This window comes from Oreochromis niloticus, linkage group LG9, assembly GCF_001858045.2.
Source record: "Oreochromis niloticus isolate F11D_XX linkage group LG9, O_niloticus_UMD_NMBU, whole genome shotgun sequence".
Taxonomy (NCBI): domain Eukaryota; kingdom Metazoa; phylum Chordata; class Actinopteri; order Cichliformes; family Cichlidae; genus Oreochromis; species Oreochromis niloticus.
The window spans coordinates 20664423-20736511 of NC_031974.2; the positions used below are offsets into that span (position 1 = coordinate 20664423).

The 72089-nt window shown below is 40.7% G+C and overlaps 2 long non-coding RNA genes across 4 annotated transcripts in view; one reads left to right on the forward strand and one right to left on the reverse strand.

The window, feature by feature from the left end:
• Positions 1-9546: 9546 nt before the first annotated feature.
• Positions 9547-46190, reverse strand: LOC102076222 (uncharacterized). Of its 3 annotated transcripts, none has more exons than XR_003221800.1 (5): positions 45650-46190; positions 44302-44360; positions 44065-44143; positions 11406-11618; positions 9547-11294 (listed from the first exon to the last, which is right to left on the reverse strand). It is a non-coding gene; the product is annotated as an uncharacterized LOC102076222 (long non-coding RNA). The 3 variants fall into 3 exon arrangements; XR_269497.4 differs by having other exon boundaries at positions 44065-44146; XR_269498.4 differs by lacking the exon at positions 45650-46190 and adding an exon at positions 45547-45641.
• Positions 46191-50720: 4530 nt separating this feature from the next.
• LOC109203464 (uncharacterized) overlaps positions 50721-72089 on the forward strand; it is a 27146-nt gene continuing 5777 nt past the window's right edge. Inside the window, exon 1 of the long non-coding RNA XR_002063238.2 lies at positions 50721-50787. This is a non-coding gene — a long non-coding RNA (uncharacterized LOC109203464). The remainder of the gene's footprint in view (positions 50788-72089) is intronic.

The window sequence follows — 72089 nt, forward strand, 5'->3', positions numbered from 1 at the left end:
TGTTCCCTCGGACAAGCTGGAGGAGGTGGCTGGGGAGAGGGAGCTTCTCTGCTTAGGTTGCTGCCCCCACGACCCGGCCCCTGATAAGCGGAAGAAGATGGATCAGAAGAATCCAGCTTGGTTCAAATTTGTCCCGCGAATTTAAGTGATCAGTGTTAACAGCTGCATTAAGAATAGGTGAGTCAAATTTTTTTTTTTTTTTAAATCTGCACAGATTTTATGAGTTTGCTGAGTAGAAATCACTGGATATAACAAAATGGCAACAACAGCTGTTCAGAAACATCACACAGATGAATAATAAAAACATATTTGTCCTTCTTTTTCTTCTTCTGCAACAAAGCAATCAATTACAAGCACTACTAGCATCACTGTTTGATAAAGACTCACTGAATTTAGAGATATGCATGACAACACCAAAGTGCCACTGCACTAAAAATTGTTTAACAAAATGCATTCACAAACAACAACGAACACGTAACATAGATGTAATGTCATGGCTTGTTTTGAGATCAGCTACTTGTAGCTAAAATTTTCAAGAAGACAGTTATCACACAAGAGGAACATACACGCAATGCATAAAATTATTCCCTGAAGCTACATAAATGTTGATAATGGTGGTGAAAGTAAACTTTCAAAGATATTGATTTATTTTTTTTTACAGAATAGAGAATCTCCTCATCTGCATGAATAAAAAAAAAATCAAATCAAATCTTGCTTAGTGGCCATTTGGTGTGATAAACATAAATCACTCAGCTTCAACTTTTTTCTTTCTTTTAAACAAAAGTTCCATCTTGAATAACAAATGTTTCACTTCCGGGGTCAGGCACTGGGCAGAGACTTTTCTGTCCATCGTCCGCCAAACTTTGACTAATTCTGACTCTCAGCAGATGCCACAAGTTAAAAGTCGTGAGTCACATTTGGTCTGATGCGTTACTGGGTCATTGTAGTCCATCTGCTCTCATAAGACACTGGCACTCGGGTTGCCAGCCTCCCACCGTTTTGACTGTACTCATTTGTAGTGTTTAGAGTGCATTCATTAGGGTTGAGAGGAGCACATAAAAATAATTCACCAGCAATGAAATTCACTCTTTCTGTTCCAGCTAACAGTTTGGACACTGCTGAGTGGGTTGAGTACATCTCTTATTTAATTTGAAACCACTGCATACTGTAAATGACAGATATTTGTGATTACACAGTTTAGACCTTCAGCAAACATGTAAAATGCTAAAACTTTGCCCCTACACCCCACCCTTTGTTCCTGCACGTGTGCTTCTCCCTGTTTGTTTCTGCTTGTGTGTGCCTCTCTGCACCTCTTACTGAGTCCATCAGCAGTCTCACTTGCACCACTATCCAGTCAATCATTGCCAGATCTTTCCATTTACCTACTAATGCTAGACCTGCCAAGTATTTTGCTCAGTTCTTCATTTCCTTGAGAACTTGCGTTTGAGTAATCTTGTATTTCCTGCACTTGAGGTCCACTTCCCAACCTGCCTACTTCAGCCAGCCTTGCTTTACCTGCCACACCATCTCTCTCTGTCTGCCACTCCACTCTGCCTCTCATTCATTCATCCAGACACTTCCTCCACTCCCTGCCTTTTCCTCAGACTTGCAGTCTTGAGCCATCTTTAGTCCTAGGCCTTTCACCATACCTCTCCATTTCTAACTCCATTATTCCTGCTATTAATCCTGTTCAGCTTCTACTCCAAGTTCTGCTTTTGAGTTCCAAATTTTATGAACGAGCAGCTGAAAAAAAGAAAGTTAAGTTAATAAGTTCTTGCTGGAATATAAATCAAACCTACAATGCTGAAGAGTGATCGACTTAATTTGTATACAGTGTTAATTTTGCCAACCAATAATTTTTGTCATAGTTTTTGTCAATGACCATTTTTTCTGAACAAAAACAAGATGACACCTAAATAAAAACTGATACACAAGGACACTTTCGTCAACAAATAAAAACTAGATAAAAATGTTCTGGAGAGATGAGATCCAATCAGAACTAATGAAGTTGTGTAGAAAGTCGGGACAAGTTTGGACGTGATCGAGTCGGAAGTAATCTTCTTGTGGTGTTAGGTTCGAGGCGCACATTTGATTTGCTCCCAAGAAACAGTTTGTGAGGGAGGTTTCAGCTACTGTAGCTTCCATGCTCCATGTTTCTTGTGAAAATGTGACGAATTGTCAGCACTAGGGAGGAAGAGATGGTTATATGGACATATGGACACATCTTGATGTCAAGCAAAATAAAACACTTTGTGACTAACTCTCACTGGTAAGAACATGAAGTTTTCCCCCTTATATTTCATTTAGGCGAAACAACTATAGATTTAAGGCATTTTCAGACCTAAAGTTCATTTAGTCTGGTGCGAATCAGTTGATGAGTTTTTAAACTTGTGGTTTGGCTTGTTTTCACAAAGAGAAGAATCCAAATGAGACCATATCGAGACCACCTCCTCTGAAGGGTCTTTGTGTGGTTATTTTGTTCTACACCCGAATGCGATTAATGTTTTCACAATTGCACAAAGAAACCGCACCAAGAGGCAAATAAACCCAAGTTCGATTTAAATGGACCAAACACCTCATGTGAAAACACCCTTAGTCTACTATAATCTTGTGCTATTTAGTCAACAAAAAATTACAAATATAGATGCCTAGGTTATGAATAAAACTAAAGGGCATTTTTATTAAAACACTACGACTAAAAACTGAATCAAAAGATAAAACACGTTGGTTTGTTAGAGGTGACACTAGTGGTAGGACAGGTTGAACACTAACCTAAGACTTGGTGGTTCAGTACCTGCTACCTACACTGTCAGAGTGTCTTGGAAAAAGGCACTAACCCCCCCACATTGCCCCTGATGGATCCTTTGGCTTGTATTAGTGTGTGAATGAGCTACACATCAGAATTGCTAAAGTTGAAAGAAATTATTTAAGTACACTTGATGAACAAACCATTAAGAAAATACATTATACTTCAGTCTTTTTTCCCTATTTTGTTTTTAAGTACAGCTTTATGTTGACGAGGTTCAATTATGCGTATTGCTCAAAGTGAAGAGGGGGCTCCAGGTTCCCTTAACACTTGAAAATAACTCTTTATCGCACTCTAGAAACGATTTTGCCTGATATGAATGACAGAATAAGGCACATTTTTTTCTATTAAAAGGACTGTTTACAATCTGTTACCTCAAATAAACCTGACAGACTTTGAAAATGTCAAAATTAATTTTTTCAAGTAGAAAAGTAAATATGAAAAAACTTACCGAGAGGCCGTGGGAATCAAAATACTTGAGAAAACTTAAATGCAGATTCATTGTCCATCCATCTATCTTCTATTTCTTATAGTAAATTTGTTTTGGGAGCATTTCTATGCCAAAGCCCTTTGAAAAGCCTTTTCTTTCCAGTTATTGGGTTTGCCCTGGAGTCTCCAGTTGGTCATGCCTGAAACACATAACTTTGCAGGCAGGAGGCGTCCAAGTCCAGCCACCTCAACTGGACCCTTTCAGTGGGGAGGAGCAGGGTTTTTTCTCTACTCATGGACACCATTTAGAGGAAGTTAATTTCTAATGAATTAATTTGTGATTGTATTATTTCTGTCACTACCTTCAGCTTGTGCTATATAAATAAATTTTACTTATTTTCTTGTAGCTGTGGTTTATGCTAGGATGTTGGTAACGCATTGGCAGCTTCAACTTCATCCTAAACTCTCTCTTCACCACAAGAGACTAATTCAGAGTTTGCATCCCTGGCACTGTGTCTGCAGTGATGTGGTACCTTAATTGTCTCTTCGTAGTATTCTTTTAAACTGTACTTAGTCTTGCTCCTCATTATGGACCAATTTGCTTTGGGATACCATACAAGGGGAAAACTGCCCAGGAGAGCATAGTTTCTGGGATCAATAAAACATGCAGACTCCTCCACCATGACAGGTGGCAGTTCATAGAGGGGTAAAAATAAAAATTAAAATTCAAAATTAAAGTAAATGAAAGAGAATTAATTCAGACTCTCATTAAATAGTCTTGGCTTGGAGCTGGCTATGCAGACTAAAATTGTAGATATATTTGACTCTACTTTTCTGTCTAATGTTAGGTCTTAAATAAGCGCAGCTGTCCACATAAACACAATGGCACGATTTTGACTGATATATTGGTAAGAAGCAAAGTGCAAATAAATTGTTCACTCTCATATCTTTCATTGGCTGATTCCTTAGAAATGCTGCTGCCAGTTTTCTTTCCTCCCTCCAATCACATAAAGTGGTCCTGTCATTAGGAAGTCACTGCTTCATTCATTTGCTGCAGACTTTTTTTCTCCACTCTTTACCTTTATTTTTTCCATGCTTGCTCACTACTTTTCTCTTTCCTTTGCTCTGCTTTCAGACTTGCACAGACAAAGGGCCTAAGTGCAAGGCTGCAGCTGGCGTCAGAGCTCAAACCTCATGCTAATCATGGCAGAAGAAAAACGATGGTCGTGGAGAAAAAATATGATTCAGACCTAATCTTGCGACTTGCGATGGCAGCTTACTGGTGAATTATTGTGCCCCAAGGGCAGATTTGGCTTCCAGTTCTTTTCCTCTCTTTCATCTTCATCACAGTCTAAAGTGTTTTTGTAAATGTGTGTGTGGTCAGTGCTTTGTGTGCAAGCATATGAAGCTTTCTTATGTGCAATTCCAGTGGTGCTGATGTCAGTTGTATCTTTTCAGTCATGTGCATTTATTTGTAAAGCCCGTTCCCACGCCGAGGTTGTCAAATTGACCAACTCTGCAGTCAGAGAGAGACACACAAGGTGTCCTATGTTCATACTGACACACCTGCTGTGACACGAGTCACAAATGTGTGCTTCAGGACCCTTGGGGCATCACATTTGACCCCACCCCCATAAAATTGGAGCAGGTGATTCCAGGGGCTTGGTCGGATGGTCCTGTAGCAGGATTATAGAGGAACAGGTAGCTGTTCTGAAGTACAGCCCAGAGGCAGCTCAGAACTTAGCTACTGCTCATAAAGTCAGACTAGAAGATGGCCTAGAGGCAGGGAAGGGTGCAAGGGCGCATGGTGCAGGAGGGATTGCTCAGAAGGGTTGATCTGTGATGGCTGTGGAGGAGTCCAGTGGCAAAGATGGGTCCTTGCTGGAGGCTGACCAGGAGGGTAAACAAGAGGCAGGCAGATGAGGCGAAACCACGGAGAGGTCCAGGCATCACAATTAAAAGAGGGGACAGAGGAACAAGCTCTGGTGAAGCATCTGATGGCTTTGGAGTAGGAACAGGAGCCAAACAATTTGGGATGAGATGACACAGAAACAGGTACAGACAATCACACCTACAGGGTGGTTGGACATGGAAACCCATGCCATGAATGTTCTGCTGACGTTAATGCCAAAGTAGGTTTGGAGCTTTCCGGGTATTTAGTCAACTGAGAGGTAGCAACTTTTAAACACTACATCCCTCAGCACTTGGTAACCCTGCTCAGAAATTGTACATGATCTGACATTTCTGCCACAGTACCACATGAATGTTTTACAAATTTGTTTTATATACCTGTGGCAATATCTTTGGAAAACATCCAAAGATATTAAGAGATATGGCCCAATACTTCATTTGTATCAAAGTCAACAAAACAAACACACAAAAAAGTGTAAAAGGAATCACGGTCTCCACAGCTAGAGTAGAGCAGAAGTCAAAACTGTAGTATTTGATGCTGTGGGTTGACATAAGCATTCATGTTTGTACCAAAGGTCAGTAGCAAACTGTGGCCTTGGCCACAATAAAAGCGCGTTTTTCCATCGTCGTGGAAACTGAAATCGACATAGCATTTGATAGAAGATGACCCAGCCCTCAAGAATTATTGGCACTACAAATTTTTGTTGTTGTTTTTTTTAGCCTACCTTAAAAAAATACTTTTATTGGTTAGGTGAACTGTACATTTTTTACAAGCCTGATCATCTAAATTTTGATGCCGTTGAATGCTAAACCCCAGGCAATCTGAACATTTCATCTTTCGCTGTCCTTGCCACAGGGAATGGAGTGAATGTAATTGCTAGGGAAAATAATGACTTCCTCAAACAATGACTGAAAGGGCCAGAATGAAAAAAACATACCCTGGCTTTGCAAGAATATAATCAAAAGAAAAAAACCCCCTGCTTTTTCCTGAACTGCCTCTACATCATGCACAATGGGACCGAGGGCAGAAGGAGCATCTACATGTGATAGCAGTTCTCTGGGCTTGCTTCTCGGTTAGGCCAGATGGCATCAACCTCCTCGTCTCTCGGTGTGTGTAAACAACTCGTCGCAGCGCGGTCCTGCTTACGGAAATTCTATTCTGTTGGGGCAAGAGTGCAAAAATTCCCGTAATCACATCTTTTTCCCTGCGCTTGAAGCAAACGCAGAAAGGGTGTATGTATGATGTAGGATGTAGGATCAAATTGTAGGAAATGGCAGAATAAAGAGTGAGATTGCTGTGTGGCATGGGTGTAGTTTGACTCGTTCTGTAATGTCATATTTTTGTTTCTTTGTTTCTTTTTTTTCGCTCTTAACTGCATTGTGTTTACAAGAGCTTATAATCCCACTGAAATGGGTCTCACCAATTCAGACAAAAGGTCACACAGTAGATCCGGAGCCACTCCAGTCAGTCAGAATCATTCCCAGCATCCTATCATCTCCTCTCCTTTTTGTTTTCAGTGTCTTTATCTCGAGACGCCAGCCTTCCAAATGGAAAAAGGGGCCTTAGCCTGCGAGTTGAAGCCAAATACCAGGGGAAGGTAAAATAGAGTGAAAGCATATTACTGTGAAGTGTTCCATGGATACATAAAAATGGGGGAAAAAATCATCCATCTCATTTCCCTGTTGAGGGCCTCTTTGAATTTTCTGAATGATGCTGGAAACAGATTCAGTCCCCTCAATCCTCCCACTGTGAATGTGCTCGGAAGATGACCATAATAAGAGGGGCGGGCTCTGAAAGCCATCAAATCCTCTGGAGTGCATTGATAAGGAGCTAGTTCTGTGTGTGTGTGTGTGTGTGTGTGTGTACATACTGAGGGTTTGTCCAGTAAATGAACTCATACTGTATGTGTGTTAGGGATGGCACAGGAGTCCCGACAGGTAATTAGCAAATTAACTGCCCTACCAGTTTTTATATTCTTATTTTCATACTCTCATCTTCTTTTATATTTCACCATTTTACTTCCCTCTGAAATACCTCAAAACTTTATAAATCTTTACAGGACCTGTTATAGCCTTAAGTTATCTCTAAAGCCTTTATGAAGTTGGCATTGTTGATTTTTTGTGTGTGTGTGAAATATCTCAACAACCATCTAATGGCTCAAAATGGCCCCACATTCTCGGTATGCAGAAGATTAATCACCTAAAAAGAGGAGAAAACCTTAAGTTAACTTCCAGAAATTATAAATAAATGATTGAATAAAGACAACTGTCTTTGCAAGAGACTTCCACAATTTTTGTCTTTGTTTTTAATGCAAATTTTAAAAAGGATGCTTTGCTTTTCACACTTTGCTTCGGCATTTTGTCTCAGTTTTTTGTTAAATAATTAAAGACACAGCGTAAAACTTCACGTGTTGTTCATCTTAGGTTGCGTTTACTTAGTTTTCAGAGCTGGTAAGGGCCAGATCATTTTCACGATGTTCCGATATGTAAAACCTTTGACTTGGAAGAGAGTGCCCTTTCTTTTTTTCACATGTGCAATCACAAACAGCTACTAGCATGAAGGTCTTGTGTTTCTTCCCCTGCGCAGCCTTTAACATGCTGAAGTTGCAGTGCTGGGTGATAAAATAAAACACACTTGCCGTTGGCCAGCCACAAAATTAGCAGAAGCCCACACAAAAACTTAATTGCCTTTGCCATCTGCATTGATTTGATTAAGACCATGCAGTGTCATCCCACAGGATAATTTCAGAATCCAGTATTTCAGAAATACATTTGGCTCTTTCTTCTCTCTCTTCTCACACAGGCTCTATTATTATCGCGAAGAATAAAAGCACAAAAATATTTTTTTCAATGCCACAGAACTTGGGAGTGCACTTTACAGTATGCAGCTCTTGCTCATAATTCAAAATGATGACAATCAGATTAAGTCTACTGTAATCAGAGAAACACCAAATCTCATGAAATGAAAACACAATTAATCACTCCACATTGTTTGTATCTGAATGACGTTTTACTTTTATATTGACAGGGGCCATTATTCATCTCTCATTTCATTGCTTTGGTCTGGTGATACATCACAGAGTACTTTTCACACAGCTGTCCACAAAACAAAGGGAAAGTAACACTTACACTTAAGTTACTAATCTTTTGATTATCCCTTTACTCTTGACTAAAATTTTATTGAAACTATTTATGTTCCTACAAATATTTGCGCTCGAGGTGTTTTGCTGCCGCTCATTTCAATTCCAATGCTTCGCAGCCCTTGAATGTACCTTTAGGCATCTTTAAATTACTTTCTGCGAGCATTCAGAGTTCAGAAGGAAGTGGAGTAATAGCATACGACATGGGCTTTTCAGCGTCCTTTGTTATTACTGTGAATGCAACTATAATTCAGACATAAAGCCTGTGTTTGGCTGTGTAACGTAAGCTACTGAAGCCTATTCTGAAAATAATTTGCTTTTAGCATTATTAATTAGCTGACATCATGCCTCACTTTCAATAATTATTAATATATCTGTTATTGTACTACTTCCCTTACAAGTCATTCATACACATTAGATGTGTCGAGTATAATTAATGGTTTTTAATAAAGAAAAAGAGATTCCTTGTAAGGGAAGAGATGCAGGAAAAGGTACAGTGCAACACTGTATTAAAACGTATTGCAATGCTGAGAAAGAGGAAAATAGTCATTCATCATGCCACGCTAATGTCCATGCTTCAGTATCCACCAATCAGCTGTGTGTGTGTCTGTGTGTAGTGCAGATAGTCATATTCACGTGCTTCTGAAGCATCCGAGTCACTAGTATGCGGTTATCTATGATGTAGGTCCTCATTATTCCATAATTGGCCTGGTGATAAAATGATCGTGGTTTGAGTAAATCTTTCCGTCCATACCCAGATTGACTCGGCTCTGTGTGCTTTTATTGTCGGGCTCTTCACGTGGAAACGAACAACTGACGATCCGATGTCGGCGCTTTGTTTGAAGCATGCGTACAAAGAGAATCCATCCACAATGGAGAGCTGTCACTTTGATTTTCTTACCTTTCGCTGGTTGGAATTCAAGTATTTGTTGGAAAATTTGTTAATCAAAACATCTTGTGTTTAAACCTTTATTTTTATGTTAATTTAGAAAGTCCTGGCACCATCTGGTTGGTAAGGAAACTAAGCACAGAATGAGATAGAGATTCTCCAGTCTAAATCAATACAGCTTAATCGAAGCCGCGAGATCTGATGAAAGATCTTACAAGGCCTCACAAAGGAAGTTTATTCTAAGTTTTAGCTTTCTCTTTCGGTAACTTTTCTACCTCAGAAACTCAACAATTGTCTTGATGTACTTCAAACGCAGGCTCCATGTGGCATCTCGCTGCGCACACCAAACATTTGTCAAGAAAATGGAGCTATCTGGAGTGGAGAAGTGACTTTTCTGGGATGCAGCACGTTAAATTGTTTTTTTTCTGACACATTATGGACATAGATGATTTTTGCAGTACAGTAGCAGGCAATTGGGGGTTTCTTCTGCACTGAACCTTCTAAGAAGAAAGTTTACTAAGAAGTTTACTTTCTAAGAAGGAAGTTTACTCTCAGAGAAAGACTAATTACACCATCCTTTTATTTATTATTTGGTATTGCAACGCGTCCAAGTATGCAAAAGCGACTCTAAAAGGATATTTCTGCACATCTACACTGGAAGGGGCAGTCTTTTAAGGGACAAATTTGTGATATGATTACCTTTTTTTGTTTAAGAAAAAGTTGCATTAACACATTAGACCACTAATATTACATTTACCAGTTACTGCCCTTTAAAATATGCATGTTAGCACCTATATCCATCTGTAATCTGCATCTGGAATAATGTATAATTACATTTTTCTCACAAGATATGATAAGGGTTGAGAACGCATGCCGTCTGATTTGACACAGAAAAGATTCACAGTGATTTTAGTTGTTGCAGGACTACCTAATTTCTTTTTTTAATAGATTTGAACAAAACCACAGACCTATAGATATGATCATTGAAGTTAAATCTGGCTAATGGTGTGAGAGTCCTTTCCAACCACCTCCTGCAAACTGAGAGGCCGGCCATAAATGTACTTCTTGTATTACAACTAAAAATTATGCCTTGATATGATCCAGTTAACAAAGCAACATAATAAGGAAGCAAATTATTGCAATGTTGTTGTATAGAAATGTTGTTTCTAGCTGACAGAGTTCTGAAATTTGCATAAATTCCCTTCTATGCTTCATCTACCCAACGAGTCCAACAAGGTGAATTCCAAAGCAGATCCCTCGTCATACTGAACACATTGCAATAGAGACTGGCTGCATGAAACTGCTAAATGTAAGCTGATAAATAAAAGAGTTCATGATTTGGCTCTTTGACTTTGCAGCAAGCAACGTTCTACATCTGCCATTAAGTACAGCAACAAGGTAGACTGGATGACAGAGATGCTAATTAGGTTTTATGCATTTTTTTGCTCATCTGTGCAACTGGTCTTTAGTTTTAGTTGCACTTTGTATTTGGCACAAAGTAGTTTTTTTATGGCAGCACAGAAAAAACTCTACGATGATTCTATTAGGAAAAGAATGTCTATCATCTTGCTTTTGTGAAAGTGCAATTGCTATAATCTCACAGGGTTACTTTTTCATTGTAACCGGCACTTCCTTGGCACTACTGACTCAGACTAGAGATACTTTGATGCTAGGTTTTAACAAACCCTAAGCATTAGGAGCTGTGGGAATCCACAGTGTGGCTTCTAGAGGCCAACCCCAGGTGTATGCCAGTGCCTCGGTCAAAGGGACTAAAACTTCAGCTTGCAGGGGGATAACTTGCAAACTCCCCACAGAAAGCCTGTGACCTTCTTGCTGTGAGGTTAGCATGCTAACCGCTGAGCCACCATGCCGACAACAGGAAACTACTGTTGAAGTTGACTTCAGAAATCAGGGCAAAAGTCTCTATCCAGCATATATTTCTAGAGTGAATTTATTGTATTTAAGCTCAAATTTGTGGCCCTGCTTTATAAATGAAAGAATTAATACTGTGCAAGAATTTGTACAAAAAAAGTTAACAGGCTCAGGCTCATGGTTACAGTCATTATTTTCTGGTCTTTTTAAGGTTAAATCCCACTAAGTGGCTTGCCTTTCCATGGACCTGAAAAATAACGAAATACAATGACATTCCTCACATAATAAAATGGCCTTTGTGATATTTTTTAAATACACCAGAACAGATTGTAATTCAGACACAATGAGAATGTGTTACCGGTCATCTTATCCTTCTCTATCCCTCAATAGGCCTCCCCTTGGTGCTGAACCCCTTGCGAAAGAGCAGACTCCATCTGCAGCAGGTGCGGGTCTAATGATGCTTTGATGCCATATGTCAAATCTCATCACTTGCTGAGTCGACTGACATTTCCGTTGATGGCTCCTAGCAACAGCATTACAAGTGGTCGACTTTCACCTCGCCTGCAAAGAGCTAACAACGACAAAAAAAAAGACAGGGAGAGAAACATTTTCAGAACCACTTTCCAGTTTGTACACATGTGACAACACTTTCATTTTCACTTTCATAACAGAGATGTATTTTAGGATGTAAATTATTCTGAAAGTAATGCAAGGTCATTTGTGAACATATGGTAGTGCAAAAACCTTTTTTTTAAAAAGTCTGCCAGCACGCTGTACTGTGTTTTTGTAACACTGATTATACATCTGAATATTTCCATGTGTGAGTGTGAGAGTGTCTGTGTGCACGGGGTTTGTGTACGCCCATGTCTGCCGTCTCATGTCATCAGTAGACAACTTCTGATTATTGCATCAACAGCAGTCATGTTTTAATGTCTCCTTAAATTGTGCTTTTTTGGGCAAATCATAGCTCCACAGCCTACACTTGGCTGGCTGAGTAACTAGTAATCATTCCACTTTGGTTTGATGTGTGGGGCGCTGTCTAGTCACAGCCAGCCCATCAGAGTCAAGTGGCATGGAGTGATTGCCTGCATTGTGTCAGTGATGGAGATCGAAGATACTGTTTGTCCTTGCACAGTGTGGATAAAAAAAACAGAACCGAGACAATAAAAAAGCACACCGGAGCTGTGTGTATCGTGGGTGTTTGGGAAAACTCAAGGCCATTTCTTTGCCCTGAAGAACCCGCGCGGTGATACAGTTGCCGCAAAATACACAGCATTACTAAGATGGTTGTCAAAGCTGCAGGAAAGTGTATGTGGGTGTTGTCCGAGTAGACACTTTTCACTACACACAACAAAGATTATTGTTATTATTTTGGAGAAGTGGTCACTTATTGCCATGGTTAAGAGCCATAGTGATGGTTAGCAACAGGCCTCTTAAGGAGGATATAGTAGCGTGATTACTTTTTACAGTTAATTTGGCATTTGAGAGTAAGCTTGTTTGCTGTCCTTCTTGGAGGCTGACATCTCTTTCTTCGAATAATCTACACTTTCAAACTTTCCAAACAGTCTTAAAAAGCGTGGTTTTTTTCCCCCTTCATTCAAAAACATTCAGAGATAAGATTGTGGCAGAACTACCAATGCTAGATTCTCATTTGCCACTGGGAGCAAAGTGAGCTTCAGTGTCTTGTTCAAGGACTACAAGTCAATAAGTCTGATTTTTTAAAAAGAAGAAGAAGAAAAAGGGTTTAAAAATTCAGTTCAATTCAGTTTTATATAATGTATATAGCACTTAATATTGAAATATAATGACTCTACAATAATACAGTGAAACCCTTACAATCAGACAAGGCCCTATGAACAAGCACTTTAGTGACAGTGGGAAGGAAAACCTCCCTTTTAACAGGAAGAAACCTGCAGAACCAGGCTCAGCTATCTGCTGTGACTGGTTGGGTGTGAGGGGAAGGACTGAGCATATTACTACTAGTATAGTGATTAATAACTTTCTTAGTAGTTGGTTATACACTGATTGGCCACTTCATTAGTTACACCTTGCTAGTACCAAGTTGGAACTTCTTTTACCTTCAATGAGCTGGAAACATTCCTCAAAGAAACACTCCTCAGAGATTTTGGTCCACATTGACCCGAAAGCGTCACAGAGTTGCTCCAGATTTGTCGGCTGCACATCCATGATGGAAATCTCCTGTTCCATCAGAAGTGCTCATTTGGTCATTTGAGCACAGCCAACTGATTGTCATGTTCAAAGAAACAGTTTGAGATTATTTAAACTTTATGATGTTGTTTTCTTATCAGCTTGAAGCAGTCTGACCATTCTCGTTTGACCACTGGTATCAACAAACCCAGAAAACTGCTGCTCATTGGATATTTCCTTTATTTTTCCAGAGCATTCAGGAGAGATAGTTGTGCTGAAAATTCCCAGTAGATCAGCAGTTTCTGAAATAATCAGACCAGCCCTCCTGGCACCAAAAACCATGGCACATTCAGAGTCACTTAAACAACCTTCTTCCTCATTCTGACTTCAGCAGGCCATCTCGGCTGTGTCTACACAGCAGTAGTTGGCAGTTGAACAGCTGTACATAACAAAACGAGTCTAGTTTTCATGTAACTTGCCCAAGTATCCTCAGTGTGGGGTCAGACTCACAAGACTCAGCAGTGACAGTAACTACAAAACTAGCACAAAAACTCCAAACACATGATTTGCGGTCCAGCATTTTTTGCCTTTAACTTAATTTCCAATAGGAGCAAAGTTAACCTGTGTTGCATAGTGTAGCAGAAAAAAAGTACAAATCCTATATATACAAATATATAATTATAAATACAAAGTTGATATAGTAATAAATAAATAAATAGAAAATTAATTGGCAAAGTAATTAGCAAGAGGAAATGCCAGTTAGTCAGACTTCATTAAAAAGTGATGTCTACAATTATCTCTGCTGTTATTTTTTTCTCCACATTTAACAGTAAATATGTACATAGTACATTTCTCAGTATAATTAACTCAAATACCAACACTTGTGTTAAAACAACTTCATGTTCTGTGACCGTACAGAGAGTCTCCCCTGGATGTCGCAGTAGTCTTCTTTGCTTATCAGCTTCTAATATGTAATTGGTACTGTCAAGGTGAGGCACCATTCATCAAAGGACCAGGAGAGCAACAATATTTTTCTAACAGTAGCTGTATAATTGACTCCTAAATGATCTGCATGGCCCATGGCTGAGATGTATGCTAATACAGCCCCATTCTGAGCTTTGGCGTCAATGTTGTTAAAGGTGTATTCTCTCCCCTGATGGCCTCTAATCAGCTCCGCTCAGCCTAGCTAACTCCACCTGGAGGACCGGCTACTGATTTTCTGTCAGAAGGAAAAGCACACCATAATTATGCTGCCATTTGAAATTCCATCACTCTCCTTTTGCAGCGGAAATAAGATGCATCTCATTGAAATGTATGTGGAATGCTGGAGGGATATATTCTCGGGTAAACCTTGTCTTTTTAATTAAACACACGGTGGCCTTGGTGGATTGCTTGTGACACAGGGAATGATCGGGGCACTTAAAGGGCTGCAGCTCAGGTAAATATGCCTTTAATGTCCCAGAGGGCAGCCGGAGAGGGGTATTGGGGGTGGGGTGGGTGGTTTGCATGACTTGGCATGTTTATGGAAGTTCAGAAAGCATGTTTAAAAATGGTCACCTTCTAACTCTGAGGTTAAACTGCAAAACAGGACTCATTTAGAACCTTAGAAGCTGCTCATGCATCAGATATTAAAGCAGACAGGTGATGGCGCTCATGATAGAGGCAGACTACAACCACAGGATCATGTTCTTCCTTGTTCCATTACAGACATCTCATCCCATCAATCCCAAATGAAGCTTCACGCTCAGTCTGCTCCCAGACGTGACTCTGCAGTTTCTAGCGGCAAAAGAAAACATACACATTCATATGGACGAGCTTAATATCTGACTTTTCTAATTAAGAAAAGACGAAGAAAAAAAAGTGCCATATTTTCTCACGTGCATCAAGAAAAGATCAGTAACTGGAGAAAGACAAAGTCAAATGACCTTGACATTTCTTTTTGCCGAAATGCCAGTAGATTATTCAGTCAAGTGAAGAATGAGAGACAGACAGGAGAGGAAACAGAGGGAGAGACAGAGGAGGGAAAAAAACCCAAAAAACAAAAATAGAATTATTCTGAGGGGGAAACAGACAATTTGAATTTCCACTGATATTCCAAAAGTATTTTTAGCTGTATTTACAGACAAGTTTTTGTTACCGTAGCTGTGATAAGCTCCAGTACGACTTTAGGATTAGTTTTCACTGCGTGGCTTAATGAGCTCTGGGTCATCCTCCGAAACTTATGGTCTTCCTACATGAATACAGTATGTGCGTTTTTGCTGGAGGGACGTGGGGAGGTCGCTGTGGGCTCTCTGACTCAGACCTCCACCCCCCTCAGTCTCCTCTCGCTTGGCTGCCTCTCACCTCTCACCTGCCTTGTGGCCCGCCGCCTGAAGACAGGCACTGGCTAATCTTCCTCCCCCCCACACCCCCATTCTCCTTCACTCTCTCCTCAGCAGCCTCTCACAGAGGACAACAGGGTCTGACTACAAAGCTCACACTTTGACCGCATCGTTCACCTTAAAGAAAGCCTGTGACTAACTGCCACTTGATGGCATTAAAAGATCTTAAAGCCTGCAAAGACAGAACTGTCAGCAGTTTCAATTTCCCACTACTCACGAGGTTTAAATAGCATTACACCCGGCATGCTTTGTTTCAGTGTTATGAATGCCATGTTACAACGCGCAGCCGATCTCCGCTCCTTGCGGTCCACGTCCATGTCCCTGTCTTATTTAATAAATGCAACGTGCGGCCCTGCTTCCCTCCTGTCCTCATTGTTTTGCCAGCAGTGCTGTGTCGCTCCGGCTCGTCTCCTGAAATGTGCATCTGCATCACCTGTCACTCTCAGGGAGGCATGCCATGTGCTGTTTGATTGACGTCTGGATCCGCTCACTGAGAAGGGGCCGTCTCTCACACGGTTCAGTGCGCCAAAATATGTGTGAACAGAAATGAGGACATTTAGGTAGAATAAGAAACTGTGAAGACGAGGAGGGGGGGGAAATAAAAATAAAGCTATATGAGTTGAATTCTGCTCCCCTGCGTGTGTGTGTGTTTGTTTGACAGAGCATCAGTGGCTGCTTATGTGTGCGTTGTGCTTGTATTCCTGAGTGTATTTCTGCATGCAAAGATGAAGGCCAGACGGTGAGGTTTTTTTTCTTCTTCTTCTAGTGCCTCATCTAATGTTTCCCAGCCAGGACAAGCATCCCAGCAGAAAAATGACAGGTACACAGGTGTGGTTTGACAGGGCTCATCTGCAGGTCTTACACGCTGTACGAAACCAAGGGGTGCATTAACACTCTGGGGTCCGATTGAGGAGCACCTACACACACGTATGCACACACAAGTCTTCTCTCCAAAAAAAAAAAAAGAGCTAGCATGTGGGAGGAGGCTTTGATGTTCTTCAATCCCTCAGTGTCCTTTGTGGTCACTTTTTCCTTGTTGCAGGGCACTGACTCTTAAACCAGAGCACAAATCAAAGCCCTGTGTGTCCTACTGATGTCAGTGACGGCAGTGAAGGTCAGCTTGGCAATTTCTAATTTTTGCGCAAGTTGCCACGGTTGGGAAATCCTCTGTTGCATCATGAATGAAAAGAAAATTGTATTTCTTGTCATCTAAGCCGCCAGTTCAGACACTTCTTTTCTGTCTTGATGCTATGATTCATTAGCAGAATTACTATTACTGACATGTTCATTGCGGTGCTTTGTTTTCGCCCCTCTGATGGAGGCTTTAACGGTCACAATCTGCAACGCAAGCCATCGAAAGCTTTCCAGAAAGCCAACCCGACAACTTAACAACGGCTCAGCTGCTTATGCGCCTTATTTATTCAACAATCGGCATCGTTGGCATTCTTCGACACAGCGAGGCTTGTGTGTTTTGATAAAAGGATTCGCAAACTGGCTGAATTCACCAAAAATGAAAGGTTCACCTTTGAAAGAAACGATGTGCTGTTTGAAAATGTGTCTCTGACAGTTGCAGAACACCCCCCACAAGATTTTTGAACGAGTGGAAACTTGACAGTTTTGTGACTGTCTCCATGGAAACGGTGAGAGGGTCTCATTAGGGTAGTACCAGAAAAATCTGTTTTGGAGGAACAAAACCCCTGACACAAAAGCTGAGACCGGCACCATTTTAAAAGAAGTTAAATGACAAAAAAAAATTACAAAAAAAGAAAGAAGACCACAACAAAGGCTCGGTGGAGTTTTGCTCGCAAATCCAACAAAAGTCAAACTTCAAAAACAGAGGACAGTCGAGGACTGAGATTATTAAACATATTTGCAAAGCTGCAAATTCAAAAATGACTCTTGACACAGACTATGAGCTTACTGTTGCACCAGACAAAGCTACTTTTCAAGGGTAATCTCTCTTACATATCACTGATAACGTCTGCCAACAGTTTCACAGGCATCCACATCATCTGCAGTATTTTGTCTGCGCGTCTCTTTCCTTCAGCCTCACAATGCATTTTCCCACCCTTAAATTTTACACCTCATAATATTTTTACGCCCACGTACAGATGTAACTGGCACTGGCATTTTTATTTATTTATTTTTATGCGAGACTGCGCTTTTCCTTCGAAGAAATTGTTTAGAAATTCATATTCTGCTCAGCTGACACCTTAAAGCCTTACCCATTTCGCTTAAACGCTGGAAGGACAGCGTCAGCAATGTTTAATGCAGACGGAATAAACTCGTCGCTGGTTATTCACTCTGTGATTCGACACCTTTAATTATTTTCAGATTATAAAAAGGTGAAATCAGGAGGAGTGAATGACTGCGCGTTCAACGATAATGAATTACCAGCTTAAACCTGAAGTCACGTTTTTTTCCCCCTTTCCCCTATTAATATCATTTTCAGTGCATAGCAACATGTATTTTAATTCAGGAGTCAGTGTTGCTAAATAATGAACTAATGTTCAACTTGCACCGCATATTCCTGTTTTATCTCTGTGAAATGGCCCCGGGGATGTAGCATAATGTAAAATAATGACAAAAGCATGCCAGAGGAGGATGCAAAGGGCCACAAAGAATGACTTAGAGTCATCACTTAGTTATTAAACATGTATCTTCCTTAATTTATGGACGTCAGGGGCAACTTTTCACCCAAAGTTTGATTTTTTCTTTTTGGGTGGGGGTGGCGAGTGGGCTCGTGAGTTAGCACTTAACTAATGTATCAAAAAATTGATTTGCCATTATGTTTCTATAGCAGTAATGAAGTAAATCTAATTCAAAAGATAAAGGTAATGGAAGCTCATCCCTTGCTTTTAAATGAGATTTTTAAAAAAGCCAGGTCCAGCTGGGTACAAGGACTTTGAAGTTTACTTCCTTATTTTCTCCAGTCTTGAATACAAATGACCACAGTGCATTTTGGCTCTGCTTTTCCATACTTATAGTGATAGTGGTCGCGTTTAGAGTCATCCCCATGTTTATTGCTTATCATAAAACGGGATTAATCGATAAAAAGCAAGCGACAAGCTATTTCCTTATTTCAAATATTTTTAGTAAACGCCCAAAGTCTTTTTTACGACTCCTCATTAAAGACGTCTTTGTGCACCATCTTTCATCTTCATGCCTCCATGTAAAATAACATCATTAATGTTAAACTGAAAGCGAGTGAGAGGGTGAAAACGTTTGCATTTTCTGCATCCGGCTCAGGAAGCTTACTCCAGCTGAGCACGGAGCCAGGGAAAAGGGCCACAGTGTGCCTCGTGGAAAGCTGGGAATTAAGATGCATTATGCCAGGAAGAGAGGTCTTTATTTATGGGAGCATCCGGAATAGGTAGAAGGAAATATAGAAGCAATACCTGGGGACAGTGCTAAATAGTGTGGGACCATTCCCAGGACAGGGATACTGCAGGAAAACCAGGGGAAGAGCTGGATGCGGTTAATGAGAGCAGCACTGGATCCAACACATGGGGACTTTATGCAAATATGGCAAAACACCTGAATAAAATAAATGAAAAGCTAATGGCCGCGGTGGCCATTCATCACGTCACCATACACCTCTGAGCCGTGTTTTTATATGTCAGCTGCCAACGTGTGGGTACGACTACATCTTTTACCTCACATGTGATATTAATTACAGTTAATTCCAAAGCATGCGTCTCATTATCGACCCGCTACACACACCGTGGCTCGCTGGGGGAGCTGTGCAACAGAGAGGAAAGAGTATACATGTGTGCTCGAGTGTACATCTGCATTTTGTGTACACGTGGATAGGAGCTGTGTGTGCATTTATCTCGTGTGACTATTTCTGGAATCGGATGATGCAGTGTGAGTGTTTGGCAGGTATCCACTGATTTAACAGAGAGGGGTAAAAAAAAAAGAGAGAGGAAAGAAAGCCAAGAGATGGGGGCTGTGTGACAGGAGAGGTTCTCCACAGCGAAGGCAAAAGCAGGGGAAGGCGACGGTGAGACGAGCCCAAAAAAGAAAGAACCCTCTCCCAATTTGGAGACCTGCTCTTGTCTCCGTCTTTCTTTTTCTTTTCTTTTTTCTCCTTGCCTTTTGACATGGCCTTCACCCTTGTGTGTCGGCCCTGATGGCCTGCAACGTGCAGGGAGGAGGCGAGCTTGTTCTCCTCCGCACACTCTCGGCCTCTCCTGAGAACACATGACAGAGAGCATCGAGCAAAGCAGCTCCAGCCTTCCTGAGTCAAATTCCCCAGGCTGCCAGGGCCCCGCCAAACCAGCTCCTTGCTACCCCCTTTTTCACTGTCTCCTCCAGACTATTTACGATCAGCAAAGAGACAGACAAAATATTTACTAATCTTCACAGTTGAATGGTAAAGAGAGGGGGGGTTGACGGAAGAAGTATAGTATAAGGCTTGACAGCAAATTAGTGCCCTGCCGTGACACATGCGGCGGTGTGGCTCGACAGGTCCCCCCTTTTTCCATTTTTATTATCATCCATGCTTGAATTATTCAGTGGCAGCCATTAGCATAACAGCATCCGTTTTATATTTAGCTCCCCCTATGTTGACTGTGTCAACATTTCACTCCAAATATCCTGCTAACATCCCTGACACGAGGAACGAGGCAGTGGTTTAGAACCAAGTGCAATTAATGACCATGAAGAAAAGAGAGACTGGGGGGAAAAAAGTCTCAATTTCTTTTTTTGGTCTTTTAGTTCCAAAATCACAAGCCTAATGTCTTTTCACTCGCTATGAGGGTGAAAAAAAATTTAAAAAACTGTCCATAGTTTTGATTAGCATGGCAAACAAGCGGATCCTAATGGCATTTGCCAAAAAGAAACTGCCACACATTTCTAGATGTGCTGCAGCTATCACCCAGTCTCATTTGTCACCATTAGCTATAATATGAAAGATCCCTCATCTCATCTTGGAGGTCTAATTTGTTGGCCTGCAATGGGAGCCGGACTGAGCAGACTGAAGCTACAGTGATGAAAGCACTCAATGCTCTTCTCCCTTACTGAGTGTGAAATTAAAACCTTTACTTAGCAGATAAAGTTGATCTGTATGAGTCACTCCACGGTGACATCTTTAGAGTAGATTTAATTGAATAGAATTTAATTTCTTTACATGATATATGCAGGAAACGGGTCACCGAGAGTTGTGTGTGTGCGACTTCTGTCCGCAATATGCTTGCGACTGGCATGTGATTCCATCTCGCCGCTGCTCCTCATCCCCACCAGCTGTACACTTTGACCTCCCACTCATCTTTGATCCACTGTCAAAAGAGCTTGCTCTCTGCTGTCGCTCAGCTTTGCAAATCTTCACTTCTCACTCCTGATTTGGGCCCGAAGTCACTCAGTGCGAGCTTATGACAGTCTGTTGGAGGCAGCTCCATGGTTAAGCCTTCAGAAGAGAGAAGAGCCATTTGTAATTCGTTCAAACCAGAACGCCTTCCAGAGCGGCCGAGTGCATCACAATGCATGCAGTTTGTTAACTTAATTAGACCGCAAAATGTCACGCAATCGGGGGAAATAAAGCTGTCAATTTCCCTGCCAGATTTGACAAAAAGGAAACACAGGATCATAAAACTGTCACACTTATATAGGTTAAAGTCAGCATATTGATCAGATATATATTTGTAAATATATGCAGTGAGCTAATTAGAAAACATACAAAATGTAAGTATTTATTTGCTGAGCGTCATTTGAAGACTGTTGATTTTGCATTAATCACAGCAAGATGATGAGAGTAGTCTGACCTCATATATGTCAAATAAAACTAAGTTTAGATTGTTTGCATGCAGAGTCTAATATGTGTTCCAGCTCCTTCCCATGTATCTGAAATAGTGTTTTTTTAAAAGCATTAAAAAGAAGCCAAAAAAAGGTTCCCAGGCACATTTTTAAAATAAAGGATTAAAAATTAAACGGAATAGCACCGGCAACCCTCGGTTTGTTTCCCTGCATAAATCACATTCGTGCATCTTGGTTTCACTCCATGTTTCCGGGTTATTTAAAATCAGCTGTTAAAATATAAATAAACTTATGAAACGCGGATAAACGGCGTGCTTTTTTCAAAGGAAGTAAAACCACAGACAGCAAATCTGACATGTGAATGCTAACAGCAGAAAACGGCCTCTCACTGTGAAACAAACAATTAAACCAAACCCTCCACGTCTCTGTCTGTCACGCCGAGGCCTCTGAGCAAACTTGGACAGCGCTGATACCCACTGATGTCACACTCATCCTCCAGTACACGGTGGCGAGTGTTTTCCCTTCTCCTTAGGACAAATGCTATGTTTTTCTTTCGTTCTTTGAACTTCCTGAATTTGATTTACAGTGCAACTCGATGCTGGCGCAGGAACTGATTTTCGCTCCCTTCCTTTCTATCTGCATCAGCATAGAAAAGCACTGCATAAGGATTTTCACTTCCTGCAATCATGCTGCAATGTACACTAAAAAGTTTTCCTAAAAGAGGGGGAAAAAAGCACTAAACTTTCCAGCAGCTTTGTTATACTGTTACAGAATCTCTGTTTTCTGTGTCTGACGGAGTCGAAAATGCAGAACGCATTTGGGGGTTTTTTTCAGCATGCGCATTTTTGTGTTGTAAAATAAACAGAACAAGCAGCTTAATACTGACAGTCACATCCCGAACAGAGACTGAAGACATGTCACCTGTGCTGGAGATTGAGGAGATGCATGTCACTGCTCCTCAGGCTGTGACACATGTCTTGTTGGGCCGGTAAAGTTCCCCCTTTGTCTCCCCCTCTCACTGTGTTTCACAGCCCGGGAAAGGAACATGCTCCCTTTCTATGCGCTCCACAGCCTCCTTGTTCTCTCCTCTCACTGTAACACTGCAGTATTTCAGCATACCAATAACATGGACTGTGGGGGATCCTCTCTTTCTCACTGTGCTGCCAACCACCCAGGTGTGACTGCATGTCAAGGAACAGTCTCACTACAGCCACAATTACACTCTCCTCCTGACTTTGCAATGCCAGCCCCTCTTATTAATTCACGACTCACAGATGTAGCTGTACATATGTATGCATTTGCTTCTATGTATGCTTCTATGCACGAAGCATTCGTCTTCCTATAAAGTACAAGGACGAAAGTCAGTTTTACCATAGCAACACAGAAAGATTAGGATGTGTGTATATCGGTGAGTACAGGTTTAGTGGACATAGAATTATGGGTTTAAATTAGAATATTGATATAATTTAAGAGTATGATCCATTTTCAGCCCACAGCTGCACAATGCGATTTTATTTTTCCATCGTTTTCTTGTTCTTTTGTTATTTTTAATAAAGAAAAAACATCAAATTCATCCTCAAATCGCCTGCTGACAAAGTCAGCCAAAGTAGGAAGATCTGATGATACATTTTTTGAGGCAAAATGTGATTTTTTTTAAGAGATGATTTCCTGGTGGAGACTGCTGTTCTCACCAGTAGGCGTCAGGTGATTGACAGAGTGTAATATAATGTGCGCACTGACATGAAAACACTCATCCCAGTCACAACAGACTAACAATAAAACACAGATGAGATGAAATTACGACTTTATCTAGACTTTTTTTTGTACAAAAAATGAATGACAGTCAAAAAATACACTGTTAAAAATGAAATCTGTAAAAAAACGGTAATGTCCTTATAATTATCTACCAGTGTATTATCTTTGTTTTTACAGAAGAACATGAGCATTAAACCGGTAAATGAAAAAAGTCAATGTGTGATTAAAAATTACTTGAATACAGCTGAAAAAAAATAACGTGCAAAAATTCTTCATTTTAAAATTGTACATTTACTGTATTTTTATCTAATTAGTGTTTGTGAGGGGCAAACACTAATGAATGAAAGGCGTTTATAACTAATTAATGCTTATTCTTCAAGTTAATTTACCTAAATCACCATATTTAGACGGTAAGTTACTTTGCTGTGTTGTTCCCGGTGTCATCATGCACGTGTGTTGTCGGATAACGGCTTCCTTATTTCGTCACTTTTCCAATAGGAATTTATGGTCACTGGCGATTTAGAATAAATATATAGTTTGGATCTGAGGCACAGTTTTCACCAGTCAATATTGAACTGCACCGACCTGCAGCACTTGTGCAATCCCCACCCTCTTCACCCACAGGTCACAGTGCTGTCGGGTCAGAGCTGCTGTCGCTCTCATACTGCAGGTGTCAGGGCAATTCAATAGGCTAAAACTGTACGAGATGTACAGTGTGCAGGGAGCACAAACAAGGGTTTGTTTTAAATTGAGACTCTGCTTTATCAGAGCTGAAAATGTTGGCTTGGCATGTACATGAATTCAAGGAATAATACATTTCCCTTTCTTTTTGGTCGATTGGTGCTATGCCTGAAACACAGACCACCTGCAATCGCTGGGATTTGTTAAGCTGCTGGAGGAGTAAAAATCACTCTTCAATTAAAGGAGCATTACCGGGAGAATTAGCTCTCCAGTCTTTTTTCATTCCACTATATTTGGTAGAACAAAAAGAACTAGAAACATGATAATGATGCTCAGCTTCTTTCCTTATCCTGGGAATTTCTCTTAAAGCGGGAGTAGGGAGGCAGTGGCTGATTTGCTGAAGGGCACATCAGTAGAGTGGGATGCTTGCTCACGCAGAAGTGAAGGGTGGTCCCGACTGCTCACCGATAATTTTTGAGAAAGGATGGGAGATTAACAAGTTAAAAAAAACAACAACGGGGGATGTCAAAATGCAAATGAGGGTGGAAGGAAATCAGAAAGGGGAAGAGATGGGAGGTGGAGGGAGAGGTGGTGGTTTAGTCTGCTTGGTGGGAGATGTGGAGGAAGAGGGTGAGGTGGGGCGGTGGAAGTGAGGGTGTGGTGGGGGGTAGGGTGTCTGACATCGCCCCCACGGTCATAACAGCAAGGTCTGCATATGGGAGCAGCTGCTGTGCCCTCTGCTTCCTCCCTGGAAAATATGGCTGGAATATTAATTGCACTGCTAATTCTGCTTATCGCAGCTCTTCGTGATGCTAAGAAGGTCCAGCGAGCCCCGTTCACATGCCTTTTAGCGATGATGATCTGTCTCGCCCAAGCAGGTTAGACTGCCTGAAAAAAAATCAAAGCTTTTAGCTGTGAAATGAGAAATATTTGGTGTATCGGACACAAAAAAAAGCCACATAAAGATCATCTTGGTAATTTGGGGGAGTATTTAACACATTGTTTCACAGTTGGCTCCTGTAAATGCTGAATTTATCTAAACATAGCTGTTAAAAAAAAGCGACTGCTCACTTTACTGATGCAATGTGTTTCAGCTTCTACCTTTGGCATCACCTCTGCTTCTGTCTCACATTGTCAACTGATTGTCTGACATGACATCAGCTTGATTGGCTGCAGCGCACTTATACAAGAGTTGGGCTAATTTGAAGTAAACTCTACACAAGCGGCTGAGTCGTTGTTTTGTGACCCTGTTTGTGTTGGATGAGTGCACCGTGCCTCTCTTGGGAGCAGCCTACAGGCATCCCACAGATCTGACACGCAGCTCCGCACACTCACAGAGACACCGAGAAAAAGGAAAAAAATATATATACAGTTCCCCAAGAATCTTGGCTGAATATATTACAGAGATATAAAAACTAACTTTATGATTTTTTTCTCTCACTCTTTGTTTTTTTTTGCAAAGCTGCGGTCAAAATAAGTAAAGATTACACGCGTAATGTGCTCGAGAGCATGCCAAAGAGGGTTCAAGGTTTTTGAGATCTTAAATTTACACCGTGTGCATTTCAGATTCTTTTCACGACATGTCAGGTGCAAAATCTTACCGAAAAAAGAAAACCCCACAATGTAGCATTTTGTGAAAATTTTTGTAAAAATGAAACTCCCCTTCTCGGTGGCAACACAAGAAAATCTCTGCAACATCAGAAAGCATTCAGGACCTCTGTGACTGTTCACACGAGGGCCTGCAAGGAATTTTGAGCTCCCTCCATCGTATCACTGAAGCACCTCAGCACTCAGTAGGACCTCTAACATGACAGAAAGAGCCGAAATGTCAAAAGAAGGATAGCAGGAGAGGTGTTGGCAAAAAAGAAGAGAGAGAGGGGCGGGTGTGTGGACCCTAGGGATCCCGGTGAGGAGTGGTATATGCAGGGGAGGGGCGGGTAGGTCAGAATCAGTGAGTGCGAGTTTAATCTGATATGAGTTCATTCATGTAGAGGAGCTGGAGAGCCATGCAGAGAAGCAACAGTGATCTGCACAAATTATACACCAGTGAGAGGAGAAGACAGACAGGGGGAGAATATGACGTGTGTGTGGAATTTAGATGATTTGTGACAGGCAAGGGAGACGAAGAAAAGAGGGTCCTTTGAAAACACGATCGCTGGAATCGCGTGCAGGTAAATGTGAGGTATATCCCAGTCGCTTAACCAAATAACACATTTAATGTATATCGAATGGGAGTATGGGATATCGGCTGAGTGAGAAAAGGAAGCGGTGTGACAGAGGGAGATAAAAAGGTCTGAGCTTTGTGATCCATACAGGTGAAGATACAGTATCACCTCCTCCTGCTTTTGCCCTCACCAAACAGCGAGGGTCACCCCTACTCTTCTATCTCCTTCCGCTCCAATGCATCCCCTCGTCATGCACTGTAATTAAAACCACAGGTGGGACCCGTAACACTGCCTGGCTGCTCCCAGCATGCAACAGGCACCATCTGGTTCAGAGGAGGGGTGTTTTTTTTTCTTCCTCCAAACAGCCAGGGGTTAAAACATCAAAGGCTCAGATCTTTGATCGGACCTCAGCGGAGTCTAGAGCACAGGGAATAATATCCACTGTCTCTTGAATCTTTCTGCAACACAAAGCGTGAAATGGGAGCGCGAGCTCGAGCTTGTAAGCCACCAGGTCAGCTACCTGCCATTCCTACGGGGACCTTTTGCCATCACCTATACCTCCTTTCCGGATATCATGTTCTCCTAAAATGTCTGCCTGCAAACCTGTTAGAGAGAGGTCTCCAAAGACTCCCGCAGTGCTGATTACTTTTGCTTCGGTGCATGCTTTGCTAAAGCGAACATGCTCACTACACCTTGAAACATGGCAGAAGTCATAAGAAAACACGCACCGCTTGGGTCACAGCACATCACAGAGCTTTGAACATGATGAAATCTCGTGTATTTGTATGCTTTTCAAGGTTTAAGCCTTGTTGCCGAAACTATGCAAACTTCATAAAAACTTACATATCTTTTTCGTATATTTTTTTTAGGCTTGAAACAGAAACAGTGCAGACAAATACGTTAAATTAATCTCGCCTTCGAATCGGTATCCGAAATGAGAAGTTACGAGGACAAACATCTTCTTCATTCTGTCAGCCAGTCTAATAGAGCTCTTAAACAAAGCATTATACAGATGTCTCCAGACATACGAGATGACAGGACAGTTTTGAATTATTCTCACTGACGGGAAGGTGTTACAGCACAGGATGAAAACGCTCATTTGAGAACAGCGCAGAGAAGGACCGAGTTTTACCTGGGGCGTTGGCAGATTGCAGATGTCTGCCTCTGTTCGCTCCAGTATGCGTGCATGTGCCGCTCACGGAACAACCCCCCTGGTAGAGAAATTCACTTAAAGTTTGGTCTCTGAGGAACAATAAAGACCCCAAACAGCGTGCCTAAATTTAAGCCAGCATGAAATCCCCCTGCTGCTCTTGGGTGGCTGGTTTGCCTACCCCCCCAACATCTTTCAGTAATGTGACACAACGTTTCAGATGTCGCAATATAATTTGTGTTTTCATGTTAGTTTTATGTACCGTGAGGTTTGGAGCAACAGATTTCTGTGTGCGTCTCCGTGTGTGTGTGTCTGTGCACACATGTGTGACTGAGTTAACTGAGTGTGTCCTGATTATCTGTTGCAGACAAGGGCCCAGAAGAGGAAGGCTTGGAGCTGACTGGAAACATGATGAGCACTGGCGCATTGTATAGCATAAACCTTTAATAGCTCTAGTTATTGAAAAGACTAGGGCAAAGCGGGAGTGGCTTGTGCTGCAGTTTAGCAGCAATGATGCATGATGAAAGAAGGTGGCAACAGGATAAAAGCCGGTTTACACAAATGATACAAATACCAACAAAACATAAATCTAACCCACAATAATATTAGGCTCAACTAAACACAGCTATGAAGGAGTGAAATAGCAGCCTGGCCATGCTCTTGTCTTTTTCTTAATCACAATACTAGCTTCACAGTAGGTTAACAAAAATACAGAGTCTTTATTGTTTTATGGATCACCAGGTAGTGATGGATGCATCACTAGGATCATAAGCTTCAGCCACTAGAGCGACGTCCTTGCAGCTTAACATCAGCCACAGGTAGGGTCCTGTCCTGTTTTAGCCGGGACGTCCTGTATAATGAGCAAAATTGGTTTTTATAATTCCCTTATTCTACCTTAAATGTCCCGTATAGTGACCGTTACCTGCAATACCATTTTCTGACCAACAAATGGCACTCTTACAAATACCACATTTGATTTGACTAGAGGTTTATGAGACGAGTGTTTCCAGTCCTAGCTGTCAGTGACGCCCGTCACGCACACCAGATGTGAGGAGTGATACGTGATTCGTAAAAATAAGGTTCCGTTTGCTTCGCGTAGTATAATCTGAAAACAAACGGATATGGATAAACCTGCCAAAAAGAAAAGACTGTGTAGCTACAACAAGCAATGGGAAGAAAAGCATACCTGCTTCAACCCGTCAGCAAAGAGTCAACTAAAGCATTCTGCAGTTTGTGAGTTTTCGATTGGCCGGTGAGGTGAGAACGACTTAACCCAGAATTAGTCCGCTATAATGCACGAGAGAGCTACACGCGCTAAAGGTGCTAGATGGCAGACAACAATAAAACAGTTGCAAGTGAGGCATCATATGTGTACCACACTGTTAAACATGGGCTCATTGATTACAATGAATGTATAGGAACCAAAACATGTTCGGGACATTTTGACTGATCTATATCACAGATGTTTATAAGGAAGTCTGCAGATTCCAGATGAAAATGTTCCAGCGGAAAAAGGACAACTTCTTTGAATACCAGAACAACTCATGGACAAACAAATACCAGCTCAAAGGCTCAAGCTGCAACAAGAGTTGGTGAAGTTTCTTACAAGTGGTTTGACTTTTACCAGCAAATCAAATAGTAAGACTTTAATCGACTGGCCAGAGCATTTCTCAATCAGTGATTGAAGCTAACTATGTTAGTAATGCAATAAAGCTAGCACGTGATGAGCAGTTTTAACTATTGCTGTTAATTCAGTATTCGCGTTACAGTTACAAATCAAGCAAATCATGTTGTCACCTGAGTTTTCCTTTAATCTGGGCAGAGAAAAAAAAGTCAAAAGTAGCTACACAGAAGTGTTGTTTATAACCTTTGAGTTGTAAAAATATATGTGGATTTTTAAAAATTGTATTCCCTCAAAAGGATGGCAAAGTACTAGCAGTCCCCGCTCCAGAAACAGCTGTGAACGTGACATCCAAACTCTCCAGGAAAAGCAACTCGCCAACATAAAGCTAATAAAGAAGACGCCCAGATCTCACTGATGCTCAAGCTGAGTGCATGCAGACAGCAGTTAAGCAGCAGAAAGGTTGGTTTGCAGCAGAGATAAAAAGACATGCATTTGTCATAGCAGTGGGAAATATTTCAGCGGTTTAGTCTTTAAATTGCGTAGGTCTATAGCTTCCTCATTATGATAGAAATGTATTGTAATATTGCTAACTGTGAATCACCTCACAATGCTTTCAAATAGCAAGTAAAGTCTACCACCATTTTTGTGAAATAATGACTACAAAACTAGTGCCATTAATTAAATACAAAGTTTGCACTGAATAAATTTGCTGTATATCGCTGTGTTTAAAGAGTAAAAAGGATATACTGAATACCTAAGCAAGGAGACTACCTTTGCAAAGGCGAAAATCTTTTTAATATGCAAGTGAAAAAAAAACTTGCAGTTCAGCCTCAGGAATTCTGAATTATGAAAAGCAAGCTACACCTGTGGGATATCTGAGAAAATTATTTAGAAATAGCAAGCTTTTCAGATTCACCTAGCACTTAGACAGAGCATACATATATGGAGAGTGAGGGCCACTATTACCTTTTATGTGATCACTGACCTTGATCCAGATCTCTTTGTGGAGTGGGGCCTATTCTCTCTGGTATTTCAGGGGAAGAGTAAAAGTGACACATTCAACGGCACACTATCCATTAAAGCCAGGAGCAGCAGGGGTATTTTTATCAAAATGCAGCGCTTATTGATGGATTGAGATTCATGTCTCGCAGTTCAGATATGATAACCCACACTACTTGGCCTTCAGTTCACATCTCTTTTTGCCTTGCGATTCATTCCTCTCCCTCTCTTCACTTGTTCTCCCTCACACTTTCATCCTCACTCCATCATCCCCATCTGTTCTTTACCCCATGTGTCATATCGCTCTCTCCCCCCCACCCCGCCTATCTCCACCTCCCTCGTCGCTTGCTATTCTCCTCTCTCTCTCTCTCTCCCATGTGTCTCCACCATTTCTTCACCTCTCCTTCCGTGCTCAGCGAGAAACCGTTGGAACTAGCAGCTCCAGAATTCTGATCAGCCACTTTATGGTCTAAGAAGCCTCGCCAAACTGCCTTTCCGATTAATCAATACTTCCAATGGCTGTGGTTAACACCTGTAACCTCTGCATTACATGGAGGGAAATGTTCAGTCCTGGAGCAGAATAGCAAACATCTAACTTATCCTGGCTACAGCCAAATCCTGCTTATTGCAAAACATTTTACCTACTGAGCAGATAAGTTCTCCGAGATTAGAAACACGGAGGTCCCTCTCGCTCTATCTTTCCGTTCTCTCGTCCATTTTGAGTGAGTGAACAAGTGAGTGAGTGAAGGAGTGAGTGAATGCTGATTTTTAAAAAAAGCGTACCTGTGGGCTGTTTTTGTATCCGCTCCAGCTCCATGGTTGCCATATGGATGCGTAAGGAAAACGAGGTACACTTAGATGCTGTGATAGAGGTAAATGAAATTCAAACTCAAGTATCTAGGTCATTTGTAAGGCCCAAAGCAACTTCTCCTTCCCTCCCTGCCTGCCTTTCCCGTGTGTTGCTTGAGTCTGTGGAACATCAAGGAGATGAAAACACGCCACATCCTGTCTATGCAACAGCTCACACAAGAACTGTGTGCTGCAAGCATGCCAGCATGGCCCTTGGAGTTTCTTTTGACAGGTTATATAGATAGAATAAGCTATTATTGTATTATTGCACTATTGCATCAATGTACATCTACTGGGATGAACCACACAAGTGAATCGAGCAAAGTTTCTCATCAAATTAAGGCATAAATGTGTGTTCAGTTTGATAAATGAATACATAAATACTGTCTTAGACTGGGGCTTTTATTAGGTATTTTTCTTCTCCTCTAAGGTTTGTTTTATTTTGAACCTGCATGTGTCCCTCCCTGATTTTTAACCTTATGTTGTTTCTTGTGTTTGTGTTTTTACGTTTTGGGTTCAGGTATAAATTTCTTCTTCTTTTTTGAGGGTTTCTGTTTTGTTTGGACTGAACCCGTCTATTCCCTGTGGCACTCTTGGCTCATCTTCTTTAGTATCTTCTTTAATAATGTTTTGTATATTTTACCTGCATGTCTGTTGTGTGTCTGCATTTGGACATTTCTTTTTGAAGTGTATGTAACGGAAATTATTTTGATAACATTTTGAAAAAAAAACCCCAAAATACCAAAACAAGCAAAAACAAAAAATAATAATAATGAAAATGTGTACTTGGCATTTAAAAAAAAAATAATATAGTGCAAATAGTTCCACAGTAGAAACAGATTCTTACATATACAGCAGTTATTAACCTAATACAAAAGTTGGATGACTGAAAAGTTCCATCTTTTCAGTCATCCAACTGAAAAGATGGGTGGGGGGGACACTAATCCCACCAGCATGTCCTGGATTTGCCCCGGGGTTTCCTCCCTGTAAGAAATGCCAAACCCCCCCACATCCAGAGCCTTTAGGAACTTGGGGTTAATCTCATCCACCTCATGGATGCTGCCATCAAGAGTTAACTACCTCGATGACATTACCTCAATTGATGTCCAAGTCATTACTTTCATCTCCAGATGCTACTTCCACCACTGAAGGAAAGTCAGTTGGAATGAGGAGGACTTCAAAGTATTTTTACCAGCACTTGACTATATTTTCAGTTGAAGTCAGCAGCAATTCATTGCTACTATAGACAGTGTGAGCTGGAAAATGATTTTCCCCTTCTGAGTCATGTGACGGTTTGCCAGAATCACTTTGGGCCAACCCAAAAGGCTTCCTACTTTGCCTCACTGACCTGTGATCTGCCTGTGGAGTTCTACAAGGCAACCAAGCTCAACAGGACTCCTTCGGTTTGCTGGTTTCCTTTATCTCTGGTGTCTACCATCAGGTTTTAGGGCTACTGTCACCTTACTGCCCCACGCAGCTGCCTCGGCACTTAATGTCCCCAGCCATAGGTGGGGTGAGATCTTATGGACTAGGTCCTGTGGTAGACACTCCCAGCATACCCTCATGACATGATTGGCTACGCCACAGCTGTCAGGCATCCTGATCCAACTTAAGAGGTGATAGGTTGACAGCCCTGGTCCTCTCTTAACCTGAGGGCCCAAGACATATAACCCCAGATCTGATGGCATGTTTACAACATCAATCATCGACCTGCAGCTGTTCCTCCTAGTCATGCTCTCCTAGATCATACTGTCATGGCCCACGTGAAGTCTGTCAGTGGGACATTGGAATCTCTAGCCAGAGACCTCCCAGCAAAACACAAAGGGAGAGCCTGGGTGCTCTGAACCATTGCAGCATATAGGCACAGGCAACAGTGTGGACTCATCGGCAGATTCGACTGTGAAGGGAAGCACTCATCTACCGGGGATCCAGTGAGGTGGGGGGATACAAGTATACCTACCCCTGCTTACCACCTCTCACCACGTGTAACTCCAAAACAGAGTCGAGACCCTCTTCAGGAGAATAGCCAGTATCTCTCTGCTTCACACAAAAGCTCAGCTTCCTTCTCCACCAGAGAGAACCAGTTTCAGAAACTGGAGATGGTCTGCCAAGGCCTCCACCTTTGACTGCCACTCAATCCACATTGCACCCCTACTGCCCCTCCAGCTGGTGGTGGCTCTTACAGACCATGTGGTTCCTTCAGACTGAGCCCAGCCCATGAACTCTCCAGCTGCTCCCCAGTGAGCCCTTCCCCCAGGCCTGACTCCAGGGTGGGACCTGGGTAACCCCGATCTGGGTGAGGTAACATGGTTCAGGTTTATAGAGTTCATCATAGGGGTCTTTTATAGTCAAACAAAAACATTTCAATAAAATTTACTTTAAAAAAAATATTTAAAATGACCAGTATTCTTTGCTCTGAAAAGCTGGCAGTGTGTCTGCTGAAGGCCTGATTGACAGCTCGCACACCAGCCCACATAAGCCACACTGAGCGAACAGAGTGTGGCTTAAGTGAACCAAATCTCTTTATAGGCACAGTCTACAGTGCCACCGATGTGGCTGGATGGCTCAGTCACTGTAATTTTACATGTTGAAGCCAAAAATCACCCAGATGCTGGGTGATGCATGCTAATGTAACAAAGTGAGACAAGATGTGTGTGTGTTTATGGAATTACTATGAATATTCGCTGTAATTATGACACAAGCACACACGGCAACTTACACTATTACATCTGGTGCCATTGTTAGCAGAATGTAAGTACCGGAGAGAGATAGTCTCCGGAGCCCTGATTATCCATGAATCCCAGCTGTCTTAAATGAAAGCTGTGGTCAATGCAGAGGCAAGTCTCTGTGGCAGCCCATCAAAAACAACCATCAAAAGAAGATGCACTTGTGAGATGAAGGTACAGCTAGCAAGCTGCAGCTTTTGCTAGAAACACTGATGCTAATGCACGCTAACTTTTATAACGTTACAGTGTCATGGGAGGAGTCATGCTACAGCATTGTCTCATTGAGGTTAGTATTTAATGATTAAACTACAAATTTCAGTACTAAACAGCCTCCTTACAAGCTTTCAGCACTTATTATTTAACATTTATAAATTATTTAGAAGTAAATCTCTGAATTGCTAAACATGTTTAGCAAAAAAAAGCACCACTGTGTTCATTAGCTGGTTTCTAACTTATTGTACTAATTTTAAAACAATGTACAAATAGGAATACCAAAACTCTGCATACAGAGTCCTGAACAGCACCAATTTTTACATATCCACTGTTAACACTTAGCGATTATCACAGCTTTAATGAAAAGCCCACGATACACCATTTTTAAGCCAAAATCTTTCTGCATGCTGTTAACCTTTCCATTGATGAATACCACTGCGCCTTGTTATGAATCAGTTAAAGTGTTGCACAGATTTTAAGCAAATATCAGGAATTTAGTCATAATAAAATGTGAATTTTAACCAGATATATTTATAATGACAAACTAAATCTGCATAATATAACTACTCATGCTCCGGGAACTTATTAAATCACTGCTCCTCACCGACTCTCTGCTTTCTTACCGAATCAGGAGAAACAGTTTTAATTATTTTTAAAATTCATGATTTGCCTCTCTTTGGGGTTTTATCAGCCTCTGTGGTGATGAAGAAGGAGTTGGTCAGAGTATAAAATAACTGCAAGGAAATGCTGCAATCGAAACATTGTTTAAATGAAGGTAAGATGACAGTTGTTTGAGAAGTTTAAGAGCCTCCTGTTTAAACCTGAAAGATGTGCCAGCTCACAGCGAGAGGCTGAGCATTGTTAAACGGCTACAAACAGCGTACCTCGTATTTGTCAGCCTGTTGTTTATAACGGGCTAAAAGTATTTCAAAGATATTAAGTCAGAATATCACTATAGTTATATTTTATTTGGGATTGTTTTGAGTATCTGAGCAGAGAGAAATTTGTCTATCATAAAACTCCACAGGGAAGCAAACGGCTGCTCTTTACTGACCTGTAACCTCAGGGGTCCAAAATGCACTGCAGCCATAAACATGTTATAGAAAACCCTCCTCTTTCTCAGACTGTTACAACTAACATTAAAAAAAAATCCTATTTTAACCATAAATCTCAGCTGACTGCAACAAGTCCAGGCAAGTTTCTTGTGCGATAATGCAAGGCAGGCTTGGAAAGTTATAGGCTACTTCATGCAAGTGTGTACAAAAACTAATTTACAGCACTTTATCATAAAGATTCACTGAGTATCACAAGCTGATGATATATAGCGAGAGTGAATCTGAGGGTGGAATTCTCCTTTAATGTCAGTAGCAGAAACAGTGTGCCTCTCATCCATTTACCTGCATCTGGCCTGTTTTCAGCACTCATAGATCACTGTTGTCTTCCTGCATGGTTCCTCAGCTCCTCTGCCTGGATGCACTTCTATCAGATTAAAGATGTTCCCCCCCACCCCTCACTTTCCTGCCTCTAGACGCTTCCTCATCAACTCACCACATCCTCACACACACATGAAGCGGCAACCTTTGCAGCTGAAAAATGAAGACAGTGCAAAAGTGCCGAAAGCTGCAGTTCTTGTATAGGCCACTGGAGGCTTGTTCCTAAAGCGAGCCAATCCCTATAAAGTGCTCCAACATTGAAATTTCCAATTTTAGAGCAGAAATACGCCCGCTTCTAGCTATGTATAAGAAAACGGTTTTATTTATTTGACCCCTTACTAACACCAGTGGGGCATTATTTTTAAATCTCACATTGTTAAAGGCTTATAGCTTACTATCAATAGGCCACTTTGACTGACAGCTGGATATTTACACTATTAACTTATAGCTATGTTCTTAAGTTTACCTAAGCTTGTTCACTGAACTGGGCCATGTGTGCTGTTTGAAGCAATTTTAATGCAATTATATGACAAATGGGTTTGACTTCCTGTGCAGTAAGTGCACTAATAGGCAAGAAACTGTGCTTCGGTTGAGCTGGGTGATGACCTTGTATTTCTATTGTTATATATGTTTCTATACAGTCTATTATTGCACCTTGCTAACCAAGCTTGATGCCATTAGCATATTAATGTAAATACTTATGCTTCTGTTTCCATAAAAGCAACATAGCTACAGCCATAATGCTAAAGTGGAGGATGAGCACAAATCAGTGGGTGCTTTATTTACAGACCAGTCCAACACACCCATTGCTTAGGCATTACTCTGCAAAAGTAATTGCTTTATATTTTGCTAGGAAAATGGGTGCAGCATATTGAAGCATGTGCAAACAGGAAATACAGTGTATAGGCTAAAAGCAGAGGTTGAAAGTCAAAACTTTGTGTGACAACCTTTATTCTTTAACAAAGCTTAAACTACCTTAGGGAAGTTTTCCTGTAATTTCTTTCAGTAGTCTCCAGGAAGAGTTCTACTTGGAGGACATTTAAAGCTCTTCTTTGGATGTCGGCTGCCTTTTTTTCTCTCACATTGCTTCAGTAATGCTGAGGTCTGGGCTCTGGGGAGGCCAATCCATGACTGTCATGGTATTTCATCATGAATCAAGATCCGACTGTATTTCATACTTCCATTATAATTATTCGATTCCAAGATCTTCAACACCACTGGCTGAAATGCACTTCAAACCATGACAGCTGTGGACTTACTGTTGTATCTCTCTCTTGACCTCCTCTGTATATAATGGAAATGATTTGAACCAACATTTTTCAAATTTGGATTCATGACTCCATAAGACCTGTTGCCACAGATTTTTAGGCCAGTTCCTCTGTAATCTGGCACACTCCCCCCTTTTCTGCCTGTTTCCCTTCCATAAGAATGGCTTCTTGACAGCAACACTTCCACTGAGACCATTTCTGATGAGGCTTCAGTGAACAGTAGATGGATCAACTGAAGGGTCAGATGCATCTTTTAGATCCTGAGTCAGGATTTTTTCCTATTGCTAAAGGGCATGACTTTCAGATATTGTTTATCTGCTGTAGGTATCTTTTTTTAGAAAGATGCAATTCAAAATTGGCTTTTCACTGAGTTATCTGTTATGTATAGGTACAACACTGGTTCATCCTTTGAGCTAAGTGCTTTCATGCTTGAACTTTGGAAAGGCTAGAGAACTATTGCTCAAGAAAGTCTGGCATGCAGTAAAAACAACTATCTGCCAAATATACATACTGCAGACACAAAAATGAACCACAAAGTGAGCTGGTGTCTGGTTACTGTCCATGTGTCAATCACACCTCAGTACTAATTACTCCTTGCTTGGCTGATTACAATGCTGTGAGGCTGACATTGATGAAGGGCATTACATGATCAATACTGAGCTTACAGTTCCACATTTCACCTGGCACACACCATAAATATGCATGCAATCCACAATAATGCCCACTAATTATGCTAAACAGTACAAGACATCATAATGGAGGCTGAAGGTTTGCACTCTGTTTATATCACGCCCTCCGCGGTGACTTTATTCTTACAGAAACACTTCCCCACCTCTGATGTTATTTTTATTTGCGTTCAGTGAATAATGCAACACCACAAAAATCACAACCAAAAAGTTACTTCACAGTGTTTTTTCATTTCCCAAACATACTTGACAATAGCTCAGTAGCAGTTAACTCGGTCTGGGAAGCTTATTTCCATCCCAGACAGAGATGGTAGCTAGAAATAAAAACAGATTGTGGCAGTTGACAGGTGGAATGAAAAGTGGGTAGTTTCCTTGATGTAGAAAAGGCTCAGAAGCACTAAGATCAAAGTTTCGAATGACTTTTAACCCTTAAGAACCCACAGTGACACAGGTGTCACCGCCCCTTTACACATTGAGGATAGTTTCTGTTAATGTTTCAAAATTGACACTCCCATAGTTTTTATGACGGTAAAACATGGGTCTGGGCTCTTAAGGGTTAATATTTATCCAAGAAAAATATTTCTGAAAACATCAGTAGTTGTTTTTCTCCTTTCTTTGTAACTGTTTACTTTGCAAAAGGGGCCAAAAAATGTGGTTTCATTTTAAACAGGGTTCACTAATAGGGATTCTTCTGAGCAAGCCAGTTAAGGGTGAAACAGTCCCGCTTTAGTGCTTTTTAATTTAACATTAGGGAAAATACACTGTATCTAGAGACTTCTGCTTAGCTTACTTGCAAGAAAAGTTGCCTGTTACCAAGGATGCGCATCTCCATTTTTATATATTTTTTTTCCGCAAAAGTCACAAAAGTCAGAAAATAGAGACAATGGAGCTAAAATAATTTCTGCACATAGTTTATTGACTTTCTGAACTTCGATTATGTCTGCAGTGGGATTGAGGAGGAGGAGGAGGAGGTGGTGATGAAGTAAAACTTCATAACATTTACATTTTTCCCTCATTAGTCACACATTTTATCCAAACCTTGAGAATGAATTAGGCTGCCAACTAAATCTCATTGATTTCCACCCATTCCCCTGAAATGATATAAATTGTATCACTCAAGCATGATGCAGGGGCATCCAGCTCTCAGCAGATGTGGATTCACAATGCATATTTTAGAAGAGCATGCGCGCACGGGAGAGGAAGCGGTGTGGGTTTGCGATCGATAGTTTTGTTTGTGGTCGCGGCAAGGTGAAAAACACGGGACTGCTTTTGGACGGACCCTTGATGGTTAAAAGTCGCAAAATTAATAATGATTACACTTTTAAATAAATGTGCTCCACTTATAATCACCTGATGATCCATCTACAGTAGGGTGGGAAAATTGAGAAAAAGCATATTATTCTGTAGCATTTGGTAAGAAGTAAAATACTAATGAGAACTGTAATACAGAGCAAATGTCAGGTTTGTGTGTCAATATTTCAAATTAAAGTGCTAAGTCCTTGGTTTTATTCTGTACTCTAGCAGTGCATTTCTCCCTTTTTTTAAGTTTCTCTCACTCCCTTCCATTTCAAGTCGCAGGTGATATTCCCTTGTTCCTGAATGGATTGTCATCGACTGTCATCAACTGCAGCGGACCTTGAACCAGATACAAGATGAGGGATTTCTTTGACCTGCCTGTGTGTGTGCGTGGCAGCCAGACTGCGGATGAGTCTGGGCTGGAGGACGGAAAGCACAAAGCACCGTGTCTGAGGCCTACCAGGAGACCTCCGATAGCCAGTGCACCGTGTCTTAAATCTCTACCCCAGTGTCATTTCCCCTCATGTTCCCAGACGCGCCGCGGCCCAAACAACAGCCTATCCAGACACAGAGGGCCGACAAGCAGCTGGTAGGTTACAGCGCTGCGTGGATGGAAACATGCACTTTATGCTTCATTGACAGCAATGTTATTCCTCAGCTGCTTTTCATTTTATCTTATATTTGTATGTCTTAGCCACTTTTTTTTTCATTGTTAGCAAAAGATTACTGCTGCTGCTGGCAGAAAATTCACTAAACATCCATTCAGTTCCTTTTGTTTTTAATTCTGGGAAGTTTTCATGAACATGATTTAAAATGAATTTTTTTTTTTTTACAAGAAAACAGTGCATTAGGGTTGGGCAGATTGATCGAAATATCGATAGCATTGATACCAACGCTGGTATTGGATCCATACTGCTGCGATAGGAGTGATACTTCAGTTCACTAAGTTCAGTATTTAATTTACTATATTCTTCTTTTTTTTTTAAATTAAAAATATACCTCAGAGATGCAATATGTCAAAAAAAGTTTCGTTGGATTGTCATGCCTATTTTATTTATAGCCTGTAGCACATTTAAACAACAGAGGTTGACCCAAAGCGATTTTTAGACAGGCACATTTATATTCAAGGTCTCCAAAAACATGGTTTCAGAATACATGAAAAGTTGTGTTTTGTTATATTAACTAATTATTGTGGAATAAAAATGATGATGAGTCATCTCATAAGTCCTGACACACTGCTCTCCCCTACATAAGCTGCCATTATTGGTTAAAGTATCTGATTTGTATTGATATCGGCAACATTGGCCCTCATTTTACTTGGTATTGAATCAACACTAAAATTTGCAGCATCACACAGCTCTTACAATGCTATACTCTTGCTTGGGACAAAACTACAGCTATAAAATATGAGCCCTTATTCCCAGGGTGAGGGAGTACGCACAAGGTGGTGGTGGGGTTTGCCATTGGTGCTGCAACACACATAATCACACCACCTTCAACGCATCACGTACACGTTATTTCAGCTCTCAGGGTTATCATTGTACAGGAGGATGTTTTAACCCACTCTAAATATAGTGAAAACAAAGCAAAACTAATTGACACACCAATCAGGACATGAATCACTTGCTCCTGTTTGACAGTCCTTGTGTTTTACACCACCTCCTCTTACCTCCTTGTATAAGCATTGTCTTTCAGCAGCCTGTGCGTCAAGGTACCGATGCCAGTGGACTCTGCGTGCGTGTTTCTCATACGCCAGCGACTTCTGATAAACCTGCTGCGTTTGACGCCTTAGGAATGATATCAGCTTTAAAATATGGTGGTAAAATCCAGATAGTGGTTCACACCTGAAGTGTGAATGACGAACTGCCCGTGACTCGACACAATGATTGGCCAGCTTTCACATTTTATGACTATGAACAAGTGCCACCTTTCAGTGCTGTTCGGTAGAGCAATAACAGCTTTGGATTTTGGTTAAAGTGTAACATACTTCTGGGATGCTTGTGAAGTCTAACCCTAAATGTTAATAACATCACTATACAATGTAAAATACAGCTCACTCTGTAGGATAAGATATATTTTTCTTCTAATTCTAGTGTGAAATTTCGATTATTTTTTTTTTAGATTTCTTTATTATTCTATCAGTGAGTTTAATTAATTTTTATGATGTTGACTTTATGATTATTTTATTGATACAGTGGTTAGGGTAAGGTAAGGATGGATCCAGTAGCCATCTGGGGCCTTTTTTTTGGTATGGAGTTTGTCAACACGATCTCACTCCCAAAGCGTAATATTTTACGCTAGGTGACAAATCCTCAACATGTTACGCTTCCAGGCACCCAACACGTTCCTAAATGACAAGATCGGAAAAATGAGGAAACATGAGAACCGTTTAGAATCAATCTACAAATGTTCGTTCATTTTACTTAAATCGCTTTGGAAAACACTATTTAACGTCATTAAAATGCTGGTTAAGGATAAGGTTATGGTTAGGGTTAGGGCTGGAATACATGGCTGGAGCGTGTATTACTGCAGGACCATCATTCTACTGGATTTCACCCATAATCCAGCGCGTAGCATAAGAACGCGGAAGGTCACCTTTCGCGTTCCTCAGGAATGCCGCGGGATGCGACAAATCATCAGGATGTTACGCCTCGGGAGTGAGAACGGGCTGAGTTTGCATGTGTGTGTGGGTTCTTTCTGGGTACTCTGGCTTCTTCCTCCAGGTGAATGTGAATGGTTGTCAGTCTGTCTGTTAGCTCTGCGACAGACTCATGACCCATCGAGGATGTCCACTTTGTCAAGCACCCCCACCCGAAACCCTGAGTTGGATAAATATGGATGGATGTTTTGTGTCTACTTGTATCAGTTTTGGTTGTTTATTAATTTCCTGTTTTATTTGATGGTTTTATTTGATCGTGTCTGGTTGTCCTCACCTTTAGTGGTAATGTGCTGCTGTGTCCCATTTCCCTCCTGTGTCTAATCCCCAATCAGCACTTTGTGTACATATCTATAGTGCTGTGTTTTTTCTTTCTTTTCATCAGTGCTGTTTCTGTTTATTTTCTGCACCTTGTGTTTTTTTTGTTTTTTTTAAACTTTATGTTACCTGTTGGACTCAAACTTTGTTGGATTTTTTATGTATGTTTTTTTTTTTTTGCATTTTATCTGCTACTTTGTGATATGGAATGTTAATAATATTCAAATCATTATTTTTAGTATTATTGCACAGGAACAAGTGGAGGAGAAGAGGCAGTGTCAGCAAACAACAAGACTTGTCCAAACACTGCAGATGCTGCTGGATTTCAAAGAACAGCAAAGGGAAGTCCCAGTGTAGTCTCACTGAAGTATATAAATCTGTGGGGCAGCCTCTCGGGCAAAACCATGAGGTGCCATCCTTTGTCCTGAAGGTGATGACAGAGGTCTTGGATGTGTTCATCAGCGTCTGTGTTCTCACTGCTGGCTTTCCCTGCACCTTGCAGCCCCCGCCTGTGCTCAGCCTGCTCCCTGAGCGCTGCACAGCTGTGGGTGTCGATGGTGACAGGTCAGCTAATTAGAGCAATGATGTTTCTGTCTGGGGCTGCTGCGTGGACGAGCACATGACTCGTACACGCTCATCCAGGCCTTGGGCCCCATGCAGGCACCCACATGCACAGAGTGGTTTATGGAGAAATGTTCAGATCCACACAGGCCATGAAGCAATAGATTTTTCACAGAAACTGAAGTGATTCAAATTTAAACTATAAAAAGCATGCTCCACTAATGATACGGCGGAGCAACTTTGTCAATAATTGTTGAAAAAGTAAAGTTATGTGTACTTGGGCATCCATTTCCCAATTTGATCTCCGGGGACACAACAACCACCATGACCTCTTCCCTCTCACGGAGCACATCTGACCTCCCTGAGCGACAAAGCTTCGTCATAACCTGACACCTCCCCGTGTCATACAGTTTGACCCTTTGCCCCAAGCGATGACCATACTGTAGAGACAGATGGAAGCCAAACACACGCTGACGCATACAAACACAGTACTTTAAGTACTGACACGCTTGTATATTCAGCTCCAAATGCATATACGCACACGTCTCTTGGAAAAACAAGTCATGCACACACGCATTAACCTTTCCTTCTTCTTGGTACGCAAAATGAAATTGAAATTAAACCTGTAGTACGATAAATATTTAACACATTCCAAAATAGGACATGACAGTACCATCAGATCATTACATGCTGTATTTGGTGTGAACTATTGCTTTAATACTGTCAAATACACTACTGAATGCGGTCCATTTGACAGTGGCGTATCTTTATTGCTGCAGTATCCAAGCTCTTTCTGAGTTGCTGCCAAGGGAGGTCTTAGAGGTGAGCTTCTTTTTTCTCAGATAAATTGCTTATTTTTCCTCCTCCTTCCTCCACGAACTGGACCTTTTGCCCCAGTTGGGCCTTCTGTGACTCCAGAGTCATCTACTTTTATTGCAGTTAATGCTCCTAGGTACAAAACAGCAGTGATGTACAGGGAGTTTCCAGTCCTGGCACCCAACGTAAGTGCCAATCAATTTTTAATCACACTTGAATCAATAGTAGCAACTTATTTCTTTAAATAAGAAAGAAAAAAAACACAGACGGACAAATGGGAAAAAAAAGATCTAATGCTTTGACTGTAATTGAAATGGTTAATGATTATCTGCATACCCCAGAAATCTGATCTGCTGGGTTTCAGCATAAATTAAGGCTGCGCTGCAAACAACCCAGAACACATTTAACGACCACCTTATGTGAAATATTTAAATATTAATTTCAGCATTTTTTTTTCTTTTTATATATGCTGCAGCAGTAAAGTGAGATTAAAAGGCCTATTTTAGAGTTTTCTTTTTTTTAAACTTGTGTTTAATGGATTGGGGGACTTTTTACGACCTGCACTTTGTCCCTGTTGTAATAATAGCAATGTCGCCTTTTTTATTTTTTTTACTTGCCAGCTCATAAAATCACGTTTGAATGCTTAATAGAGCGAAAACCCCCAAATGGTCCTGATAATTCTATAAACCTAAAAATTTCCAGTTGTAATACACATCACACTATAAGACCCTTATCTCAACAAGCATCTGTGTCAAAAAATCATTTTCCACTTCTAAACCGGTTTCCCCATCAGCACCCCTCCCTAAGGTGTGCTGATGTACAACGTATACGACTATTTGTCTTGCATGCAAATATGTAAATGACAAGTCTGGGTCTAAGTGGCTGATTGTGAAAAAAACAACAGCACTGCAATAAATGAGTGGCATATGGTTCCAATCGTCCCTTTGTTGGCAATTTCTATACACAAGGCAATATATATAGGTGGAACTGCAGAGGCAGCAGAAACCTTAACTGGAGCCTTATGCTACCTTCCTGTAATGACAAAATTAAGTTTCGACTTCAGGAGTTTTGCTCCTGTGTGTGTGTATGTGTGTTTGGCAAAGCAACATAAATGGCTCTTGTATGTACGATCTGTGTATAACATGCGGCGCAGCCTCCGTGTTCAAAATCAAGTAATTCTTATTTTGTTTGTCTACTAAAGTGTGAGAAGCTCCATTATTACCGCACCTGGACTGTAACCTCAGAAGTTGCGGCTCACTAAGTGCCAAGATGTAAATGCTGTCCGATGAGTCTCAACGATATGCAAAGCTCCACCGTTAATAATTCATGTCTGAGTTTACAAATGGCACTGTTGCGCAGAGACGAATCAGTCGAGTCGCTGAAATGCTGTTTGGAGGAGATGAAAGTTTAATTCCTGTCCTAGATTACTCCTCCTCATATCTAAGCAGGCCCATTATTTTGCCTCCACCAATGTTTTCCCACCCGCTGTAATGGGAAATGAAGGGAGACATAGGCTGCAGTGATGGTTATGTACTCACCGAGGATCCTCCCTGATAGGTGACAGCTGGGGTGGCTATTTGCATCACTGTTAGAGGGAGTGTCCCATTAGGCCACAAGCTGCTGAAGGGGAAACAAGGCCAGTACTGTAAATATAGCCATATCTGTGTGGATACTGAATGAAAGACAGAGCAGTGCTGACAACACATCCCTCTTCCTTAAGTTATCTAGTATGTCAACACATTTTTGTTTTATGCAGTATTGGTTAAAGACTTTACCTTAACCATCCTCTTTAATATCCCATGTACAGGGCGACGAAGACAGACTTGACAGTGCACTATAAACATAATGTCATAACAAAACAAAACACACAACACAAATTATGTCCTACATCAGGATAACCGTTGATAATATTTACATAACACAACAGAGCAGAACTTGTTTCTCTTCCACAGCTGCCCCTCCCGGAGCCTGGTTCTGCCAGAGGTTTCTTCCTGTCAAAAGGAAGTTCTTCCTTCCCACTGTTGCCAAGTGCTTCCACATAGGAGATCATTTGGTTGTTGGGGTTTTTGCTGTATTATTGTAGGATTTTTACCTTACAATATAAACTTGACACCCACATGGAAAAGAAATAGTAAAAACTTATAAAAGACTTGCATAAGATGTGGCCTACTTCATATAGTGAATCATATAAAGCTTATATGATTTACTCATGAAAGTGGCCACTTTCTCATTACTTTCATATATTGTTTTAGGAAGTATCCAAAACATACAAGCTTCATTTATATAATTTTCCAAGGGATCTTATATCTGTTTTCACTCTTGTATGCTTTTCATACAAGTTTCACACAAGACAGATACAAACTTTATAAGATTTATATATATCTTTTCCATATGCTGTGACAGTTTTTGTGATTTTTTACTATATAAATAAAATTGAATTGAATAATATAGCATAAAATAACATAACAAAACATAACGTTTAAATTAACTATCATTACTGCAACACACAAACAAAATCTATGCCCATGTTAAAAATTTCTACCTGTATAAGACGGCCTTTTTAAATTGAAGTGATTCTTGCTATGGGTAATAAAAACTGTTTCCTGTAGCTCCTGAAGTCGACATGCTCATGACGAGCACTGTAAATAAATAAAAAAAAATAGGCTTACATATTGTTGCTAAGCGTGTGGCTTAACTTTGCGCATATGGGCTAATAAATAAAAGTAGGACATTTAATTGCTATTACTAGAAAATCTTTAACATTTAAAACAATGCAACATGCACACATATGTAAAAATGTATTTCTTGTTGCCAACTAGTTATTCTGTCAGCTAAAATGTCAAGATGCAGGCTTGGGGTTTTTTTTTTGTTGTTGTTATTGTTTTTCATCAGCTATAGCTAATAGCTAACGTTAGCTTGACTAGTCAGGTGAGTATTCTTGGACATTTGTAATTTTCATTTCCCAGTGACTGTTTGAAAAGAAGAATCCTGCAGAGGTCTTAAACATGTGCGATACCTACCTGTTTGCTTTCATGTGAAAGAAGCCGGTACAAAAACGACACATCCCATGCAATACTTTGTCACAGCATTGCTGTTGAGCTTTTAACACCACAAGAAACGAACCTTTTTAGATGAAGACTCCCCGCCGTGTTTGATAAATGCAGTGATTCTCAAATATCCAGTGTTGTCAGCTGAAGAGACAAAAAAACCCTTTTCTAATTGTGTGAATTTGTGATAGCGACAGTCAATGCCATGCGTTTTAATAAATTATAACCATCGCCTTTATTTGCAGCCTTACTCCCCGATATAGCAGATAAACTGATTTTGCAGTACGAAAGGGCTCTGTTTGGCTTCACACACATTATCCAGACCTTGAAGAGATCTCTGTGTGCCTGTGCGTGGGCTCCTGTAGATCAGTATGCTGCTGTTGCAAGTGAGGAAGTGTTGTCAAAGGCTCTGAAAAGCTCTTTGATAAACGCTGAGGGCCACCACCCCAACTCTCTCTATCTCCCCCTCTTGGTTCAACTCTGTCTCTGTGAACTTGCAGACTTGGAGAACTGAATCAGACGTGATCAAAGGTTTATTTGAATTGTTCTTTGCCTCAAGGTCCGAGGTCAAAACATTTATAGTGATACCCGTGTTCCAGATAAGAGAGTGCTGTATAAGGCGAGCGTCTTAGCACTTCAACTCCCGTAACCTACCACTTTTCTTCCTCTACTTTCTGATACTGGATCTTTGGATACAGAGTCTCACAGGTACTTCAAATACATGTTAAACTTTAAAGCAAATCTGAGGCATTACTTCGCGGTGATACTGCGCACATGGATCTAATTTGACATCTCGAGGGCTCAGTATCAGAGGAGGATAAAAACAATGTGTTCATGCAATATGTCATAAGTAACCAATAACGTGGGTGTATTTTTAGTCACTTTTCATACTCCTTAATTTCATGTCACACTTGTTGGCTGAAAGCAGGTTCACCAATTGATTACACTAAACTGATGCTTTTTTTTTACCGCCGTGCCACTGCAGCACATGAATGATAATGATTACAGCTACATCATTTTATTTTGCCACCACATCTCATATATATGATGAATAGATGCTGCGAAAGAGCGTAAAATGGTGTGGACTGAATTTGCACTGACACTTTACAGGATGGAAAACAAAGCTTTCGCACTACAGCTGCTTAACCAAAAAAAACCTCACAACTGTGTTAACAGAAAGCAACGTGTGATTGTACATATTCCAAGCAGGTCATCACACGCACTCTGTTATGTTTTGGTCAGGCTGTTCTCACACCAAAATGCTGCTGTTTTGTCAGAAGCTGCTGGTGGCTGTGTCATGACACGCCGGCTGTAACAACAATGAGACCAGTCTTACTTTATATAGCTGCTTGTTCAGTGCAGGGAGAATGTATTTTAACTCAAACTCCGACCCTAACTAGATAGTTTTGTTGGCCAAAGTTTATCAAACAGCAAGTTAAAGTGAAACTACATGAAAAGCACAAAACGTGGATTTTCCACATGGGGAAAGAGCTGCTACCAGTCACACCATCGTCACGCTCCCTGTCGTCTTACACGAGCTTTGTCACTCTTTCAAACAGGGCTGTTACCTTTCAGCATCCACTATACATTTATACACCAATCTGCATTAGTTATCATTAGTTATTAACCTCTGGCTCCCATCGGCTTCCTCCCATCGCCCCCAACTGGTCGCAGCAGATGGCTGCCCCTTCTGCAGGAGGTTTCTTCCTGTTAAAAGGGAGTTTTTCTGTTCCACTGTCGCCAAGTACTGGGTCAAAGGACGTTGGGGTTCCTTTCTCCCATTCAAGGGTCTTTATCTTGCCATATAAAGGGTAATATAAATACAACTGGATTGAATTGAGGCATTTGACGTATCAGAGTGACCACATGTTTGTTTTTTCTCTTTTTAAATCCCATCTTATTTATTGTAAATTCTCTATATTACCATGACAGTTTAAAGATGGCTGCATTGGTGTATAAAAATCAGCACCAACAGTTTTTTCTCTGTTGGTGCACCACTATTGGTTTTCTCGGGAAGGTGCTTCTACCAATAAAAGAAAGATAATAGCAGACAACTCAAAAAGTGCTCCGTTTCCATACTCTGTTTCCTTAGCCACTAGATGGTTGGCTTTGCAAGTAACTCTAAAATAACATAACTCTAAAAATAAGATCATCTAATGATGTTGCACAGCAGCTCCATTGGTGTGTAGATGAGTGAGTAAGAATCACATTGTAAAGCCAATAAGATTAAAGACCCTTATGGTGCAGAGCAGAAGGTGCACATGCTTGTTGAATCGCTATGTGCAGCACACTGTAACACAGTGAGACTTTAAGCAAAATGCGTCCATGCGTTTTGTAATCTTTTGTAGTAAAGGGGGTGGATGTTGAAGACAGCTTAGTAGTAAAATTTAAAGTAACAAAGGGCTTATTTTTGAGTAAACAATAATACACAGACACTTTGGGCAGTCTGTAAACACTAATGGAATATATATTTTTCACGCTGTTAACACTGTTAATGAGATACTAATTACTTCACACTTCATTTCAAATTTTATAATGTGCAAATATACCGTATATCAATAGTTTTATTTCACTTATGCATATTTAATCACATTCTATTTGTAATTGTATTTGTTTAACTACTGACATTTTTAAAGCCCGAGCATGCTGGGGGAAAAAAAAGCATGCTTCCTATTGTCTGATCTGCCCGAGGGTTTCCTCGCACAGCAACAGCCCCATTCTGTGGGAGCGGTCCAGAATTACCAGGGAATTGCCACTGGATCATTTGAAGATGAAGGGAGGGAAAAGCGTTTTTCATTCACCTCCCACATCTCAGAAATTCCCAGATGGTCTGGGGAGTCAAACTGGCAACCTTGCAGTCACAAAGCCTTCCTTACAAGCCCTCAGGCACAGCTGCCTTCCTTTTTGATTGGTAATTTCTTTCTGTAGAAAACTGGATGCTTCAAAACATAAAGAGCACTCCAGATGTTTGGAGTGTCATAACACAACAATGCAGGTGGTAGACTGACAGCGAGGTAGATTTCGCTCCCCGCCACTGCCAGCAAGTATCTTTTGTCGACTCTGCCACACACACACACACGCGCACACACAGAAAGAGAGGCATTTTTCATTTGGTGCCGCTGGTTGGTTCAAAATTCACAAGAAAAACTCGTGTTTGTGCACGTACCCACTTTATTTTCTCATATAGTTTCATTTTTCAAGCTCTTAACAGCCGTCACAGTTGTCATAGAGACCACATGTTTTATAGGCTTCACACCATTATATGATTTGCAAATCTTTCATAAAAGCTGCTATTGAGAATGAAAAGCCTGATAAACTATCACAGCTCTTTTAAAGCCACGGCTCACTTCTCACCTCATCTTTTTTTTCCCCCTATGTTTTTTTTCCTCTTTTTTTTTTACCGTTAGTCACGCCTCACTCAGTATGTGCTGTATGAGCCACGAACATTGCACACTTAGTGGTAAGGCAAATCAATGCAGTCATGCACTAAATCAACACATCTAATGTTGCTCCATGTCAAGTGTGGTTGTTGTCAGTGTCAGGGAGTTAGCAGGCAGAATATAATATACTTACCGTGTGTCTTTGCTAGGTCTCGCACTGATACATCAAAAGGCCTCCGTCCATCTGTCTCGTTAGGACCAGAACATCATCAAATTACTACCAAATGAATCTACTTAAATCGGCAAATTTGCAGTTGTTACCATCTGTAAATTCAGGTAATGAACACAAACGCTGTTCTAATTGATCATCACTTTTTTGTTTGCGTATGACAGCAAAGTCATATAAACTCCCATATTATGGAGGTTGTAGGCAGAATGAATAGAGGAAGACCACAAAAAGGGTTTATGGACAAAAAGGATAGGGTGTGATGGACACACACACACACACTTATTGTAATATTATTGGCAAAGCTTTGAAGCAACTCTTTTTTTTTACTATACTTGCCATGTAGCTGTCTTAGTCGCCTCTCTTTGAGTTTGATTCCGCACAATAAAGTGGTCCTCTTGCAGCTAACGTCTCACATTGTTATCAAGGAGGTCTGGCGCCTGCTGATGGATGGTAAACTGCTTATGTACTTGACACGATGATCAAAAACAAATGATTGCATTTTGTGCAGGTGTAACTATAATAGTACAGAACTCCCTTTCATCGCAGAGGGATCAATAATCCTGTGGAAGGAAGCCAAGAAATTATCCAGGAGTTGAGCCTTTACGGTTCAGAGCCGATGATGCCACAGGCGAACGCCGGGGAAACACGTGAGCCTTGAGTTTAAAGAAAAGACTTCACCCAGACCGCAGTTATTACTGCATTTTTAGCACATAACGAGCCCTTGAAAGACAGCATGCCCTCGCTTTGCTAGAGGAATACACTGTTTTGTCTAGACATGTTAAAATTTTTATACCTCAAAATAAAATTTATGTTCTGTTCGGAGAATAAATATTCTTCTTGTGTATTTGAGTAAAAGGGAAGGGTGGAAGGGAAGAGAAACTGCAGATTGTTTGACAGTATTTTAGGAATAACAGCCAAGCCGTATAATTTTTATGACTGCTTTTTTATTAATATCCACAAGGAAGCATAAATTTAGGGACTAACTATCAAATGTAAACTTTGAGGACCCGCTGGACTCTGGCAAACAGCTTCCAATCTCTGTTCCTTTTTATATTGCCAGCCATATGTAAAGAAGTTGTTTGTTTTCATGTAGTTTGTACGGTGCACACCAACAAGTTCAAACCTAACCTGTGACAAATGGAGATGGAAGCCCTCAACATGCTCACCTTATTTCAAAACAGCTACATGTAGCCTACAGCAGCCTGGAGTTTGAGGGGTCAGCTATGAATCGAAAGCACTTTACCTTGTGCTCCAAACACCAGCCCTTCATACTGTATATACCGGGTTGCCTTTATTTCAAATTAAAAGTCATGTGAAAACACCCAAGCACACTTGTTATATGAAGTTTGGTGATTGATCACGGGTGAATTGGCTGTACAGTTGAGTCCTTCCCTCCTTTTTTTTGTTTTCATGGCAGGAATAGTTCTCCAATAAAAAAAAGGATCAAATTGTTAAAGGAAGTGATTTCATTGGTTGATATGGAGGAAATTGATAAAGTCACACTCTGTGTGGATTCTAATCGAACAAAGTGGACATGACAAAGCTGAAATGAGAAAAACAGGGAGATTGATGGCATGAGAAGAAATGAAAGAGGTCGTTTAGTAGGTGAGGCTTGGTTTTTTATATATATATGTTTATTTTAAGCAATTGGGTCAATATCCTGCGCGCATTAAAACCCCCTGGCCTGTGGTGACGCCTCATCGTGTGGCAACTCAAAGAGCAACTTCTCATATTATATTCAGAGCTTCAGCTTTTATTGAAAATATTTAAACTCCAAAATATCCACCAGAGCTTGTGTTATTTAAATTTCTTATTTTTTAATGGTTTTTTTGTGTGTGAAAAATGTGTCATTGCGAATCTGTTTTGCAACAGCAAGATTGAAATGGACTCAAGTAATCTTGTCTACGACCTAAGGTGAAACGCTGACTATGATGCATGACTTGACAGTTTCCTCATCCCTCAAATCTACTGTTTTAAATCGACTGTGCTTTGGTACGATTCAATTATAAAGTCAGTATTGCAGGGCTGGCTTTCTGCTGCAAAATATTTGACGATATGAGAACCTTGTGTGACCCATTTATTTTGATTTGGGAAAACAATTGTATCTCATCCCTAATGTCTGTCGTGGGCAGGCTTCATAAATCACCCTGCCAGGCTATGTACAAATGCATGATAGATGCCATAAATTCAGCAGTATCAAAGGAGAGAAATTAACATCGATTATGTCACGTATTCATCAGTGATCTGTTTAGAACGAAGCAGCGACAGAGGCTGCGGCTCAGGAGCCACTCCCTTTTTGATACTTTCATTACAGCGGGAGTCAAAAGTTGAGCTCTCCTTTATGGGGTAATGCTTTCTAATCAGAAGAAATTCCTCAGAAGATCTTTGAAGTTATTTTTTTTCCTTCTAAAGAGGCGCACGCCATGTCACTCAGTGTATATGTTTTATGCAAAACAGCAGCGAATAAGGGCATGAGCTTTAACACTGACTATAGATCAAAACTCTCAGCGTTACAATACACTGCCTGTTTTCTTGCTCTGTTGTCTTTTCTTCCCATGAAAGAGAATTATAAAGAAGACCTCCGCAACGGCAAGAGCGAAAGAGAAAGTGAGTGCAAGGGAGAAAGTAAGAGGGTGTAGAGAGATAGTGTTTATTGCTTGTGGGAGGTGAATGATGGCGCGGCATAAAAACCCCACCAAAGCGAGCAGATGGAGCCTATGTGACAGTAAAACCCCAAACGTCCGCTGAAGGTTTTTACCAGTGACTTATGAAAGCTATCTGTCAAAACAAAGGCAGGAGTTAGCAGGATGATATGCTAATGAAGCGGCATTGCTCCGGTGACAAATTATGCTCAAAAAGTAAATTGTTTCTCATAAGAGCCCTCTGTATGAGCGTGGACAGCAGCGAGTGCGAGATTATCGGCGCAGGAAGTGACACGAGACAAGGGAAGTTAGTGAAGTTCACGGAGGAACAGACAGGAAAAAGTTCTTGCTTTTTAGGATGGGGAGCAAACTTTCTTAGTACTCTTACAAACTGGCTTGTGAAAAGATCAAAAATCAAATAAGAGAAAATAAGCAGACACTAAGAGGAGGTCCCAGGTTGATGAAAAAGAGAGAGAGAGACAGTGAGCACATGGGCTAGTTTATATCAGGAGGAACGCCCAGTTGAGCTGCATTTAGTGACAACCCACCCATGTAAGCTAATTGCCGTGTAAGATTGTTTTGTAAGGCTAAGGCCACTTCTTAGACTGTCGAAGTGATGTTGTCTTAAACAAAAAGAACCAAAAGAGTCTTGGTACTCAGTGGAGAAGCACTTATTGACAAGCACAGCGGTAAGATGTTTCTTGGAGATTTTGGCCGACTCCTCTTGACAGAAATTCCCAAAATCCTTTAGGTTTATTGGCTGCTGCTTTGCAATTGGAAGCTTTAGCTCCTCCCACAGATTTTCTATAGGACTGTGGTCTGGAGACTGGCTAGACCGCTCCATGACCTTAATCTGCTTCTTTTTAGCCACTTTCTTGTTGCCTTGGTTGTCTTTTTTGGGTCATTGTCATGCCGAAAGACCGTTGACCCAATTTGAATGTTCTGGTGGAGGGAACGGGGTTCTTGTCCAAGGTTTTATGGTGCATGGCCTCATCTATTGCCCCTTGATGCAGTGAACTTGTTTTGTACCCTTAGTAGAAAAACAGCCCCAAACCATAATGCGTCCACCTCCATGATTGACTGTGGGGATGATGTGCTTTGGGTCATACTCAGCATTTCTCCTCCAACAAGGCAATCCATTACAACGTAGTGCGTTACCAAAGGTGTTCTTGGTGACTGTGGTCCCAACTGACTTCAGATAATTAAGAAGCTCCTGCTGTGTAATTTTGGGCTGATCCACCACATTTGTCATGATCATTCTCACCCCATGAGGCAAGACTTTGCCTGGAGCTTCAGACTGAGGGCAACTGATGGTAATTTTATAAAATTTTATAATTCTTCCACTTCTGAATAATTACACCAACAGCTGTCACCTTCTCATCAAACTTCTTGTTGATGGTCTTGTAGCCCATTCCGGCCTTGTGTAGGTCCACAGTCATGTCGCCGACGTCCTTTGACAGCTCTTTGGTTTTGTGGTGGAGAGCTTGGAGTGGAGGAAATTGATTCTGTGGACAGGTGTGCTTTATACACATAACAAGTTGAGATGCGTAGTGGCACACAGCCAATCTGTGGGAGCCAGAATTCTGGCTGGGTACTTATTTCACTCAATGACATGCAAATCAATTTATAACTTTTATGTAATGTGTTTTTTCTGGATTGTTGGTTGATATTCTGTCTCTCTCCATTAAAGTGAAACTACCATAAAAAATAGAGGCGGTTCACTGAGCAACGTTACAAATTCAACAGGGGATCAAATAATTATTTCCTTACTGTAGTACAACAATGTACTTCACCTCCAGGACTGCCTACAGGCATTTAGCTTAAAATCTATAGGTTCAGGCAGCTGTGCTCAGAAGTAAGGACATTTAAACTCATACTCTAATTTTTATGCAATCAGATTTATTTAAATCACACAAAAATCAAACATTGCATTGTAATATTAAATAATGAAATTGTTTGATTGGGTTCTCAAAGGGAGTCACTCACATATGTCATGGTATTCTGTCCATGTTAAGCAGTCTTTTACTTTTAATTCTTATGAGCACACTGGAATGAAAATCACTTGTATCCTCCATCTTTACATTCATTTGTGCACAGTTTTTGTTGCAAGGATCTGCACACGTCAACTTTGCAAGTACTTTTTAATCACGTTGCAATGTGAGCCGTGACAGAAGTTAATAAAGTAGGGCGCAGCGTTAAAGTAAAGATAAAGGCAGGAAGAGTTGTGAAAAAAGGGAGTACCTGGGAACAGAGGGGGCATTATGTCTGCAGCCAAAGCCTATGAAGGTAAGAAAGGGCAAACCTGCAGGAGGTTTTATGACTGAGTTATTGTCAATGTTTACATGCCAGGTGTCAATGGTGTCACAGATTGCCATCCCAGTGTTCTCAGCAAGGCTTCGGCTTGGTAAACAGACTTCAAAGGAGACGGCTCTGTGCTGAAACAGAGACACATATGCACGCATGCACAAGCACACTACCGCACGTACACACAAGCTCTCACCTTAACATGCATGCAGCTAGGTGCACGTTCTCTCACAGATGCGCATGCATGCACTCTGCTGTATCCAATCATAAGGCCAGTGTCAACGCGAGGCATTGAGCTAGCTCGAATATAGCAAAAATCACAAAGGAAATGCACAAATCTGAGGGGGAAAAGTCCTTTGAAATGTGATGTTGTGCTGAAATATAGCATTGGAATGACAGTGTGGGTGATTTTGATGTGTGCCTCTGTGCTCCTCTAAGGGTACATGTGTGCTTTTGTGTGTTCTGTGTATGATGTGTGCGCAAGGCAAATACGTGCTGTGTGTGTGCACAGAATACAGGCTTTGTTTTTGTGGTTTACCCAAATGGGTCGTAGGGATTGTCTTCTATGCTGCATGCACTATTTAATTAGGGTGAACTTTTCAAATAATCCATTATTATTAAGAGTGGATCATAAAAAGGGAAGAAAAACAGAGCTGATATGTTCCTGCTGCCTCATAATTTATCTCGTTTCTATCTTTAAATTTAAATTCTATTTTATCATTGTTTATACTGAGAAGCTGCTTTTCTAAATGGGTAAGAAGAGTAAATAAGACAGCATGGCGTGGCATCAGAACAGTTTTTCAATTATTAATGAGCTAAAATCACTTCCAATTCTCTGTTGTCTTTGTACACTATAGGCCATTTGGTAATGTTTTATCAATCAAGGAGCCAATAGCTACTGGTGAAATATTTTTCCATGTCATAAGTCATACAAATTGGAAGAATCCTGTAAGCTATACAGGTTTTTTAGTGGATTTGAAGGTTTCCAAATCAAATCCCCGCCAAAAAAAAAAAAAAAAAACAAGAAAGAAAGAAAAGAGAAAAAAGGAAGGATAAGGAGAAAAAAAACACATCTCTCATCTCTTATGCAGCCAGAGTGAATACGCCTTGAGATATGCGATTTTGCTGAGCCACTGTGGAGTGTTTGATTTCAAACCAATTTTTAGCTGATCATTATATTTTATTAAAAGCATCTCAGTTCATTATATAAAAGCCCTTTCCATTCCCAGGGAATGGAAGAAATAAATAAAAAAAAACAGCCTTGAATGAAAAGCCACACACAAAACTGGAGAATGTAAGCCTTTAATAGGAATCAGAGTTTACACCAGGGGTCCCCAATCTCAGTCCACGAGGGCCGGTGTCCCTGCAGGTTTTAGATGTGTCCTTGATCCATCACAGCTGATTTAAATGGATAAATTACCTCCTCAACATGTCTTGAAGTTCTCCAGAGGCCTGGTAATGAGCTAATCATGTGATTCAGGTGTGTTGACCCAGGGTGAGATCTAAAACCTGCAGGGACACCGGCCCTCGTGGACTGAGATTGGGGACCCCTGGTTTACACATTTATGAACCAAACAAATAAATGCTACCAGAAGAGCTGCTGTAGCTGTCAGACTAAATGTATTATTGCTGTGATATTACCCAGTCAGAGTTTTTACTCCTTCCGTTCAGATATTAACTGTATTCTAGTCCTGCGTAGGTAGCTCTTCAGCTCTTGGCTTCTTTTTAAGTTATGGAGAAAGACAAGACATAGAAGTTATTTATTTTAGTTTTAAATCATCCTCTTTGTTTTCAGAAAGAAAAGGACTTCTGAACATTTTTTTATTTTGGTTGCTATCCTGCTGTAAAACCAATCAGACTTCAACATGCCACTCCCTCAAAAAGTCCTACGAGGCCATGCATTCCAAGGGGGACACTGTCATCCGCACAATCTTAATATTTAATCATGATAACACAGCAGCAAATCACATCAGAGGCAACGCATGTTAGATCATATTGTCTGATCCAATAGTATGCTCCTGTGTTGCTATCAATTACAACTTTGGCACCCAACTAATTTGTTTGAGAGGTGGATTGGTAATTTGATTCTGGCCTCACTCACTTGATTTCCCTCACCCATTAATTTCATTTGCACTTGCCCATCAGCAGCACCAGCACATGTTGAGTCACCCACGTCCCAGAGCTCATCTTAGCCCAGTCTTATTAATACCACCAGTTGTGGCAAGTGCCAGCCTGACACTCACACAGCATGCAGCCGCCGCTCTCATTCCGAGCCATCACAGCCTGCATCTCTCCTTCAGTGGCTTGGAACCTCTTAACCTGTCCACTCTTCACCTCACCAGCCGGCTCACGCTCTTGGCTCTTCTGAATATGAATTCAAAGCCCGTGCCACCCTTTTCAGTCAGCAGCTGCCAAATAATGCCAGCTTAAAATCCATTTTTATTTTGGCCAAAGAATTCTAATTAATAGGAAGATTGGGGCTATTTTTAGAACACACGTGACATGCCAATCGGCGCTTGGTGTGGCGATTGTGTCATGTTTTTAAGGGTTAACTAAATGCGTTTGAGCATGTTTATGAATATACAGCACCAAGCAGATGACAAGAGATAGTGTCATTGTAGTAATGAGTCTCTTTGAAATATCAAGATAAGTGCTGGAAAAAACCACAAATTTAGGTTGTAGTTTCAGGAAACTGTGTTTCCAATTAACCTTTAATGACACCGCCATCAGAGTAACCCTGCACTGTCTTTAGCATACAGCAGCGTGGAAGAATAAATGACTTGGACTGAAAAAAGATATAGTTTGACAAACTGCTAAACAAGATTTAAACACGCAAATGGAAACATCTGGAAAAACTGAATAATAGAATGATTTTCCCTAATTGGAAAACAGTTATTGATGAGTCCACAGAAAAGATCAGTGTGCAAGAGGCCCTGTGTTATTGAAGTTTTAACAAGGATAAATGGCATAGACTCCAGGTCACCCTACTGGGAATCTTCCTGTTCTGCAACAATGGGGCTACAATGATGTCTTCTTAAATGAACTGGGCTGCAAACTGAGTGCACCTTTACATTTAATAATTCCCCAAATCTTTGCCTGTGCTTAATAGTTACAAAGAGTGGATAATAAAAAAAAAAAAGCCAAACAGTGATGTGGCTTTAGTCACGCACAGCTGGTCTGGTAATATCACTTGTCAGTGAGTAGAAGTGCTCTGTCTTAGTTAGAAGCTTTGTCACCTCAGGCCTGAGGATATCTCACTAAATTGTTGCTATGTGGCCCTTGAGGTTTCTTGTTTTGTTTTTTTCCCCTCCTTTCAACACTTGGTGGGTTTGTCTTCAGATCCCACGAGATAAGACAATCATGAGAAAACAGTGCAAGCACACATCTGTCTAAAAAGCAGACAGGTAGTACTGAAACACAAAGAAAAAGCTGATATCACATGTTAATACCTGCACAACAAAAGCAAACAAAGAGCAGTATTTCTCAAGCTTAGGTACTACTTTTCTTCGCCTCTGCGTTTAATGTCACTTATTGGTACGAGGGCCAAACCCGATTTTTGATGCCGAGTGTGCAATACCGCCACAAATTCCCAAACTTTGCAGCTCTCCTGGTAAATTATCAGCTCCTCTTTCATAAATACGAATGAACAAAAACACATTTGCGGTGTATAATAAGATGCAGTAATTAATGTCATCGATTCACATCTGTAAGGATACTGACTGGGAGAAATGTGATTACTTTTATCACATTTCAAAACTTGGAGTTAGTTTCGGAGCCCTGTAACTCAGTTAGCGTGTGACTGTGGAGAGAGCGAGAGGGCTGCTCCTGCTCTGTGATTGATGAGCGCACACCGGGGTAGGCTATTAAAAAAAGCTGCAGCGTATTCCATAGACAATGGCAATAAACATATTCAGGGTGCTGAATTCAAAATGACTTATTTAGGGAAAGAAAATGCAATTTTTGCACCAACCATAACCATAAACCTTGGATTAATGGGAACGCCATGTGCGCATTTAAATGCACAACCACACAGACACACAAACACACACAGGTGAATGCCTTTGTATTTACTCTATGAGAGATTATTATTGCTATTAGAATCAGCAGGACCACAAAATAATAATAATTTTTTGCATTAGGCACATTTTACTGAGGAACACTGTTAAAGGTTTGACTCTTTGGTAATTATATTCATTTTCAAGACAAAAAAATAAATAAAAAAGGAACAAAAAATAGAGAATTTGAAGGCCATACAGTTGGCCTCACTTAGCTTAGCAATAAGAAGTGGCAACCTTCTGCTCTGAAAAATTTGTTCAAACAGAAGTGCCAAAAACTGGAGTTGCAAGAAGGGCCACTTAAAGCTGGCTAAAAAAAAGAACTAAAATATCCAGCTTTAGAGATAATAACAAGCTTAGGCCTTTTTTTATTTTCATTTTTAATATAACTCCATTTAAGGTATATTCAGGGTTGAAATTATACATTATAATACCAGCAGGCACTGTTTTCCTGTTTGGCTAACAGTTGTGTCTCTAAGGCCAACATGAATTCCCAGAGTCCACAGTAAATGGGTCTTATGTAGCTGAAGTGCTGCAAAAATAACTCATCAGAATGAATCCAGTGAATTTTCATGATGTTTTAAATTAATGGGTGGATAATCGTTACATTTTGATGTGGTTTCTAATGGATTACATTGGTTTCTTGTGACTGTAAGGTTTCTTGTGTATTTCGGTAGGCTACAACCATGTGCATCATATTGATTTAACTCATCTAATGAGTAGAGAGCAGGTTTTTTTCAGTTACAGCTATAAAATACAGGCATTTGAAAAGGAAAGTGTTCACAATACTCAATGTAGCCCTGTGAAAAAGCCACAGGCTTACTGCTTCCATAGGAATTAAGACGGTATGCCATGTGCTGACGATTAAATGCAGTTGATTAACTGGTCATCGTCTCTATAAAAGAAGATGTTTTGGCAGCTTCCTGGTCTGGAGATTTCAAGTGTGTCTTAATACAATGTCACAATCCACGTCTCAGCAAATTAACACCAAGGTCAGATTGTGCAATGATCAGAGAAATTGCAAAAAGACTCCATCCCTCCGCGCGCCCGTCAAGTTAGCCCGTCAAATGTTAAAGTTCATGACAACAAAATTAAAAAAGGCTGAATAAGTGTGACTTGTTTTGAAAGGTTCCCAGGAGAGAGCCATGTCTCTGAAAAGAACCTGGCACAGCTCAGGTTTGAAAAGCTGCATGTGAACAAACCAAAAGGCTTCTGGAGCAGAGACCAAAGTGGAAATGTTTGGCTATAATGCTGTGATTGGTGAAAACTAAGCACAGCACAGCATATCAGCAAGTGATGATCTGGGAGCCACTGAGTCCAGTGTCCAGAGTCCAGTGTCCAAATGACAGGATTAAAAAAACAAACAAACAAAAAAAACACAAAAAACAGTTTACAGCCCCCTTAAATAAAAAGTTGATTTATTTTATCACACAGATTCAATCAGACCATTAAATAAGTGCTTACTACAGCTCTGATCATGTTGCGAAAAGGCTGGCTCAAACCATTCTTTCTCCCATGACCACATTACTTAAAGTACTATACAGCTGACCTATTTCTGTATAAATGATAGTTAAAAGCTTAAACTCCCAAATAATGTAATGACAGAAACACATACAAAATATGCTCATCTAAGACATAAGAAAAAGATACCCAAGACTTTGAAGCTGCCACTGGAACAAAATCGTCCATCAGCAGTTTCAGTCCTCCTGAGATACAGTCTTCCCCGGCAAAGGCTGATTCATGGATTCATCTCCTCCCACTCTGTATACCAAAGTATTCTAGACTCAAATGTGAGGTCATCTGTTTAACAGGTAAAGTTTGGCCAATATTGGGCCATGCAACAGGACAATGATCTCAAGCACCGGAGACACAGTATTTACTGTACAACCGAATGCTGAAAACCAAAGAGTTGCAATGACCCAGTCAACGTCCAGACCTGATTGAAACGGTGTGGTGGAACTTTAAAAGAGCTGTGCATAAATGAAGGCCCACAAACCTCAATGAACTGAAGCAACACTGTATAGAAGAGTGGGCCAAAATTTCTCCATGACAATATGACAGATTGATAAAGTCATAGAGAAAATGACAACTTAATATTCTAGCTGCTAATAGCGGTTCAAAAAGGTTTTGAATCATGGGGTGCACCTTTTCATATGCATGTAACTCTGCTCATAATGATTGTTCATTTCAATTTAGAAATTTACCCCACCCTTTAACAAGGATTTACCCCAGCTATTTTAGGCACAATGAGATTAGTAGAAACTGAAAAGAATCAGAGATCAACTCTGGTGTTACTGAAAGATACGTTGTCGGCTCTTTACTTTCACCAATAGGTATATTTTTTAAAACCTGTTTTTCACTGGCCAATGTTAGAATCATATTTTATATTAATAACGCAATTTGCTAACCATGCTCAATAGCTAGCACTAATGTTAGCTGACTCCGTAGGACTACACCAGCTTAAAATTAATGAACTAAATAATTAATAAAATAAAATAAATTGAAGGAATGATGAATGATGGCACAATAACATCACTTAAAACCAAATGTTTTTTGGCTGTTGGTGATGTTAAGTTTTTGTTGATGTCTGTGCTATGCTAAGCTAATCTTCAGGGCTAGCTATAACTTGTGAAGCTGTAACTTTATGTTTAGGCTACATTCAGACATAGAAGAAAGGGAATACAGCTTTTTCACATTAGTAAAGAAAAAAATCACTTTGCAATCCTCACTGTATATTAAAAAAAGGCTACATTTAAAAAACATAAAATTACAATCATCCAAAGACTTGGAAAATTTCGCTGCCATTCAGACTTCAGGCTTCGATTCAGTGTTGAACAGAGGAAGATTTAATAGCCTCTTACTGAAAAAGAAATATCTTTGGGTCGACATAGCAGAGCAGGTGATTAGCAATAATGTAGAAGCTATCCAAAATGAGGCCGCTGCTGGGTGGGGAAGGAAAGAGACGGAGCGAAATCAACATTGTTAGAAATGGATAATTCATAAATGCACTGTTCATGGTGATATCTCCAGAGATGACAGAGTACATACATCTGCAAATTGTAGTAGATGAGAGTTTAATAGCAAAGTAATGAGTCTTTTGGATCTACATATGATATGCAGCTCAAACACAGTCAGAAACCTTCAATAAACATCTCATTTTATAAAATTATTTGTGCTTGTGGTCTTTTCCCGAGGTCATGTTACTTCACCAAACACACAAGTGCACTTACTGTACACATGCCCATGTATGATGGGAAGTGTGCTTGCACATGCACAGATAGTGGGTACAGGTGCTGCAGTATTCAAAGTATCTCCTTGGGCTTTAAAGCTCTGACAGGGAACCAGACAAGGCTTCTTTCTTCACACTCCCCCTCCCTGCAACACCCCTCCCAGCCGCAAAAATATTACCAGAGCTTCCCCAGGGAGAAGCAGAGGGGAAACGTGATCTGGAAGAGAGGCGCGAATCCACCACAACAACAGCTGTTTCCAAATCACAACAACCTGGGGAAGGGTTGTGGGTTATATTTTATGGGTGGAGAGGGACCACGGATGTTCATTTATTTATCTCCACAGTCAGCATTGAGGTGTGTGTGTGTGTGTTCTTGTGTGTGTTTGTGACAAGTTATCTCATAGCTCACTTTCTACTTTCACAGGAACACGCCTAAGGTCATTGGTTACTCTGCAGAGTTCTGAGACCTCTGCCACAGCGAGTCACGTGTGCAGATGATGAGTATGTAAAAATAATCAATTTCATGCGTCAAAATATTATAATGAATGTATGAAACATAGAAAATCTTATTGAGTTGGTCTGATGCCATTTACTTTCCCCTTCACTCGCTTTCATAGATGCCACTTCTCCACGGGTACAATTATGTTGAGAGCAATTTCATATTTCAAGTATGCAAATATCAACGCTGGGCAGCCACAAACAGTCCATGTACAGAAAATATGTAGGCTGTCGCGCGATAACCCTTGCCTGTGCCGTGCTAACTCGCTATTTAAAATCTAAATTAGCTTGCATGTGCATTCCTGCTCGCACACACGTACGCTCAAGGAGTGAGATTAGTCTGATGGTTCTCAGTAGACCCAACTCCAAACACACATGCCTCTGCTGGGGTAAATGAGGGGGCATGTACTGGAGCTGAATACAAACATAACCATTAGAAGGTTGAACAGGCCAGTCTGTTGCGATGACCTTGACATGTGTTGGTGTCGACTCTCCTTTGCTACATGTTGTTATTATTTAGGTTATTTTCTATTCTACAAGCAGAACAATGACTCATCTGCTATCATTCACACTCGGTGGGCCAAACGAGTCCATATGGAAACAATATAGACATTTTATATCTGAAACTTTAAAATGTATGTTTTTTTGCTAACAGCATCCTCTGTAGTACATGCTGAGCTTCAATGCTGGTCCGTCTGTCTGCTGCTCCAAACTGGGGTATGCCGATTGCCATTTACAGTACTGCAGGTAATATAGTGTCCATAAATAATTCCTTCATAACAGAAAAACACTAAAACTTCCTCCTGCACAAGTGCAGGTAACAGCAGAACAGGTGCTGAGGTAATGTAGAGTGAGCCTCATGATAAAGCTACTTCAAAAAAAATAAATTACATAACTAAAGCAGTAAGGTGCACGTTTTTAATTTAGCACGTTACTTATCCAGTTTCGATGTACAGCAGACAAAATTCTCACTGGCTAGTCAAGCTAGGAGGCCATGTTGTTATGGGAGGGGGGTGCAAGAGAAATGAAAGCAGACACTTTGCTTTCACAGCTTCAATTTTATATCTCTAAGTTTACAAAAGGCACAAAACACTGAAGTTTGTCAACTTTCAGAAACTGTCCTGACTCCTTTAAAATAGTTGTCCTTGAAATTAAAGGAGTATGGTCCCTGTGTTAGACACACTGACTTCTAGTGATCCCTCTGGGAAAAGGTGAAAGTCTGTGTTAAAAGTTTGGGTGTCATATAAAAAATAATTGACAATGGCAAGAACACAAAATTTCATTGTTTAACGTCTAATTTGTTACACTTACACATATCAAGCTTCATATCAGTTTTGCACCATGCAAGCTTCTGATGAACTCCACAGACTGCACATTTTTACAGCAACTGGCTCTGTATACAGTGGCTCGCTGTTCTTTTATCACTACTACTCAAGAAGATTCAATTCAGTTTTATTTATATAGCAGCAAATCACAACAGCAGCCTCAAGGCAGTCTATAATGGAAGGTAAAGACCCTACAATAATACAGAGAAAACCCTAACAATCAAATGACCCCCTAGGAGCAAGCACTGGGAAGGAAAACTTCCTTTTTACCGGAAAGAAACCTCCAGCAGAACCAGGCTCACAGAGGAGCAGCCATCTGCTGTGACTGGTTAGGGGGGAATGGGAGGAAGACAGGACAAAGACATGCTGTGGAAGAAAGCCAGACATTAATAGTAAATAATGATTAATCGGTGTTGAAGTATATACTGTATTTTTCTGACCATAAGGCCCACCAGATTATAGGGTAGTGCCGTAATGCTCTGACAATCCATCAAGCGGTGCAGCTTCGAAGCTTACCAAAGTCGTACTAAAACATTTTTGGCAGATTTTTGAGTGCCATGTACCACATTAAAATCGGTTGGAGGTCAGTAAGCACAACCAGTATTCATACATAAGGCGCACCAGATTATAAGGCGCAATGTCGATTTTTGAGAAAATTAAAGGATTTTAAGTGCGCCTTATAGTCCGAAAAATACGGTATATAGCATACATTGTGGCACCTCTGTAGATGTAACTTATATTCATCTTTCCCCTTAACTTTTGCAGCTTGTAAAGTCCCAGGGTTGCAACAACATCCTATTAAATGCATTAATAAACTTTGCTTTCTAATAATTAGGACTATTTTTCCTTTATCCTGTTATGCATAACTTTTTAACCTCAACCAGGGGCTTGGACTCTGACTTGAGCCAAATGATAAAGTGGCAGCTCTGCATAATGACGGTTTGCAACATTTGGAGACTACCGTTTGTTGCTATTCCTGCTATAATTGAAGATGTTTTCTGGATGAGAGATCTAAAAACACTGGTGCACAACAACTTTTCACCAGGGGGATTCTCTGCCATCCCTTCTTTCTGATGTGGCCCTTCTCAAGCCCATTACCTTTTTGTTGTCTTTTTCCCCCTGCGTTTTTACTTCGCCACACCATCTGTCTGTCCAGCATTTTTTAAATCAGTTTGCCCATTCGTGGCGCCCTCTGCCTCAACTTCACCCCTGGCACTTTCAATTTAGTCTCCAAAACCTCTGAATGATATGCAAGTCTGAGTCAATTTACCCCGAGTTCTTGGATGTTTGTCAGACAATACTAGAACAACAGCATGATTTGTTCTGTGCACAAATCTCAACAGTCTATACCCTCTTGGCATTGTTAAGGGAAGCCAGAAAAGGCAGAGACAGACATGGAGAAAATATCCTATCAATCTACAGGATATTAGCTGCGAGGCACCAGTTCGTACTGCCAATGATGTAACCCTCTGTGCCAGTATGAGCAAGTGCCACAATAAATTACTTCACATCATCCAATGCTTTTATCTGATGATGATAGCGCTCTGTGTGGGTTGTATGATTTCAAGCTTAAGATTTTCTTGTTGTGGCAGTGGTAGCATGGTGATTAAGAGTGCGTGAGGGGGAGAGTGAATCAGAAAACAAAACTGTGTACAAGGCTGTAATTGTACAGGGTTTATAATTCCTGCAAAGGAGGGTATTTGAACGCTTAAAACCTGGAGACCCCAGCCAGCACTCCCCCAACCCCAGTCACATCCTATTGTTAAATGATACACTTATTCATCTGACATCCTTTTTAAACCTGAATGTCTGTGCTAAACCCATTTTGTACTTGGGTAAAGGCATGTTATACATTTCTAAAGGGTCAGTTGTGCTCTCAACATGCAGAGAATGGTTCTGCCATTTAAAAACTGTAACTGTGGTTCCCAAAATCCTGTGCATGCATCAAACAACACTCTACTTTGCAACTTCTAAGCATGATTTCCATTTCCATTTCAAGCTTGTTCTTGCCTCATTACAGAAAGCAGCTTTGTACCTATTTTTTACCTTCCCACCAATACCTCCAGGCCTGTATTAGTGAAATAACAGCAGTTACATTTCATCCAAGCTGAGTTGGCAATGGATAAGAGAAATGTGTGGGTGGTGGGTACCTTGGCGTACCTGTGCAACCCTGAACTAGGTGGGCCAGTGGGTGATGGTGCCAGATTGCAGACCGACTGGCAAAGACATTATCACACTCAGGTTTGTAAGCTAATACATGACTCTTCAGAAAACAAAAAAAAGACAGAGAAAAGAAATGTGGAAATAACAATTCCAACTGAACAGAGGAGCGAGTGAGACAGAGAGACTGGAGGGTTTCGGGGTTACAGTATCTGGTTCTAGTATCACTTATTGCCTGACTGCCAACATCCAGAAACAAACATTTGCCAAAGACTTGTGAGTACCAGACAGCACAACAGTCTTTGACCTCTAACATAAATCTGCAGTGCAATCCTCCATCCACATTTAAGCATAACTGTTATTAGACTATCCATTCACTGGCTGCTAAATCTCTGTCGTCATCCCCTATTAACCTTAAATGTATCACTAATCTAACATTACAGACAGAAAGTAAACTACAAGTATACACACATATGCTATGCTAAATAACTTGATGGTTTTCTAGTAATTACTAATTTGTTTACTTCTCATGTAGCAGAAATGAGACAGCGAGGAGTATATGCTTGTGCTAAAGAGGGGATAAAGCATGATTTTGAATCCCTGCTGGAAAAAGACAGAATTTATTATTTGGCATCATCTTATTAAAATAACAGACCTTATTAAAAGGTCAGTAATTACTTATTTACACGCACAGAGGCTGCAGATGCTTATGTTAAACATCATTCTCTAACTAGACCTCGCTGACATGCTGCTGTATCAGGAAAGTTACACAAAACTGAAAAATAATAACAACCCTAAATTAAAGAATGGTTCAGTCTAATAAGAACCATCATCATCAGGCATCAGCAGTAATACTGACATGCTAATGAGCGAATAGACTAACAAGCACTGAGTCTACTGCTCAGCCCTGACTTGTATCAAAGCCAGGAAAAATTGCAGTAGAAAATAATTTTCTTTTTTTTTCTTTTTTTGTTTGTTTGTTTGGTTTTGTTTTTTTAGCCAGCACTAATTGAACAATTATCACCTTTTGAGCTGATGAAACTTGTTAGAGAACAGTTTGTTTTGATCCCACTATTAGGTTATAAAACATATAAATATCATTCATTTGAGAATGAATTCTCATTCTATTTAACTATAATCCGTAACTCGCTATTTAGCTGCCAAATTAGCCATCGTATGCACCAGCCGGTCGCTAACTGCTTCTGTCTGTAATAGCTGAGAGCTTACAAGCTGAGCTATAGTTTGCTATAAAACTCTATAAAGACAAAGGAAGCTCCAGATTCATAATTCTCTTTTCTTCTGTTTATAAACCATCTTAACTATGCTGAAACAAATTATTTGACTAAATGAACAAATGTGTGTTTTCAGAAGAAAATAAATGCTATATATGTAGCTAATCTTAGCTCAGCAGATTTCTGTAGTAGTTTAGCTAGGTGTCAGTAGCTAATACCAGAGGTTTGAACAATGAAGTGTTCAGGGTTATTGCTCAGTCACACTACAATAAAACATAGGATGGAAAACTCAGTGCTTTCCCAGTGACTGCAGTGTTTTTGGGTTTGTGTTTTTTCCGTGTATAATGAAAGAGCTCTAATACTTCTACGTCTTTCCTTTCTGGTTTCAAACACGCTAGACTTTATTAATACACTTGTGCCTTTCCAGTCTACTGACTGGAGTGCTTAAAGCAGACGACACTTTAAATACTATACGTTTCCTCTCATACACACTCTGCTTCTTTGTCTGGTGCCACCGTGCTGCTTTCAGCCTATATTATGTGTTTAACCTCTTCATATTTTTCAAATATTATAGTTTATCTTCCATTGTAAAATCAGTCGCCCTCCTTTCAGTACATAATCCATCTTTCTGACTGGTCATAGACTGCCAGTGCCACCTTCTTCGTGTGAACACGTTCATAGCTAAACTGGGAAACCTTGGATTGGCTTATCGAGTTGACCCCTTTTCCTGATTGCCGCCAGATAAAGAAAAGATATCTTGTATATATTCAGCTTGGGGCCCCAGAACTTGTCATTAAAAACTTTAAATAATGCTGGTGTTGAATTCAAATGCTTGCCTAAAGACTCATCATTTACATACAAGGACATTAGTTCAGGTAGCTGCGAGTTAATGCAATGCTCACATCTTTGCATAAATAAACAGAAAATATATAAAATAAATAAAAATATAAAATGCTTAAGTATTATGTCAATTCCTAACTCTGTTTTTTAATACAAAAGACAAGATAATTTTGCTTCATTATGTAAAAATATTCTACAAATCTGAAGTGGAGAGTGTGTTGACATGTCTGACATGCTTTCACAGGGTTAAAAACTGATTAATTATACTGGTATTTTAATTTGTGAGCAGGTGCATGAATAAAAAAGCCACGAGCCAGGAATCCGAGCTATTAGCAACAAAAAATTTGTAAAATTATAAAATAAAAGCATTTGTCACCATGAGTTTTCCATACATACATATGGAATAATCAGCACGCCAATCAGCAACCAGACCTCATGCAATCTTTCCACCAAAACACCAAAAGAAATCAAATTGTACGTCAAATCGCCAGTGTGTTTTCTACTCGCTGCTGTTGCCAGCAACACCATGTTTACTGACCTGGCAACATGTCATGTTGTGTCAAGTCCTCAGTCCTAAGAAGAGTTGCTGAACAGAAAGGTCAGAAAAGCATGCTCATAAAGGGATGTGGACAGCTTTTAGCCTATGGCATTGCTTTAATCAAAGCCAAATGCAGTTGCAGTCAGAAAACACTTCTGATTTACTCAAGCAACAGTGAACACTGGCTCTGAGTAAGACCTGTAGGATTTGTGGCAGTGAGGGCATTGACTAAGAAATCCTAACATTTCCTCAGAGGTATGAGGTGTGCACGTCTGCATGCGTGTCCGCGAATGTGTGCGGGTGCACGGAGTGTCCTTGTGGCGAATCTGTGCCTTGGGCTGTTTTTTCCAGACTTTGTCGGAAACATGTTGCATGAAGCAATACACCTGCAAGTCATGGTGTGAAGTCATTGGTGCTGTGCACTTCACAGTCCTCAGGCCAGTCCATGGTTAACCAGATTTATTCCTTATCTTGCAGAGAACAGCTTCATAACAACAAAAAAAGAAAAAATACCTCTAGTAAATTCTAAGGAGCTTTGCAAAAATTTCATTTGATTCAAAATTACTACAAAAACAACTCAACACGACTCAACTATTCTTCTGGTTAATTACACAGATGAATGCATTTATTTTTTCTGAATTAAAAAAAAAACGGATCAGTGATTCTTCAGCAACAAATACGTCTTTGTATGTTTTGAAGAACAGCATTGTGGCGCGCGAGCAGCAAGCGGCCCATTTGTGAAAGCTCCTCCATCATGATGAGAGACAGCCCACACAGCTTCAAATTGCTGATGAGCATATTTTTAGTCGAGGGGCTGCCCCAGTGTCTGGCTTACATGTGGGACTGACAGAAAATGTAGAGCAGGTTTTCCAGTTAATACTGGTACAGCAAGCCTTCCTGCTCCGTAATTAACCAATTAACAAGCAACGTGTCCCACCAACACCATACCTGATTCAGTTTGCAATCAGGAATGCTCGTCTGCAAAGTTTTAATTGTGCCCGAGGCAATAACTTACTGTTTGTAATCACATTCTCCCTCTCCCTATATTGCACCATGGTGCGTTTGGGAGGAAGAAATTTACTGGCGCAAGCTAATTCGGCAAACCTCCATGTTGGAGGTGAGCACAGTGCACACTACCAGCAGCGCTTAAGGTTTTGCTGAACAACAGAATGAGAGTTAATATGTTTCCCAAATTATTTACACATTGTGCATTTACAGCCTCAGATGAGATGTGAGAGGCAGACAGGGGAGCTTTCATTCAGCACCACTCGCAGCAAGGTTGTGTTGAGACCACAGAATGCAAACGCAGGCAAAGAAGAAACCTCCCTTTCTCCATAATTCAAAATGAGATATTTCATTAACAGTAGTTAATGAAAAAAAACATATTAAAGGAGACAACATTGCAGGTTTTGACTCACGAACCTGCACGCTGGGGTTGTATAGTGGAGTCAAGCCCTGTGCCAGAGCCAATCATCGTTCAGGAGGCAGACATGGTGCGTGGACTAGATGAATCACTAAGCTGTCATGTGTCTGTTTCACATTCTGACTGTCTGAAAGCAAATTATAGGTGACTTAATGTTCCTTTTTTCTCTGTATTCTGGTGCGCTGCCAGGCCATACACTGAGCTAAAAGGCAGAAATATGGTCTGTCAGATGGGAGCTGCCACTAATTGTTCAGCTCAAATCCCTCCATTTTCTTTAGGAGACCACATCCACCCACCACTTTTAAAAATATAAGGGTAACGCTATTGGCTATAATAGACATCAAGCAATTACAAGAGTCATACATTCTAATATGATAGACGCAGGAGAGACTGGGATTAGCTTTGCGCTCTTGATGGAACATGCACACACCCTAACTGCAAAACACAAACAATCTAGGGCACCGATTCCAAATTCAATTGTTGTGAACATGAAGCCAGCTAGTTTCAGGCAGTGGGGTGAGTTTGGCCCACACATACCAATTAGGCCCGTTTCCAAAGCAATACTGCACAATGCTGCCCAGAGGACTGCAGCAGAACAAGACTTTGATTTCCCTCAATGTGATAGTAATTTCATATTCCTCTGAAAAGCAACATGGCTACTGAGGCTCGAGTCTCGAGATGAGCCATGAAGAGCAATTCACAAGAAGATGCTTGTCTGGTCATTTGCATATCATTTCGGCAACAAATACGCAAATATGTTGCGACCGGTTTGGCGAGGAGGTATTGGAAGACCTGCGCGCCTGTGTGAACGCCACGGCCTCTGATACATCCGAAAACCATAGAAGTGGGCTTCTTTTATTAGATTCATAGCATCCCCGGGGTAGCTTTGTTAACTGTTGCGTTTGATCAGGTATTGTTTCTTGCTCCCTCCCTCACCCTCCCCACACACACTTCTGAGAGCAATGCTTGCATCTGGGATACAAAAAAAAAAAAAAAAAAATCAAGGCCGTAACTGAGAATCCAGCCTGTGGTCTTCACGCCGACTAAACGCAGTTGAGCTGGAATCCCACCACAGCGCATCAGACAGATTGAGGAATAGTGAGGGAGGAGGCATGTAATGAGAGCCGGGAGAATTACTACACTCTATTTATAGGGAGCGCGGGATTGTTTACCTTCTTTCTTAGCTACTTGTCTGGATGGGTGGTGAACTGCTAATGAGAGGATGCATCCCTGCCTCGCCACGTTGTTGTGTCACCTTCATGTTTTCGCCATATGTTCAGATTTACCTGTGAGAACCAAATGACTCATCTTTAAGGTCTGCACGCCCTCCTCATTCACATACTTTCATTCTTCTTTTTGTCATAAAATTCAATCTTTTATGGGGTGGTGGTGTTGCTGGTGGGGGACTGGAGTAGCGGCAGCAGCAGTGGGATAATACTTATTTCTATGTAAGACGGTGTAGGAGAGCCTATTGTTGGAATAAATCTTCAGCCTCTCATTTGACTCGCTGGGAATGCTTGATCATTTGTCACATGGGAGGAGAGAAACCAAAGTACTCCAAAGAGAGCAGAGGTGTGACTGCATGGAGGCGGCCATATTAGCAGAGATATTCTTCAGGATTATGTGCCCCTTCAACCCAGGCCAAGAATTTGTCAGCAGAAGTGCAGATATGGCTCTATCAATAATCCATGGCATTGTGTATTTCCCAACTGATGCCATTATACGGCTGGGGGATGACAGCACTCACCAACTCCATCATCTTATCCACAGGGACCAGGATCTCATAAAGCGCTCTCAACATAGACATCTCATATAACGGGTAATAACTCCAGCCGGTTAATACAGGGGAATTATCAGGGAGAGGAGCAATGAACCCAGCAGAAACCAGGGCGGCCACCTCTATGTTACTGTTAGAGAGGAAGGTGTAAAAGGAGTGGGAGGGACAAAAATGAGAGATAGGAAACAGAGGTAACGGGACAGCGAGCTAGATAAGAGAGGGAGGGCTGGCAAAAGATAAAAGACAGAGGAGGAAAGAAAAATGCGCAGAAAGGAGCAAAGCAGTTGTGTTAAACAGATGAGCAACGTTAGGAGGCAGAGGGATGAGTAAAGGCTAAAGAAGAAGTAATCAAACAAAATGCAGTGTAAACATAAAGCTTCAGTAGAGTATTTGTCTTTTTTCTTTTAAACCTTATTAACATTAACACGTTACAAGAACATAGTCACCTTGAGGTCTGCCTTTAACGTTGAATCATGCATGAGAGAAATAGTGGTATATGAGGTACAGAGCACATCACGTCGACCTTCAGTGCTTGTAGATCTAAGTTCATAACTGAGGTAGACAGTAATGAATGTAAAAACGTGTACATTTCAGTTGTAGCTGAACATTCATCTGCTCCATAATGCAAAAGTGGACGGCATTTTTCACCTAGTGAAAAACTGTGGTAGGTGAGGCCTGATCCAGTTTACAGTAATCCTATGTTTTCTGCATCTATCAGCAAAGCAAGAAAGCAGCGATCCATGGTAAAGGTTTAAATAAGGACAGGAGTGTGTCTAAAGGGAATGTCCGTTTTTCTATACATCATCAGCAGCAGTTGTATAGATTTGATCATTAATAAAAACAAAATACAAAACACTTTTAAGTAATATAATGGAGGGTGTTCA